This window comes from Oryzias latipes, chromosome 12, assembly GCF_002234675.1.
Source record: "Oryzias latipes chromosome 12, ASM223467v1".
Lineage (NCBI taxonomy): Eukaryota > Metazoa > Chordata > Actinopteri > Beloniformes > Adrianichthyidae > Oryzias > Oryzias latipes.
In genome coordinates, this window is record NC_019870.2 from 26,956,046 (window position 1) to 27,024,674 (window position 68,629).

The window sequence follows — 68,629 nt, forward strand, 5'->3', positions numbered from 1 at the left end:
TTCTCACTTATAGTATCCCACCTGGTGAGTTCACAAAAAAAGTTTCAGATAGATCTGATGTGGAATTTCAAAATAAAACCCAATTGAATTCTGTTATTACAGCATTATCGCCACATGTTGACAATGGTGTTAATTCAAAACTCCTAGTTTCCACAGACTCATTTCACTTCTCACTTATAGTATCCCACCTAGTGAGGCCACAAAAAAGTTTCAGCAGGAGCTGATGTGGAATTTCAAAATAAAACCCTATTGAAATCTGTTATTACAGCATTATGGCCACATGTTGAAAGAGCTGTAAATTGAAAACTCCTAGTTTCCACAGACTCATTTCACTTCTCACTGATAGATAACCACCTGGTGATGTCACAAAAAAAGTTTCAGATAAATGTGATGTGGAATTTCAAAATAAAATCCCAGTGAAATCTGTTATTACAGCATTATTGCCATATGTTGACAAAGCTGTAAATTGAAAACTCCTAGTTTCCACAGACTCATTTCACTTCTCACTTATAGTATCCCCCTGGTGATGCCACAAAAAAAGTTTCAGAGGGATCTGATGTGGAATTTCAAAATAAAACCCAATTGAAATCTGTTATGACCGCATTATCGGCACATGTTGAGAGAGCTGTAAATTGAAAACTCCTAGTTTCCACAGAGTCATTTCACTTCTAACTTATAGAGACCCACCTGGAGATGCCATAAAAAAGTTTCATAGGGATCTGATGTGGAATTTCAAAATAAAACCCAATTGAAATCTGTTATGACCGCATTATCGGCACATGTTGAGAGAGCTGTAAATTGAAAACTCCTAGTTTCCACAGAGTCATTTCACTTCTAACTTATAGAGACCCACCTGGAGATGCCATAAAAAAGTTTCATAGGGATCTGATGTGGAATTTCAAAATAAAACCCATTAAAAGTCTGGTAAAAACGCGTTATCGCCATATGTTGACAAAGCTGTAAAATGAAAACTCCTAGTTTCCACAGACTCATTTCACTTCTCACTTATAGTATCCCACCTGGTGAGTTCACAAAAAAAGTTTCTGATAGATCTGATGTGGAATTTCAAAAAAAAAACCAATTGAAATCTGTTATTACATCGTTATCGTCACATGTTGACAATGGTGTAAATTGAAAACTCCTAGTTTCCACAGACTCATTTCACTTCTCACTTATAGTATCCCACCTGGTGAGGCCACAAAATAAGTTTCAGCACGATCTGATGTGGAATTTCAAAATAAAACCCAATTGAAATCTGTTATGACCGCATTATCGGCACATGTTGAGAGAGCTGTAAATTGAAAACTCCTAGTTTCCACAGACTCATTTCACTTCTCACTTATAGTATCCCACCTGGTGAGTTCACAAAAAAAGTTTCAGATAGATCTGATGTGGAATTTCAAAATAAAACCCAATTGAATTCTGTTATTACAGCATTATCGCCACATGTTGACAATGGTGTTAATTCAAAACTCCTAGTTTCCACAGAGTCATTTCACTTCTCACTTATAGTATCCCACCTGGTGATGCCTCAAAATAAGTTTCAGATGGATCTGATGTGGAATTTCAAAATAAAACCCAATTGAAATCTGTTATTACAGCGTTATTGTCATATGTTGACAATGGTGTAAGATGAAAACTCCTAGTTTCCACAGACTCATTTCACTTTTTACTTATAGTATCCCACCTGGTGAGGTCACAAAATAAGCTTAGATGGATCTGATGTGGAATTTCAAAATAAAACACAATTGAAGTCTGGTATGCACGCGTTATCACCATATGTTGACAGAGCTGTGAAATGAAAACTCCTAGTTTCCACAGAGTCATTTCACTTCTCACTGATAGTATCCCACCTGGTGATGTCACAAAATAAGTTTTAGATGAATCTGATGTGGAATTTCAAAATAAAACCCAATTGAAGTCTGGTATGCACGTGTTATCACCATATGTTGACAGAGCTGTGAAATGAAAACTACTAGTTTCCACAGAGTCATTTCTCTTCACACTGATAGTATCCCTCCTCGTGATGTCACAAAATAAGTTTCAGAGGGATCTGATGTGGAATTTCAAAATAAAACCCAATTAAAATCTATAATAAATGCGTTATCGCCATATGTTGTCAAAGCTGTAAAAGGAAAACTACTAGTTTCCACAGAGTCATTTTACTTTTCACTGATAGTATCCCACCTGGTGATGTCACAAAATAAGTTTCAGAGGGATCTGATATGGAATTTCAAAATACAATCCAATTCTAATCAGTTATAAATGCGTTATTGCCATATGTTGACAATGGTGTAAAATGAAAACTGCTAGTTTCCACAGAGTCATTTACCTTCTCACTTATAGTATCCCACCTGGTGAGGTCACAAAATAAGTTTCAGCACGATCTGATCTGGAATTTCAAAATAAAACCCAATTGAAATCTGTTATGACCGCATTATCAGCCCATGTTGAGAGAGCTGTAAATTGAAAACTCCTAGTTTCCACAGACTCATTTCACTTCTCACTTATAGTATCCCACCTGGTGAGTTCACAAAAAAAGTTTCAGATAGATCTGATGTGGAATTTCAAAATAAAACCCAATTGAATTCTGTTATTACAGCATTATCGCCACATGTTGACAATGGTGTTAATTCAAAACTCCTAGTTTCCACAGACTCATTTCACTTCTCACTTATAGTATCCCACCTAGTGAGGCCACAAAAAAGTTTCAGCAGGAGCTGATGTGGAATTTCAAAATAAAACCCTATTGAAATCTGTTATTACAGCATTATGGCCACATGTTGAAAGAGCTGTAAATTGAAAACTCCTAGTTTCCACAGACTCATTTCACTTCTCACTGATAGATAACCACCTGGTGATGTCACAAAAAAAGTTTCAGATAAATGTGATGTGGAATTTCAAAATAAAATCCCAGTGAAATCTGTTATTACAGCATTATTGCCATATGTTGACAAAGCTGTAAATTGAAAACTCCTAGTTTCCACAGACTCATTTCACTTCTCACTTATAGTATCCCCCCTGGTGATGCCACAAAAAAAGTTTCAGAGGGATCTGATGTGGAATTTCAAAATAAAACCCAATTGAAATCTGTTATGACCGCATTATCGGCACATGTTGAGAGAGCTGTAAATTGAAAACTCCTAGTTTCCACAGAGTCATTTCACTTCTAACTTATAGAGACCCACCTGGAGATGCCATAAAAAAGTTTCATAGGGATCTGATGTGGAATTTCAAAATAAAACCCAATTGAAATCTGTTATGACCGCATTATCGGCACATGTTGAGAGAGCTGTAAATTGAAAACTCCTAGTTTCCACAGAGTCATTTCACTTCTAACTTATAGAGACCCACCTGGAGATGCCATAAAAAAGTTTCATAGGGATCTGATGTGGAATTTCAAAATAAAACCCATTAAAAGTCTGGTAAAAACGCGTTATCGCCATATGTTGACAAAGCTGTAAAATGAAAACTCCTAGTTTCCACAGACTCATTTCACTTCTCACTTATAGTATCCCACCTGGTGAGTTCACAAAAAAAGTTTCTGATAGATCTGATGTGGAATTTCAAAAAAAAAACCAATTGAAATCTGTTATTACATCGTTATCGTCACATGTTGACAATGGTGTAAATTGAAAACTCCTAGTTTCCACAGACTCATTTCACTTCTCACTTATAGTATCCCACCTGGTGAGGCCACAAAATAAGTTTCAGCACGATCTGATGTGGAATTTCAAAATAAAACCCAATTGAAATCTGTTATGACCGCATTATCGGCACATGTTGAGAGAGCTGTAAATTGAAAACTCCTAGTTTCCACAGACTCATTTCACTTCTCACTTATAGTATCCCACCTGGTGAGTTCACAAAAAAAGTTTCAGATAGATCTGATGTGGAATTTCAAAATAAAACCCAATTGAATTCTGTTATTACAGCATTATCGCCACATGTTGACAATGGTGTTAATTCAAAACTCCTAGTTTCCACAGAGTCATTTCACTTCTCACTTATAGTATCCCACCTGGTGATGCCTCAAAATAAGTTTCAGATGGATCTGATGTGGAATTTCAAAATAAAACCCAATTGAAATCTGTTATTACAGCGTTATTGTCATATGTTGACAATGGTGTAAGATGAAAACTCCTAGTTTCCACAGACTCATTTCACTTTTTACTTATAGTATCCCACCTGGTGAGGTCACAAAATAAGCTTAGATGGATCTGATGTGGAATTTCAAAATAAAACACAATTGAAGTCTGGTATGCACGCGTTATCACCATATGTTGACAGAGCTGTGAAATGAAAACTCCTAGTTTCCACAGAGTCATTTCACTTCTCACTGATAGTATCCCACCTGGTGATGTCACAAAATAAGTTTTAGATGAATCTGATGTGGAATTTCAAAATAAAACCCAATTGAAGTCTGGTATGCACGTGTTATCACCATATGTTGACAGAGCTGTGAAATGAAAACTACTAGTTTCCACAGAGTCATTTCTCTTCACACTGATAGTATCCCTCCTCGTGATGTCACAAAATAAGTTTCAGAGGGATCTGATGTGGAATTTCAAAATAAAACCCAATTAAAATCTATAATAAATGCGTTATCGCCATATGTTGTCAAAGCTGTAAAAGGAAAACTACTAGTTTCCACAGAGTCATTTTACTTTTCACTGATAGTATCCCACCTGGTGATGTCACAAAATAAGTTTCAGAGGGATCTGATATGGAATTTCAAAATACAATCCAATTCTAATCAGTTATAAATGCGTTATTGCCATATGTTGACAATGGTGTAAAATGAAAACTGCTAGTTTCCACAGAGTCATTTACCTTCTCACTTATAGTATCCCACCTGGTGAGGTCACAAAATAAGTTTCAGCACGATCTGATCTGGAATTTCAAAATAAAACCCAATTGAAATCTGTTATGACCGCATTATCAGCCCATGTTGAGAGAGCTGTAAATTGAAAACTCCTAGTTTCCACAGACTCATTTCACTTCTCACTTATAGTATCCCACCTGGTGAGTTCACAAAAAAAGTTTCAGATAGATCTGATGTGGAATTTCAAAATAAAACCCAATTGAATTCTGTTATTACAGCATTATCGCCACATGTTGACAATGGTGTTAATTCAAAACTCCTAGTTTCCACAGACTCATTTCACTTCTCACTTATAGTATCCCACCTAGTGAGGCCACAAAAAAGTTTCAGCAGGAGCTGATGTGGAATTTCAAAATAAAACCCTATTGAAATCTGTTATTACAGCATTATGGCCACATGTTGAAAGAGCTGTAAATTGAAAACTCCTAGTTTCCACAGACTCATTTCACTTCTCACTGATAGATAACCACCTGGTGATGTCACAAAAAAAGTTTCAGATAAATGTGATGTGGAATTTCAAAATAAAATCCCAGTGAAATCTGTTATTACAGCATTATTGCCATATGTTGACAAAGCTGTAAATTGAAAACTCCTAGTTTCCACAGACTCATTTCACTTCTCACTTATAGTATCCCCCCTGGTGATGCCACAAAAAAAGTTTCAGAGGGATCTGATGTGGAATTTCAAAATAAAACCCAATTGAAATCTGTTATGACCGCATTATCGGCACATGTTGAGAGAGCTGTAAATTGAAAACTCCTAGTTTCCACAGAGTCATTTCACTTCTAACTTATAGAGACCCACCTGGAGATGCCATAAAAAAGTTTCATAGGGATCTGATGTGGAATTTCAAAATAAAACCCAATTGAAATCTGTTATGACCGCATTATCGGCACATGTTGAGAGAGCTGTAAATTGAAAACTCCTAGTTTCCACAGAGTCATTTCACTTCTAACTTATAGAGACCCACCTGGAGATGCCATAAAAAAGTTTCATAGGGATCTGATGTGGAATTTCAAAATAAAACCCATTAAAAGTCTGGTAAAAACGCGTTATCGCCATATGTTGACAAAGCTGTAAAATGAAAACTCCTAGTTTCCACAGACTCATTTCACTTCTCACTTATAGTATCCCACCTGGTGAGTTCACAAAAAAAGTTTCTGATAGATCTGATGTGGAATTTCAAAAAAAAAACCAATTGAAATCTGTTATTACATCGTTATCGTCACATGTTGACAATGGTGTAAATTGAAAACTCCTAGTTTCCACAGACTCATTTCACTTCTCACTTATAGTATCCCACCTGGTGAGGTCACAAAATAAGTTTCAGCACGATCTGATGTGGAATTTCAAAATAAAACCCAATTGAATTCTGTTATTACAGCATTATCGCCACATGTTGACAATGGTGTTAATTCAAAACTCCTAGTTTCCACAGAGTCATTTCACTTCTCACTTATAGTATCCCACCTGGTGATGCCTCAAAATAAGTTTCAGATGGATCTGATGTGGAATTTCAAAATAAAACCCAATTGAAATCTGCTATTACAGCGTTATTGTCATATGTTGACAATGGTGTAAGATGAAAACTCCTAGTTTCCACAGACTCATTTCACTTTTTACTTATAGTATCCCACCTGGTGAGGTCACAAAATAAGCTTAGATGGATCTGATGTGGAATTTCAAAATAAAACACAATTGAAGTCTGGTATGCACGCGTTATCACCATATGTTGACAGAGCTGTGAATTGAAAACTCCTAGTTTCCACAGACTCATTTCACTTCTCACTGATAGATAACCACCTGGTGATGTCACAAAAAAAGTTTCAGATAAATGTGATGTGGAATTTCAAAATAAAATCCCAGTGAAATCTGTTATTACAGCATTATTGCCACATGTTGACAAAGCTGTAAATTAAAAACTCCTAGTTTCCAAAGACTCATTTCACTTCTCACTGACAGTATTCTACCTGGTGAGTTCACAAAATAAGTTTCAGCAGGATGTGATGTGGAATTTCAAAATAAAACCCAATTGAAATCTGTTATGACCGCATTATCGGCACATGTTGAGAGAGCTGTAAATTGAAAACTCCTAGTTTCCACACACTCATTTCACTTCTCACTTATAGTATCCCACCTGGTGAGTTCACAAAAAAGGTTTCAGATAGATGTGATGTGGAATTTCAAAATAAAGCCCAATTGAAATCTGTTATTACAGCATTATGGCCAAATGTTGACAGAGCTGTAAAATGAAAACTCCTACTTTCCACAGAGTCATTTCACTTCTCACTTATAGTATCCCACCTGGTGAGTTCACAAAAAAAGTTTCTGATAGATCTGATGTGGAATTTCAAAATAAAACCCAATTGAAATCTGTTATTACAGCATTATTGCCACATGTTGACAAAGCTGTAAAATAAAAACTCCTAGTTTCCACAGACTCATTTCACTTCTCACTTATAGTATCCCACCTGGTGAGGCCACAAAATAAGTTTCAGCACGATCTGATGTGTAATTTCAAAATAAAACCCAATTGAAATCTGTTATGACCGCATTATCGGCACATGTTGAGAGAGCTGTAAATTGAAAACTCCTAGTTTCCACAGACTCATTTCACTTCTCACTTATAGTATCCCACCTGGTGAGTTCACAAAAAAAGTTTCAGATAGATCTGACGTGGAATTTCAAAATAAAACCCAATTGAATTCTGTTATTACAGCATTATCGCCACATGTTGACAATGGTGTTAATTCAAAACTCCTAGTTTCCACAGAGTCATTTCACTTCTCACTTATAGTATCCCACCTGGTGATGCCTCAAAATAAGTTTCAGATGGATCTGATGTGGAATTTCAAAATAAAACCCAATTGAAATCTGTTATTACAGCGTTATTGTCATATGTTGACAATGGTGTAAGATGAAAACTCCTAGTTTCCACAGACTCATTTCACTTTTTACTTATAGTATCCCACCTGGTGAGGTCACAAAATAAGCTTAGATGGATCTGATGTGGAATTTCAAAATAAAACCCAATTGAAATCTGTTATTACAGCGTTATTGTCATATGTTGACAATGGTGTAAGATGAAAACTCCTAGTTTCCACAGACTCATTTCACTTTTTACTTATAGTATCCCACCTGGTGAGGTCACAAAATAAGCTTAGATGGATCTGATGTGGAATTTCAAAATAAAACACAATTGAAGTCTGGTATGCACGCGTTATCACCATATGTTGACAGAGCTGTGAAATGAAAACTCCTAGTTTCCACAGAGTCATTTCACTTCTCACTGATAGTATCCCACCTGGTGATGTCACAAAATAAGTTTTAGATGGATCTGATGTGGAATTTCAAAATAAAACCCAATTGAAGTCTGGTATGCACGTGTTATCACCATATGTTGACAGAGCTGTGAAATGAAAACTACTAGTTTCCACAGAGTCATTTCTCTTCACACTGATAGTATCCCTCCTCGTGATGTCACAAAATAGGTTTCAGAGGGATCTGATGTGGAATTTCAAAATAAAACCCAATTGAAATCTATAATAAATGCGTTATCGCCATATGTTGTCAAAGCTGTAAAAGGAAAACTACTAGTTTCCACAGAGTCATTTTACTTTTCACTGATAGTATCCCACCTGGTGATGTCACAAAATAAGTTTCAGAGCGATTTGATATGGAATTTCAAAATACAATCCAATTCTAATCAGTTATAAATGCGTTATTGCCATATGTTGACAATGGTGTAAAATGAAAACTGCTAGTTTCCACAGAGTCATTTAACTTCTCACTTATAGTATCCCACCTGGTGAGGTCACAAAATAAGTTTTAATTGGATTTGATGTGGAATTTCAAAATAAAACCCCTTAAAAATCTGGTATACATGTGTCATTGTCATAAGGTGACAAAGTTGTAAAAAGCTGGGTTTTAGTAATTCCACATCAGATCTATGTGAAACTTATTTTGTGATATCACCAGGTGGGATACTATAAGTGAGAAGTGAAATAACTCTGTGGAAACTAGCAGTTTTCATTTTACAGCTTTGTCAACATATTGCGATAACGTATTTATGCCTGAATTCAATTGGGTTTTATTTTGAAATTCCACATCATATCCTGCTGAAACTTTTTTTGTGACATCACCAGGTGGATATCTATCATTGAGAAGTGAAATGAGTCTGTGGAAACTAGGAGTTTTCATTTTACAGCTTTGTTAACATGTGGAAATAATGCTGTAATAACAGATTTCAATTGGGTTTTATTTTGAAATTCCACATCAGATCGTGCTGAAACTTTTTTTGTGGCCTCACAAGGTGGGATACTATAAGTGAGAAGTGAAATGAGTCTGTGGAAACTAGGAGTTTTCAATTTACAGCTTTGTCAACATGTGGCAATAATGCTGTAATAACAGATTTCACTGTGATTTTGTTTTGAAATTCCACATCAGATCTATCAGAAACTTTTTTTGTGGCCTCACCAGGTGGGATACTATAAGTGAGAAGTGAAATGAGTCTGTGGAAACTAGGAGTTTTCAATTTACACCATTGTCAACTTGTGGAAATAATGCGGTCATAACAGATTTCAATTGGGTTTTATTTTGAAATTACACATCAGATTTATCTAAAACTTTTTTTGTGGTCTCACCAGGTGGGATACTATAAGTGAGAAGTGAAATGAGTCTGTGGAAACTAGGAGTTTTTATTTTACAGCTCTGTCAACATATGGCGATAACGCATTTATACCAGACTTCTAATGGGTTTTATTTTTAAATTCCACATCAGATCGTGCTGAAACTTATTTTGTGGCCTCACTAGGTGGGATACTATGAGTGAGAAGTGAAATGAGTCTGTGGAAACTAGGAGTTTTCAATTTACACCATTGTCATTAGTTGGCGATAATGCTGTAATAACAGATTTCGATTAGGTTTTATTTTGAAATTCCACATCAGATCCCTCTGAAACTTATTTTGTGACCTCGCCAGGTAGAATACTGTCAGTGAGAAGTGAAATGAGTCTGTGGAAACTAGGAGTTTTTATTTTACATCTCTGTCCACATTTGGCGATAACGCATTTATACCAGACTTCTAATGGGTTTTATTTTGAAATTCCACATCAGATCCCTCTGAAACTTATTTTGTGACATCACCAGGTTGGATCCTATAAGTGAGAAGTGAAATGAGTCTGTGGAAACTGGGAGTTTTTATTTTACAGCTCTGTCAACATATGGCGATAACGCATTTATACCAGACTTCTAATGGGTTTTATTTTAAAATTCCACATCAGATCCCTATGAAACGTTTTTTATGTAATCTCCAGGTGGGTCTCCATAAGTTAGAAGTGAAATGAGTCTGTGGAAACTAGGAATTTTCAATTTACAGCTCTCTCAACATGTGCCGATAATGCGGTTATAACAGATTTCAATTGGGTTTTATTTTGAAATTCCACATCAGATCCTGCTGAAACTTATTTTGTGACCTCACCAGGTGGGATACTATAAGTGAGAAGTGAAATGACTCTGTGGAAACTAAGAGTTTTCAATTTACAGCTCTCTCAACATGTGCCGATAATGCGGTCATAACAGATTTCAATTGGGTTTTATTTTGAAATTACACATCAGAATTATCTGAAACTTTTTTTGTGAACTCACCAGGTGGGATACTATAAGTGAGAAGTGAAATGAGTCTGTGGAAACTAGGAGTTTTCAATTTACAGCTCTCTCAACATGTGGTGATAATGCTGTAATAACAGATTTCAATTGGGTTTTATTTTGAAATTCCACATCAGATCCTGCTGAAACTTTTTTTGTGACATCACCAGGTGGATATCTTTCATTGAGAAGTAAAATGAGTCTGTGGAAACTAGGAGTTTTCATTTTACAGCTCTGTCAACATGTGCCGATAATGCTGTAATAACAGATTTCAATTGGGTTTTATTTTGAAATTCCACATCAGATCGTGCTGAAACTTTTTTTGTGGCCTCACCAGGTGGGATACTATAAGTGAGAAGTGAAATGAGTCTGTGGAAACTAGGAGTTTTCAATTTACAGCTCTTTCAACATGTGGCCATAATGCTGTAATAACAGATTTCAGATGGGTTTTATTTTGAAATTACACATCAGAATTATCTGAAACTTTTTTGGGAAACTCACCAGGTGGGATACTATAAGTGAGAAGTGAAATGAGTCTGTGGAAACTGGGAGTTTTTATTTTACAGCTCTGTCAACATATGGCGATAACGCATTTATAACAGACTTCTAATGGGTTTTATTTTAAAATTCCACATCAGATCCCTATGAAACGTTTTTTATGGCATCTCCAGGTGGGTCTCCATAAGTTAGAAGTGAAATGAGTCTGTGGAAACTAGGAATTTTCAATTTACAGCTCTCTCAACATGTGCCGATAATGCGGTTATAACAGATTTCAATTGGGTTTTATTTTAAAATTCCACATCAGATCCCTCTGAAACTTCTTTTGTGACCTCACCAGGTGGGATACTATAAGTGAGAAGTGAAATGACTCTGTGGAAACTAGGAGTTTTCAATTTACAGCTCTCTCAACATGTGCCGATAATGCGGTCATAACAGATTTCAATTGGGTTTAATTTATAAATTACACATCAGAATTATCTGAAACTTTCTTTGTGAACTCACCAGGTGGGATACTATAAGTGAGAAGTGAAATGAGTCTGTGGAAACTAGGAGTTTTTATTTTACAGCTTTGTCAACATGTGGTGATAATGCTGTAATAACAGATTTCAATTGGGTTTTATTTTGAAATTCCACATCAGATCCTGCTGAAACTTTTTTTGTGGCCTCACCAGGTGGGATACTATAAGTGAGAAGTGAAATGAGTCTGTGGAAACTAGGAGTTTTCAATTTACAGCTTTGTCAACATGTAGCGATAATGCTGTAATAACAGATTTCAGATGGGTTTTATTTTTAAATTACACATCAGAATTATCTGAAACTTTTTTGGGAAACTCACCAGGTGGGATACTATAAGTGAGAAGTGAAATGAGTCTGTGGAAACTAGGAGTTTTCAATTTACACCATTGTCAACTTGTGGAAATAATGCGGTCATAACAGATTTCAATTGGGTTTTATTTTGAAATTACACATCAGATTTATCTAAAACTTTTTTTGTGGTCTCACCAGGTGGGATACTATAAGTGAGAAGTGAAATGAGTCTGTGGAAACTAGGAGTTTTCAATTTACACCATTGTCATTAGTTGGCGATAATGCTGTAATAACAGATTTCGATTAGGTTTTATTTTGAAATTCCAAATCAGATCCCTCTGAAACTTATTTTGTGACCTCGCCAGGTAGAATACTGTCAGTGAGAAGTGAAATGAGTCTGTGGAAACTAGGAGTTTTTATTTTACATCTCTGTCCACATATGGCGATAACGCATTTATACCAGACTTCTAATGGGTTTTATTTTGAAATTCCACATCAGATCCCTCTGAAACTTATTTTGTGACATCACCAGGTTGGATCCTATAAGTGAGAAGTGAAATGAGTCTGTGGAAACTGGGAGTTTTTATTTTACAGCTCTGTCAACATATGGCGATAACGCATTTATACCAGACTTCTAATGGGTTTTATTTTAAAATTCCACATCAGATCCCTATGAAACGTTTTTTATGTAATCTCCAGGTGGGTCTCCATAAGTTAGAAGTGAAATGAGTCTGTGGAAACTAGGAATTTTCAATTTACAGCTCTCTCAACATGTGCCGATAATGCGGTTATAACAGATTTCAATTGGGTTTTATTTTAAAATTCCACATCAGATCCCTCTGAAACTTTTTTTGTGACCTCACCAGGTGGGATTCTATAAGTGAGAAGTGAAATGACTCTGTGGAAACTAGGAGTTTTCAATTTACAGCTCTCTCAACATGTGCCGATAATGCGGTCATAACAGATTTCAATTGGGTTTTATTTTGAAATTACACATCAGAATTATCTGAAACTTTTTTTGTGAACTCACCAGGTGGGATACTATAAGTGAGAAGTGAAATGAGTCTGTGGAAACTAGGAGTTTTCAATTTACAGCTCTCTCAACATGTGGTGATAATGCTGTAATAACAGATTTCAATTGGGTTTTATTTTGAAATTCCACATCAGATCCTGCTGAAACTTTTTTTGTGACATCACCAGGTGGGATACTATAAGTGAGAAGTGAAATGAGTCTGTGGAAACTAGGAGTTTTCATTTTACAGCTCTGTCAACATGTGCCGATAATGCTGTAATAACAGATTTCAATTGGGTTTTATTTTGAAATTCCACATCAGATCGTGCTGAAACTTTTTTTGTGGCCTCACCAGGTGGGATACTATAAGTGAGAAGTGAAATGAGTCTGTGGAAACTAGGAGTTTTCAATTTACAGCTCTTTCAACATGTGGCCATAATGCTGTAATAACAGATTTCAGATGGGTTTTATTTTGAAATTACACATCAGAATTATCTGAAACTTTTTTGGGAAACTCACCAGGTGGGATACTATAAGTGAGAAGTGAAATGAGTCTGTGGAAACTGGGAGTTTTTATTTTACAGCTCTGTCAACATATGGCGATAACGCATTTATACCAGACTTCTAATGGGTTTTATTTTAAAATTCCACATCAGATCCCTATGAAACGTTTTTTATGGCATCTCCAGGTGGGTCTCCATAAGTTAGAAGTGAAATGAGTCTGTGGAAACTAGGAATTTTCAATTTACAGCTCTCTCAACATGTGCCGATAATGCGGTTATAACAGATTTCAATTGGGTTTTATTTTAAAATTCCACATCAGATCCATCTGAAACTTCTTTTGTGACCTCACCAGGTGGGATACTATAAGTGAGAAGTGAAATGAGTCTGTGGAAACTAGGAGTTTTCAATTTACAGCTCTCTCAACATGTGCCGATAATGCGGTCATAACAGATTTCAATTGGGTTTAATTTATAAATTACACATCAGAATTATCTGAAACTTTCTTTGTGAACTCACCAGGTGGGATACTATAAGTGAGAAGTGAAATGAGTCTGTGGAAACTAGGAGTTTTTATTTTACAGCTTTGTCAACATGTGGTGATAATGCTGTAATAACAGATTTCAATTGGGTTTTATTTTGAAATTCCACATCAGATCCTGCTGAAACTTTTTTTGTGACATCACCAGGTGGATATCTATCATTGAGAAGTAAAATGAGTCTGTGGAAACTAGGAGTTTTTATTTTACAGCTCTGTCAACATGTGCCGATAATGCTGTTATAACAGATTTCAATTGGGTTTTATTTTAAAATTCCACATCAGATCGTGCTGAAACTTTTTTTGTGGCCTCACCAGGTGGGATACTATAAGTGAGAAGTGAAATGAGTCTGTGGAAACTAGGAGTTTTCAATTTACAGCTTTGTCAACATGTGCCGATAATGCTGTAATAACAGATTTCAGATGGGTTTTATTTTGAAATTACACATCAGAATTATTTGAAACTTTTTTGGGAAACTCACCAGGTGGGATACTATAAGTGAGAAGTGAAATGAGTCTGTGGAAAATAGGAGTTTTCATTTTACAGCTCTGTCAACATATGGCGATAACGCATTTATACCAGACTTCTAATGGGTTTTATTTTGAATTTCCACATCAGATCCCTCTGAAACTTATTTTGTGGCCTCACTAGGTGGGATACTATGAGTGAGAAGTGAAATAGATCTGTGGAAACTAGGAGTTTTCAATTTACACCATTGTCATTAGTTGGCGATAATGCTGTAATAACAGATTTCAATTGGGTTTTATTTTGAAATTCCACATCAGATCCTGCTGAAACTTATTTTGTGACCTCACCAGGTGGGATACTATAAGTGAGAAGTGAAATGAGTCTGTGGAAACTAGAAGTTTTCAATTTACAGCTCTGTCCACATATGGCGATAACGCATTTATACCAGACTTCTAATGGGTTTTACTTTGAAATTCCACATCAGATCCCTATGAAACTTTTTTTATGGCATCTCCAGGTGGGTTTCTATAAGTTAGAAGTGAAATGAGTCTGTGGAAACTAGGAGTTTTCAATTTACACTATTGTCATTAGTTGGCGATAATGCTGTAATAACAGATTTCAATTGGGTTTTATTTTGAAATTCCACATCAGATCCTGCTGAAACTTATTTTGTGACCTCACCAGGTGGGATACTATGAGTGAGAAGTGAAATGGATCTGTGGAAACTAGGAGTTTTCAATTTACACCATTGTCATTAGTTGGCGATAATGCTGTAATAACAGATTTCAATTGGGTTTTATTTTGAAATTCCACATCAGATCCTGCTGAAACTTATTTTGTGACCTCACCAGGTGGGATACTATAAGTGAGAAGTAAAATGAGTCTGTGGAAACTAGGAGTTTTTTTCCTAAACATAAGTCAACATTACAGTAAATCCTCTTCAACATATGGTTTTAATTTCGTCTCTAATTGATAATTCACCTGAAACATATACTAAAATATACACATATAAATATATAGTTACATACAGGGAGGGGGGCTTATGTGTAAATATATACATATGAGTATAATGACAGTTTTTACTTTTTGCATTTAATCGAATGAAGGCTTTCTTGCAGTTACCGCAATGTATGTAAAAAAGCGGCACACCGTTTTCGAGAGAGGGCTCACTTGACAGCCGTTCGACGAGAGAGGGCTGGCTTGACACCAGTACATGGAAACATGATTATCAAGCAGAACTCTTTAAAATAATAAACCTGATCTCTCCACATTCTTCGTGTCTACCATCATTGATGCACACATCGCTCCATGCAGCGATCAGACCAGAACTTTAGCTGATAGCTCCGCCCATACGCGACCGCGGTATCAGGCTTTAAAGAACACAATTTCTAAGAGGCGGGGCGGGGCGCTGCACACCCCCAACAATAGGTGACAGTGGCCATTGGGCGTCTCTACCTGGTGCCTTCACGGAGCTTCAGTACATAAGACTCCAACAGCCGCACAGCCTAACGTAGTCCACTATTATATATTCATGAGATATTCATGGCAAAACTGATCCCGCAGAGTTTTTTTTTTTTGCTGCCCGCTCCCGCCCGCAGTACAATTCAAACCGCCCAATCCCGCGAGATTTGCGTTGGGTCCCGCGGGACCCGGCGGGACCCAATCCCAATGCAGCCCTCTAGTTCCAAGTACAAAGGGTTTAATACTCAAACAAAAGCGGACCAGCACAGAGGAAGGCAGAGACATGTATACAAACTGGACTGACGAGACAACGGCGAAAACCATAAGAGGAGATTGGGACTAGGGAAGTAAAAGTCAACACTACGACATGCAGGAAACCTTTAAATTAAAACAGGAAGCAGAACTAATGCAATAAAAAAAAACTAATCCTGACACTCCCACAGTCCAGGAGCATGCTTCATTTATTACTCTAAACTGTCTTTAGGTGTGTGTGTGGCCTGGAACTTCCTGGTCTGGGAGGAAACCAGAGTTCCTGGAGAAAACCCACACATGCACAGGGAGAAAATGCAAACTCCACACAGCAGGGACCTGGCCAGGATTCCACCCAGGGCCTTCTGTCTGAGAGTCACGAGTGCCAACCACTGCACCACCATGCAGCCCACCAATCAATCACTAAAAGAAATATCCTCACAAACTCTGACCCCACATGTCACCCCAGTCAGCATTAATAAAGGGAACGCTTTGATGAATGTTTGCGGCAAAGTGTTCTCATGGAGAACAGCAGAACGCATTTCTGCACATTTATGAGGCAACACCTCAAGTTCACACAGCAAGTTTTAAGCAAAATGCAAAAGCTTTAGCACAACGAAAGCAGCCAAGGTCAGATTAAAAATGGGAAATTCTGCTTCAGCCAGAGGTCCAAAGTTTTCATTAGACTGATGTTTGTGGAGTCCAGAGCAGGTGCAGAGAAAACCAGGCAGCCTTTTCACCTCCTCAGTCGCAGAGGCAGATGCTCAGGGAGACCAAGGGTTTGGGCTGCATGGAGGCCAACACCAGGTTCAATCAAAACACAAGGAAAGCAGTGAGACGGCAGCATTTTAAACACCTTTGAGGGATTTGTTGAGCAGCCTGACCCAATTAGCATGAGTGGGTCACGTGAACACTTGGGTCGTCATTAAAAGGAAAACACTCAAAGAACACAAATAAGAAGGAGGATGTGGGGGCCTCTTCACCCTCTTGAACGTCTTTTGTCATTTCCAGAGCTTTGCCCACTTTTCCCTCTGAACAGACTGTAAAAGAAAGAGTAGTTCCCAATTTTCTGATGTTTCACAGAAGTCCAGGTTTGTGTAGAAATATTTTCATTAGATCAAACAGGAAACGGGACTAGAGCAGATTATCCTCATCATTTTAAATTGTTAATGTGGAGGGTTAGGGTTAACACACGTGTGTGTGTGTTTGTGTTGCGTTGCGTTGTGTGATTCCGCCTTTCCTTTTGGGAACTCAGGCTTTGGTCAAATGAAGGATTGATTATGTTAATTCAGCAGAACTGAGTCCTCCAGCTCAGGTGTGATCCACATGCAGAAGAAAAGCCTCGTGATCCTCATCAGCGGGTCAGAAGAGTTATGGTTCTGTGGGTTTTTGACCTTGGACCCTCATCAGGTGTTGTCCTCTGAACCATAGCTAAACGACCCGCTGGCTGCAAAGACAGACACTGGTTCCTCTATCTTCATCCTGGTTGATCTTCTCTGCAGCCTTCACCAAATCCTCTGGCCGTCTGCTCTCTGTTACTTTGTCATTTGGTTTGCATGGAGAGCACAGTGCTGTGATCGCTTCTCGTTGGTCTTCAGATCAGCTAAGGTGCTGCTGGTTACAGTCTGGCTGGCAGTGAGAACGAAACAATATCTGCCATCTTGTGGTCATTTGAGGAACTGCAGCATCTGAAGCCTCTTAGTTTTGGGTGAAGTTCAGAAACAGAAGGATGACGAATCTGACATATTTAGCAGAACAAGCTCTGATCATCATGCCTGTCTCATGTCAGGCTTTGTGTTTGTGGAGTCTTCTGGCTAACATCAGAGATTGCCTGTACAGTGTTTGTGTGAGTGTGTCGATCATAGACTGTAAATGAGAACTGGACCGAGTGAGTGTGACGTCACCCATAGAAAATGACAGGCTCCAACCAAACGAATTCAGCGGACGTCTCATAATACGGACATTGCCGTGTTGGAACCGGAAATCCTCAGTAAGCAGTGATTGGTCCGAGTTGGTCCGGGTCATCGCTTCTCTGATAACCACTCTCGCCAATCAGGAGTGGGCTTGTTGGAAGTCCACACCCCTACTACTTGAAAGCAGGCTAGACAAAATCTGTCACACCTTTTGAATGTTCTAAGTGAGAACACATTCTGTTAATGGTCAGTTCATAGCTTGCACTACAGAAAAAATATGAACAAATGAGGATTATTATTAAAAAATGTATCAGAGCCACAATGGTTCTTCTGACCAATAGAATAACGGAGTATGAGCTGTTTATTTCTCAATAGACGTCTATGGGATTTGAGCTTTTTGTAGCCAGAGGTTACTCCCCTTTTGGAACTCAAAGGAGGAGGGGGTCACTCAGTCCAGTTCTCCTATACAGTCAACAGTGTTGATGGTACCAACGGAACGATGGGGTGTGTCCGGAAACATCCTCCGAGAGCTCCAAACGTGGACAATTGTCTCCTGGACTCCAGCATTTCAGACTCTGATGCTTCACAGGTCTGTCGGTCTGCGTGTTCTGGTACAAAAGGAAGAAATCCTGGTTTCCGTCTTACGGCACGGGTCTTCTTGCTGGATAACGACCCAAAACAGAGGCAGCTGAAAACACTGAAAAGAACAAAATAGACCGGTCCTCAACCCTGTAGAAGCTGTGTGGACGGAGCTGAAACGTCTATGATTTGATCCATGTCGAGCACAGGCCTCCACGACGGAGACAGACGCTCTGAACAAACATCCAGCGGGAGCACCATCCGCTTTAGAATGACTAGTAATTCTGTTAAACAACTCCAAAGCAATGACTGACTTCCTCTGGCTTTTTTCCCCACAGATTTTATTTATTACATTCATCAGTTTAAAACTTTAGAGACCATTTAGGGTTCTTCCATTGAGCCTGTTTACATGCCCGCTAAAGTCAGATAACTGGGAGTCGACGAACAATAATCAGCTGAAAATCAGAAATGACTTCGTTGGAAAGTTCCAGTCTGTTTGTTTTAATGTTTGTTTGGCAGATCACTGTAAAAGTCGCGAGTTTCAAACCGTTTCTGAGCTCAATGAACTGAACAATCTAAATGATCTGCAGCAGCGTGTCAACGCATCGCTGCTCCGCCAAGACCTTACAGCGGTTGCCATGGATACGCCACATCGCCAGTTCCCTGCGTTCGGTTTACACATGGGCCGATGTGAAACCGATAGAATCGAAGACTCGTGGACGCGCGCCGGACACGAGAACTCAACGTGTTACTCTGGAAAAAAAAAAAAGACACCGGATTATCTGACGACTGTAGAAATCCAATGAGGATCAGACATTTGCTGTTGGTACAAACAGGATCGAGAACTTCTTCGGGTAGTAGATGGATCCAGGAATGCAGTTTAGAAATAAAACTTTCCAACTTCAGAGTCCGGAGAAGTCTGCGTCACACAAGAGGTACGTTTTTAATAGGAGGAGCTCAAACCGGGTTCTTGTTGCTCCTCATGTTCCTGGTCTGAGTCTGTGTGGAGCGGCGCCGCCTCAGAGCGCGTCTCTGGACTTCAGAGCGTCTCGCACCATGGTGCTGTACACAGACCTGTACACCCTTAACACGTCGAGAGCCGAAGGCCGAAGCTTGGGGTCCTCTCTCTTGCACTCATCGTGGACCTGAAAGAGGTGGAAGTGGACCAGGTCTCCTCCTCGTACCGCCCCCATGATGAAGCGGGTCACGTCCGGAACCTTCCAGATGTCGGTCTTCTCGTCATACCCGGGCATGAGCTCATCGGAAAACGTTTTCCCGGTGTTCCTGAAGGGCCACAGCTGCTCTGGAGCCACAAAGTCTCCAGTGAGCTCGTGGTGTCCGCACTTCACCAGCAGGCCTCCGCCCACCTCCACCCTGGGCAGCGCGTCCAGGTCGTTGACCACCAGCCGGAAGTCGCTGGTCAGCAGAAACTGAGAGAGAGTCTTCTCCAGGCTGTTGGAGTCGCACATGACTCGCCGGCCCGCGGGGCTGTTATGGAGGAAGTGCAGGATGGACACGTAGTCCAGCGCCAGCCTCAGACGGATCTGCCACGTGTCGTGGAACCGGAACTGCTCCTGAGCAAAAACCCCCTCCAGGTTCAGCAGGGAGCCGTGAGGGTGGTACTCCGTCACGAAGGTGTGGTCCTCCGCACAAAAGCCCACCAGCTGCACCACTGCTGTGTCCTGCAGGGCCTGGAGCATGCTCAGTCCATGCAGGAAGTCTTCCAGGTAATCCTGAGAGGCCAGTCTGCACAGCGCCACCTTGTGGCCACTCCACTCTGCTAGATACACCTGAGGAGAGACGAGCACATTCAGGGGAGAACGATTCGGAAACCAACTTCCAGGAAAAAGGGAAAGATCCTGCTGCAAATCTGACACTATTGTTTTTTAACGTTAAATATGACGTAATTTACTTCCTGAATTAAAACCTAACCAATATATGCAGTTTATAAAGACTATTTATAAATCCAGTACTGATGGTTTACTAAAAATATTTTTCTTCGTATGAAAAATCGTTCAAACGCAATGCATTGTGGGCTATATTTGCCAATTTAGTTCGGACTGAGGCACACTGGTGTTTCGCAGAGACTTCTGGGAAATTTCTAGGTATATAGTGCACCAAGTAGGAAATCTGAGACAGACTTTGCCTCTTAAATATAAAGTGAACGTTTTTTCGTGATGCACGAAAGCTGGTCAGAAAAGGAAACATCAAAGAAACGTTCAAACTAAGAATTTTTTAAACTGAAACAAAAAAGAGATTTATATGGAAAAGACTGATTGTGACATTAGCATTGACTGTATATGAGAACTGGAATGAGTGAGTGGAAAATGGTTTCCTTCTGGTTCCAACCAGAAGAGGTCAATTCAGACCACATTGTTTAACGATACGGACGCCGCCACGTTGGAGCCGGACGATGTCGGTAAGCAGTCTAGTCTGAGTCAACATTTCTATGGCAACCACTCCATCCAATCAGGAGTGAGTTTGTCGGAAGGCCACACCCCTACCAATTGAAAGTAGCCTAAATGAAATCGGTCAATCAAACGTTTCGAATAATGAAGATGAGACGGCCTACTTTTAGTGAGTGATCTGATTGGTCAATGTATTATTTAGCTGGTCAGTTTATCAGATCCAGGACGGTTCTTCTGACCAATAGAATGACAGATTAACAGATGTTTACTCCTCTATAGAAGTCTGTGGGATTTTGGCTTCTTGGAACCCGCAGGTACTTCCTGTTTGGAATGCCAGGAGGAAGGGCCACTCAGTCCAGATCTCACATACAGTCAGGGGTCATCTGTAAAAATGTTTATTTCCTTTTGTTTTGCAGAAAGGACAAAAAAACCTGATGTTTCTGAGTCGTTACAGATGTTTCACCTGTGATCTCACCTTCTTCACGGCTCCTTGGCCGATCAGCTTCAGCTGCCGGACGTCTGCACGCACCTGGGCACACTGCAGCCAGGCTGCGCAGCTCTTCATGCTGGAGATTTTAAAGTGTCCTGGTCTGCAGGCGGTCTGAGGGTAACCGGCCTGCTCGGCCGCGCCCTGCAGGGAGTCCACATACAGGTAAATCACCCCAGTGCTGACGAGCAAGGCAGCAAGGCAGGTCATGAGTCCAGCCAGACTAAGGGAGGTTCTGCTGCGCTGGCCCGACAGACGGCCCGGCATCCTCTGCAGACACAAAAACAAAAGTAAGTGGAAACCAGAGAACGGAGGCTTAATTCTGACCAATGATTGGCTGCTGTCATCTATTACTCTACTCTTGGAAGGGATTACTGCTCAGCAGACTCTGCTCTCTTACTGAGGTTCTTGTGAACACGTGCACGTGATGTCTCTCTGCAGATGTGATGGCAACACGTGGAAGCTCCGCCCCCTCGGGGCTGCAGCTCCCAGCAGAAGAGGTCACTGCTTTAGAGGAACAACAGCAGTCAGCAGACAGAAAGATTAGGTCCGGCATTCGTAGTGGTCCAACACGAACACATCAGAACCACCAGAACCAGCCTCAACCTGCTGACTCAAACACCCACAAGAATGCTGAGGGTTTCTATCAGAACCATTGAGAGCTGTTCTGCGGGTGAAGCGGACCGTGCAGCTGATCCAGGACCAGATGTGACCTGCAGAAGCAGACTGCATCATTCTACCGCAGTGGCGGTCGGCAGCGAGTCTGCGTCTGCGCAGATGACAGAGGGGTGGATGGATGGATGGATGGATGGCTCCCTGCGGCTCCGCGGAACGACACGCGCTTTCACCGCACAACATCGACGGACATAAATACGCCGTCGCCAGGTAACGCAGTGACGTCACTCACCGCCATGTCAACAGTCTCCTCCCGCTCTTCTCCTCTTCAGTGTGCTCGCACTCCCGATCCAACGTGAGTTTTTCTCCTGGGTCTCTCATGATCCGGAAAGCTCCACGTACGCGCGTGTTTCTGGCATATCTGCCCCCCTCGGCGCGCGCGCTCACGAGCAGCTTCTTTTCTGCTATGGCGCTGGACGCGCGCGGGTTTCTTCGAGGCTGCAGCGCCCCCTGCTGGGCTGGTGGTAGAAGAAAGGCTTCATCCAATGAGCGATATAACTCATTGGCTTCATCCACCTGCACCACCCGGACCAGGGGCAGCCTGTGCCCTGCTTTTAGTCTGAAGGCAGAACATCAGGAACCTCTGGGACATCAAAGAACCTCAGTGTCCACGAGAAATGATAACGTTTACAACAGTTGTGGCAAAGGTGTAAAATCAACAAATGAGAGTCGGAACAGACGGAACAGAAAACATAGCAATGCTAAAGGGTCAATAAGAGAATTCACAGTAGGCCAAGTAAATGCATAATATAAGATAAAAAGGGGATATAACCTATAGACATGACAAGAAGCAGTTACAAATTAGGGATTATCCATAAACTGTAAATGACACATGAAATTTATAGCAGTTTTCTTTTCCATGATGGTAACAAATGAAAAAAGATGGTTTGGTATTAAGGAAACATTTGTGTATGTCCACAAAAACGGCCACTCCACGGTTTGTTCCGGTAGAAACAACATAAAACACGAGTGGAGAAACCATCAAATATGATGAAGAGCTTCGGCGTTTCCTCAGATGGACTGTGACTGTTGTTCATGCAGGAGCTCAAAAAGCTCCACAGATGGTGTTCTCCTCGTTTGCTCTCTTGTGATACAGAGACGGTTTGATTTGACTAAGAACATGAAGAATTTGTTTTTTCCTGCTCTTTGCTGAAACATTGTGATGAAGCTGCGATCCTTCAGTTCATCTCTGCGTTTCCTGGACAACGGCTGCAGTTGTGAGGACGTCTCCTCTATAAAACACGTTTCACCTCCAGAGCAGATGTGGTTTATTCAGCTGTTGTGTAAAGACTGCATGTCATGTGAGGTTTCTCAACCACATTTCTGACTTCTCATCTCAGAGGAGTTGGGAGAGTTAAAATGGTCATGCGAGGTCAGCGATTTGGTTATCAGCTTCCTCGCACACCAACATTGCTAGATAAAGAGGAAGCAGGTGACTTACGCTGCTGTGAGCTGATTGGTTTAGAGGGAACCTTTGGTGATGAAGCAATGACTCAACCAGAAAAACCCAGATGACAATGTGAAAAAAGTATACATTTTTATATCCCTTTCACATGTGTAGATATTTTACAAAACCTTCTCTTTTGCCTGTAGATTTGATTTTCTGTGTTGCTGCCAAATAAACACAAGTCTCTTTATTGTTTTTTCCCTTTTGAGTCGCTATGTTCTTAACCCCCTTGACACCTATTGATGCATATTTCTGCTCCAAAATTACCTTAGTTTAGCATCTACTTGAAAGCATAAACATGTGGTAAAACATCTGGAAAAAAATTCAGGGTTAGGGGCTTAAGCGAAGAGGACATTTCTCTTGCAGAACTGGGACCTCTTTGAAGTCAGTTTTCAAATCCATCTATTCTTTATTTTAACACTATTGCTACTTTTTTTTTGTTTTTCGGTGAAAGAAACGAGTAACGAAACATTCCCCAAAACATAGTAACAGTTCATTTCAGTGTGAATTTTGATTTTTGACAAATCACACTGTAACATTTATGAGAATTAAACTTCACATTCCCAATTTATAGATAAAGAGGTGCATTGTGGACATAGGCTGATTTATTTATTTACTTTACTCATTTAAAATGTCTGAAAATGTCATGGTCTACAATGAAACAAAGATATATGAAAATACAAAATTTTAACATTTTCCTGGATCATATACATTTTCAAAACAGTTGTCATGAATCATTCCAGATTAGAGTCCTTTATCCAATCCAATTATTCAGAACTCGTGCTTTAAATTAAATTTGGATTTAAACATTGAAATCGGTCATGCTTACTAAAGACTACATTTTTAGGTTGTTTTTCTGGTTACAAAAAAAAGCAGAAAATAAGAGGAAAACTGTCAACAAACAGCAAATAAGATGAAAACTGTCAGTTAACTAAATTTCCACAGAAAGTTTCAGACGTTTTGCATGTGAGTGGGTTCCGATCCGACTGAGTGTATTGTATTTTTTTTATTTATTACAGATAATCGAACCATTGTAACTGTGAAATGCTAACGATGCTAGCTAGCACTAGCTGCCGCAGCGGAAGCTGCTTTTATTCTGAAAACAGGAAGTGCTGGCGTCACTGCTGTTTTCAACAGACCGACGTCACAGGCAGAGTGGACGTGTGCGCAGACAGGTATCAGTTTGAACGTGCCTGTGGGACGTTGGTCCTCGAACTGGTTTACAAAGAGGCGCGAGCTCTTGTTCGTTTCCGGTTGCACGGTTCTGTTTAATTATCTGTCAAGAAATCGCGGAAACGACAAACCGAGGAGCTAAACGCTAGCTAACCTTGGGGAGCTACGTCACACAACAGCTCCGCATCCTGATCCTCTCCTCCTCTTCCTCCTCAGGTACGGCTCAGGTGTGTTGCAGCGCGGGTACCGCTTTCTTTTCCCGGGTTATCCCTGCTGATCGTATTTGTTCCGGTCCGGTTTGTTGTGTGTTCTGTGGTGTGGTGGTTGGTTCGGCTCCGGCTCGGTCCCCCCTCCCACTCCCACCCCCCACAGCGATGAGTCACCGAGAAGCGGATCGTGAGAACCGCTCTGCCTTCGGTCCCCATCGATCCTCACTGAGCCTCGCTGTCAGCCTTTCGGGTCCCCGGGGATCGGAAGGTCTGTGGCTGCGGACGACTTCCGGTCATAAACGAAGTTGAACTCCCTGCTGCTGCAGATGTAAACCTACTGTCTGCTGCAGATGTGGACCTGCTGCAGATGTAAACCTACTGTCTGCTGCAGATGTGGCCCTGCTGCAGGAGAAGTATATCCAAAACACAGGAGAAGAGCGTTTGGACTCTCCAGAGATCAGGTTTCGCTGCAGGCAGAACCTCTGAGCTTCTACAGTTTCTTCTCATTCAAGTTCTTCAACAATGAAACAGTCTCTGGAATAAAAAGACCACCTAAGACCATTCTGACACCAAAAAAGACCACAAGAGGAGCAGGACTGGCGGGTCGAGCATTTTGGGTCTGAGACTCCGAGCCTCAAAGGCCTTGAATGAATTATTGACCTCTCACCCTCAGAGGGGGAGCAGAACCCTCCCGCATCACGCTGTGCACAAGCTTCATCCTGTTAAAATGCTCCCAGTTTTCCTTCCTCCCAGATCCTCCTGGAGTTCAGGTAGGTAGGTCCTACCTAGGTAGGTCAGGTGAGACCAGCAGCAGCGTTTCAGGTCCTCAAGTCATGTTCTGCCGAGCTTCAGGCTCCAGGAGCACATCCACATCCACCAGGCTGCATCTGGACCTGCTCCGCTGAGCCGCCTCACGTGTGTGCAGCCGCAGACTTCTGCCGCTCTCAGGAAGTCACGTCGGCCTCCCCAGCTCACCTGTGATCAGGATCTGGTTTTTTCCCCCTTGAACAGGTATGATGGGAGCCTCTGTCCTCTTGGGACTGCTGATGGCCTTCGTCCTCCAGGGACACTGCACAGAAAGTCCCAGCTCCAGAAGGTCAGTAGTTTGTTTTGCATTCCTGAACCCCCTCCCAACCCTCCTGTGTCCCGGTCTAGGTCACCTAGAAAAGTTCTAGACTGATTCCATATAACTTAGGGAACTAACAGCAGAAGTCAGGATTCAGGTTTAATCTTCAGCCTCTCACCAGTTTTCTTTTTTAATCTTTAAAATCCAAAAATGTATGTCTTTCATTCTCTTTGTTTTTTTTGGTGATTTCTTCGCCAGGGGCTGGCGCTGGATCGCGGCTCACAGCCGGTCAGCTCATCCAAACTTTAATGTAATTTTAGGCCCTTGAATTTGGCGGTGCAGCACCTTTTGACACAGTGGCTTCATTTTGTCCCATCATATCATCCCGTACCTCTCAGTTGTGTGAGTTTTGCCGATAAGATGAACGGACATGTGGCAGGAGTGGCTCTGAGCCGTGACGTTCCGCCGCGCCATGGACTTTGGGTCACGGCTTACGCAAAGTCCGTCGCAGCTTTTATCGACTTGGAATGGAGAGGAAACGTCAGACATTCAGAAACAGCCTCTCTCATGCTCAGACCGGACGCATTTACCCCATGGTGTTCACACTGGACAAGCAGGGAGGGGCTTCTTCTTCTTGACAAGAAGAATGCCTTAACTTGTGATTATGTAAAGATAGATAAATTCAGCTCACAATTCTGCTCTCTGATGGCTTTTATTGCTTTTTTAGGGACATTGAATCAGAGATGAAAGCTTTGGTTTGACTAGAACACAAACCCTTTGTTCTGAACCAGAATTGCTCTGCAGATCGGGCTGGTCCTGCATCTTCTCTCACGATCCCACTCCTGTGTCTCCTCCTTTTCTCTCCTGTTCTGATTGTTCAGTTTTTGCACTCACACACAGCGCTTTGATGTTTGGATTATTCTGTCACTGAGACATCACGGCTGCACTTTGGTTCTGTTGTCGTGACGACAAACGGCCGCGTTCAAATGCATCCGGTTATTTATTTTTCATTTTTTATTCGTCTGCTTGTTTTTGTTTGTTTGTTTCTCAGCGCCTCTGCTGGATTGTAAACGTCGGGTTCAGATGGCGTCTAGACTTAAAGCATCGTTTTAGGTTGAGATGCAGCCGGATGCTGATGCAGCTGAGCTGCTCCGACCTCATCAGTCCCTAAAGCAGGAGGAGAGATGCTTCAGCCATCGCTGAGAAACGCATCCTCTCCCTCAGTATCAACTGTCAAGCAGAGTTGATCCCTTAACCTTTATGAGGATCTCTAAACTGCAGAAGTTCAAAATATGGTGTTATTCATTTTAGGGACACCTTTGACTTTATCTTGTTAAAAAGAAATTTAAAAACTGCAGATTTGTCGTTTGTTATCCTGGTCTAGGCCTGCACAATCAATAGCAAATTTATCGTTATCGCAATATCAAGCTGTGCAATATGCATATTGTAAAAGACGGCAAAAATCAAAATAAATGGTAAACTTAAATGTGATAAAACAATCTTATGGTGGCTTGAAATATTTAACCAATCAAATAAATCCATTTATGCATTTGACCAATCGGATGGAGCTCTTCTATGTAGACGAGGGTTAGCTCTTATTTAAATAAAACTGTTGCTGGGAAATGGAAATGATGTTTTTTGTTGTTTCGCTATTTGTTCATGCATCGCAACTTATATCGTCATCGCAATATTGATCACTAATATCGCACACTGCGAGTTTTCCTCATATCGTGCAGCACTATCCTGGTCCACTATCCTGGTTTTAAAATCCAATCAATATGATTGGATTTTAAAACAATATTGTTTCAAAAAGTTTTTAAAGATCACTTTTAATTTTCTAAAAGTGATCTTCAATCATCATCATCCATCAAAATACTAAATCAAATCAATTTGATTTACAATTTGGGTCCATTTCCTGAATATGAATTTTTGAATTAACTTTCATTCTAAGATGAAAAAGAATCATTTAAGAAGATAAATCAAAGTGAATCCATCTTTACATTTCTAAATTGACTTGTAGATGAAGTGAATCTGTGAAATCCTGATGTAGAGGTGGAGGTAGAAGGTAGCTGCAGCTGTAGTGTTTACAGACGTGCAGCATTTACGGGCGTGCAGCGTTAACGGCCAAGCAGCTGCAGTGTTTACGGGCGGGCAGTGTTTACGGGCGTGGAGTGTTTACAGACATGCAGGGTTTACGGGCCTGAAGCGTTTACGGACGTGCAGCGTTTACGGGAATGCAACTGCAGGGTTTCGGACGTGCAGCCTTTACGGGCGTGCAGCGTTTACGGGCGTGCAGCGTTTACGGATGTGTAGCGTTTACGGACGTGTAGCTTTTCCGGGCGTGCAGCTTTTCCGGGCATGCAGCTGCAGAGTTTGTGGGTCATGCAGCTGATGCGTTTACGGACGTGCAGAATTTACGGACATGCAGCATTTATGGGCATGCAGCTGCGATGTTTACGGGCGTGCAGCTTTTACGTGCATGCAGCTGCAATGTTTACGGGCATGCAGCGTTTACGGACGTGGAGTGTTTACAGACATGCAGGGTTTACGGGCCTGAAGCGTTTACGGACGTGCAGCGTTTACGGGAATGCAACTGCAGGGTTTCGGACGTGCAGCCTTTACGGGCGTGCAGCGTTTACGGATGTGTAGCGTTTACGGACGTGTAGCTTTTCCGGGCGTGCAGCTTTTACGTGCATGCAGGTGCAGAGTTTGTGGGCATGCAGCTCCACGTTCTGCTGCATCACTGTGTTCCTGTCATCAGGTTCTGGCTCCAGTTTGTTCCACTCCGTGTAAGGGTGTGCGCTTGTGTCCCTCTGTAGGTTGCAGGAAGGCGATTGCGCCTCCAGGACCAAACCCCCGCTGCTCTTCAACTCCCACAACTTCTCCATGGACCTGCGCATGCCGGGCGTGTCTCCGAGCAACGTGAGTCCGAGCGCCGCCTCTGTGCTCCGTCACACAATGATCATTTTTAGCAGAGATGTCTGTGTTTGGCTGTTCCCATCATCAGACTGTGACGTTAACTCTTTGAATCTTAACTCTGGGTCTCGTCCACGAGGGCATAGTTGTAGGTGGAGTTTAAACACACGGGGATGCTCAGTGTTTCTCCTTTGAGTCACTCTTTGAGGCGTGTGATTCGTGTTTGCGTCACATGTGTCATGTTTGTCAATTTTATGTTACACTGTGCATTTTAAAGAGTCACCAACATCCTGTTCCAACTACTTCAGGACAGTTTTGTTCTTGTTTCTGCTTTGATGTTCTTGTTCTACAGGGTTTCTATTCTCAGCATCTTCTTGCTCAACGTCGTTTGTTACAGCATGTGGAAAGATGCCAGATAAAACCCTTGGTTCCTGTATTTACTGTAAAAACTATATTAATTTTAAGTGGGTTTCAGTGCAGAATCAGGTGTGATCAGAGGTTATGATGGACCTGTAGGTCCTTCAGGAGGTGTAGCGGCTGCGGTGTCCTTCTCTGATCTGTCCTCCCTGCTGTCTTGTGTTCCAGTCGGACACCTACCTCTGCATGGCCTTTCCTGTTCCCACCAATCAAGACTCCTACATCGGTGAGTGTTCAGACGTCCTGCAAGCGTTGCTCCTCACTGCAGATAAGTGATGCACAACAACATGGAGGACAGCTGTTTATATCAGGGGTGCTCATCAGGGGTTGACATAGCCCAGAAATTTGCACTGGCCCACAGGGCCAGTAGTTTTTGAAACTTACTGGCCCTGCCTGAAAGTTACTGGCCCGACACCGCGCATAGCGGGACCCGCCGCTCCGCAGGTGCTGGCAACTTTAGGGGGGTCCGGGGGCATGCCCCCCCGGAAACTTTTAATATGGTGCAATTTGGTGCATTCTGGTGACATCACTTATTTCTACACTTTTCAATGACTGAAAATAGACCATATCAAACTTAAATCTGCTCTAGTCTGTTTCAGATGTTTTGAAGAGAGCACTGCAGTGTAGTAGGTAACACTAGTTCAGAAGTTTTCATGGTGCTTTTAACGGCAAATATCGCAATAAATCATAAACCTTAAATGTGTTAAAACAATCTAATGGCAGCTTGAACCATTTAACGAATCAAATAAATCCCTTAATGCATTTGACCAATCGGATGGACGCCTTCACATTGTTGACCAATCAGATGGAGCCCTGTTATGTTAGATGTTTGTAACCTATGTCAACGTGGGTCATTTGGAGTATAATTTTTAAACCGGGAATGGTTATTTGGTTATTTTGCTGTTTGTTTATATACCGCAAATTATATCGTTATCGCAATTTTAATCTCTGATATCGCATATTGCGAGTTTTCCTCATATTGTGCAGGTCTAACTGAGATCATTCAGCTAACTAGAAATACTTACTGCTTACAGTGTTGTAAAGAAAAACAAAATTAAGTAGTTTAACATTCTACTGCATTTGAGTCTGAGATTCAGGTATTTGGAGTTGCCTTTGATTCTTTGACATTCAGCTTAAAGCTTAGTGCATACAGTTTCATCTTCAATGCATTCATTAAATATCTTGCTGTCCATACTACTAATTATACCCACTACTCCATCCAACATATTCCTTTCTATTCCTGCCATGTCTTCCACATCTCTGACATGCTTCAGTCTCTCTTCAGTGACGGTGTCGGATTTATAATCAAATGTAATAATAACCCACTGGCTTGTGCCTTCGTTGTTGCTGTTTAACATTGTTTTGTATTGAATTGTTACATTCAATAAAGTTTGAAAAAAAAAGTAGTGAGCGCGTGCCGCGTGGTGCTCGGCAGTGAAAGCCGCATGCGCGCAGGCGGGAGAGAAGGAGAAGTGATCAAAGGTTTCCCATAGAAACCCTTGAAGTCTGAACACAGGACTAGCAGAAAAACTAAATTATGAAGACGAGGTAAATCTACACGTTTTCGCAAAATTTACTTTATTGAAAAAGGTGAAGAATGTATAAACCGTTAAATATTTTAGTGGCCCGAGCGGACAAGTGAAAAGTAAAGTCTTGTGGTCCGCACTGCTCGAAAAACAGGACCGGGCCAGCGGACAAATGGCTATGTCGAGCCTGCTCATGATGTCGATCACAATCAGCAGATCGAACGTGAAGGACGTGGGTAGATTGTGATTGTGAGCCATCAGAGATAAACAACCAGGAAAAAGAAGGAAATACATATGTATAAAAGTTTATCTTTCATGAATGCTTTTATTTTATAATTTTGTTTGTTTTGTGTAGGTAGATTTTTTGGAGTTTGTTGTCTCAAAAATGGCTGTTATGCCAAAAAAGTCTGGGCGCCCCTGGTTTAAATGTTTACAGTCATGCAAATCTGAAATATGTCTCATTTCATATTATTATTATTACACAGAAAAAGGCTCAATAGTAGTGCAGTGTCTTTAGGAATTCTCTATCTTACTGTAAATAAATATGTTCCTCTTTCTACTGACAGATTTATTGTTTACATGCATAATTTCACTTGTTAAGGATGTCATTTCTGTCTCCTGCTACGGTTTTATATCAGTGTTTCTGGCTATAAACATGCTTTCATAGATTTGCGGTGTAGTGGAGGTTTCTGGCGCCCCCCATGCCTCCCCAGAGTGCACAGACCCTTGACCAGTTTTCGTCCTGCTCAGGGACTGATCGACGTGTCATAAAACATAGTGTGTCTTCTCTTCTGCTGCAGTGGACTTCATTCCTCACGCCAGCATGAACACGGTCCATCACATGATCCTGTTCGGCTGCCAAAGCCCCTCCTCCGCCAGCAGCTCTTGGTAACCCCCCCTCTGTACCCAGATTTACTGCATGTGTGTGTGTGTTCACCACATTTACTGGATGTGAGGTCTGGACTCAAATGAATTACTTCCTGTTCCGACCAAATAAGTCAATTCAGCCGCCATGTTTTTAGGATATAAAGGTGGCCATGTTGGAACCAGAAGTTGTCAGGTCCGAGTCGGTCTGAGTCAACACATCTATGGCGACCACTTTCCCTGATCAGGAGTGAGCTCCTCGCCACATCTTATTGAGCAGGAGGCGCCCAAAACCAGCCGAGCTAGCGATATGTTCAGAGACTTCCACAAAACGTTTTAAACTGACAGCAAGTTGTCTTAACGCAAACAACGACCTGCAAATGCATTTTGGCAGAGAAAAGATCAGGTTTTTGGTTTCTTCTGAATGAGAACGGCGCCTTCCTGCTGCCGACAGACAGAAGAGGATTTAAGCCCTTAAGATCCCATCCTTTTTTTGATTTCTCTTTGACCGAGCCGCAGTTTAGCAGAATTATCCGCTGCGGAGACAAAACCCAACGTGAGACGTCCATTCATGTGGACGCCAGGTCCAAAGAGGTTAAAATAAAGAATCCCAGATTCTCTCAAAACAACCAAAATCAGTCAGTGGTTCCATTGATGTGAGCTCTTCATGAATATCATCATCAAATTCATGGAACAAGAAGGATTTTACAAGAAAGTCTTCATTAATATTTAATGAAAATATGAATCATATCTGACTAAACATGTTTAAAAGTTTCTGTAGATACTAAAGCTTCAGTCACCAAACTTTCTCCACATGACTGATCCTCCGGCTAATAGTTAATTATTTTACTTGATTGCTAAAGGTACTTCACAGAAGTGCTCTGTTTAAGTGTTAAACAATAAAATAAGGTTAAAAATCAGTGACAACCTGGATCTGTGAATTAACTTGGTTTATTTTGTAAACGTGTTACAAAAGTAACGGATCGGGACTCGATACCGGCAGAAAATCAAATGACTCGGAATCTGATCAGGCCCAAAAGAAATGATCAGGACATCCTTTGGCTTCTTTCCTGTTTGGAACATTGGGGGGGGGGGGGGGGGTCACTCAGTCCAGTTCTCACATACAGTCAATGGTTCATAATCTCTTTATCTCCGGTTTGTTCAGAGAAAAAGTTCACAAAATAGGTTTTGCTTTACAGTAACCAGTAATCTGATTACAATTATGTTTACCAATACTGAACTTTGTGTATTAGTGATAGGTGATTTGTTTTTGAATGACTTGAAACAATCAATACGTTTATAAATGGGTTTTTCATCTGTCGGTGTGACAGCTGCTGGGATTGTATGTAAACAAACCCAGCTGTTTGCTGTGGGCGTGGCCACATAACCGCACAGACTGTCAGAGTCTTCTCGCCTCTTCATTCGTCCGATCAGCTCTGCTGCATCAGAGAATCTTACTAAAGAACTACACGGAGGAGAAACGGGGGAGGAACCAGGAACCGAGTTTTTTTTAGTTTTTTTTAGAGAACATCTGATGAGAGCAGTTAAAAAAGTCGGATGGACTTCCTGAAACTCTGGTGTGTGACTGGGAAGCAGATCCTGGTGGGATCGGACCTTCAGCCTGTTCGCCTCTGAGTGTTGTGTCTGTGTCTGCAGGGACTGTGGGGGGGCGCTGGGCACCTGCAAAGACGACCCCTCCATCATGTACGCCTGGGCCCGGAATGCTCCGCCCACAAAACTTCCTAAAGGTGAGTTTGGGCTGGTGGTGTCGGTCAGGTCCTTGTAGTGAAAGCAGGAGCTTCTGCCCCCCCGGGGTCACCTCTGACCCGGAGGCAGGGCCCGTCGGGTCTTTGCTACAGAATGTTCTGACATGAAATCTTGACAATGCTGCCCTCACACATGAAGCTGGTGTTTTCTCATCAGATGTGGGGTTCAGAGTTGGGAAAGGTTCTGGGATGTCGTACTTCGTGCTTCAGGTCCATTATGGAGACGTCAGCGCCTTCAGAGGTGAGGAAACCCTCCAGAAACGTGCACGGATGGAAGGACCCCCCCCCCCCCCCCTGGGTGCTGGGTCGTGGTGTTTGTGGAGCTGGGATGTGGATGTTGAATTCTGGTGTTTTGACATGGTTGTGTGTTTGTGCAGACCATCACAGAGACTGCTCTGGACTCACCTTAAGGATGACCTCCAAGCCGTAAGTAGAGGCTGGTTTTGAGATGCATGCTGGGAGTTTTCAGGCCTGAATGAAGTGGACATGATGAGTCTCCTCTCTGTCCTTAAAAGGCAGCCCTTCGTCGCCGGCATTTACCTGCTGATGTCCGTGGACACCGTCATCCCTCCAGGAAAAACCGGTTGGTATTTGACCGTCTGATGCTCCGAAATGTTCAGAGTGAGCAGATCATTGCTGGCTTTTTGACCTTCTGTTTCAGAGCATGACTCGGCATAAAAGCCTGAAATGATTGAAGTGGCTGCAGCAGGGACAGGGTTCAGGGCGGGGCTAATATCAGGGACAGATGTGGTTCTGATCTTCAGCTTTTTGTCTGGACCCTGTTTCACTGATTTCCCCCTAGAAGGACAAACGGGCCTCGGCTCAGCCACTCGCTCTGGTCCTGGCACGGCAGCGGGTCACTGAACAAACAGACGTGTTTGCTCTCATGTGGTGACGCACGTCTTTACGACCTTTCCCATCTCCTCTTAGTTACGAATGCAGACGTGGCCTGTGACTACGCCTCCTACCCCATCTACCCGTTTGCCTTCAGGACTCACACACACCGCCTCGGTGAGTCGCCACCCACCCAACCCCACCCGAGCGTCTGTCTGATGGGACCACCCCTCATAACTCTCTGGATTCTCCCTCTCAGGCAAGGTGGTCAGTGGATACAGGATCCGCAATGGGAAGTGGACCCTGATTGGTCGACAGTCCCCTCAGTTACCACAGGTGAGACCCTGCCCAATGGGGGGCCCCCACCAAGGTCCTTAGAAAGTGAACCAAATTGGAACTAGTTATGCAGATTTTTCTGCATTTTCTGGCTGTATTTGACCACATTCTGGGTATGAAGGCCCTAAAATCTCTTGAAGTAGTTGGTGAATGTCGGTCCTATCTTCGGTTAAAGACCACACTGGCCAGCTGTGTCACCCTCTTACTTTCCGAACGTGTCGGATCAGCAGCAACGTCTCCTGTACTGAGGTCAGATCTGCCTCAGACGTGTGCGTGAGCAGTCTCTGTCCTCCACAGGCTTTCTATCCGGTCAACACGGAGCTGAGTGTGCAGTACGGAGACACCGTCGCCGCCAGGTGTGTGTTCACCGGAGAGGGCAGGACCTCCGAAACGGTCATCGGGTGAGTCTCTGCGGAACCTGTTTTTCTTCTGAGGTCTTTAAAGTTTGTCGATCGTACATAAGACCTCGCCGTGCACCCATGCGTGCTCCAGCTCATACGCATCCTTCCGCACGTTTGAAAGTAACGTGTTTGGTGTCTGCGCCTCCTCCTGCAGCGGCACCTCTGATGACGAAATGTGCAACTTCTACATGATGTACTACATGGACAGAAGGCACGCCGTCCCCTTCATGAGCTGCATGGAGAGCGGCTCCAGGGAGCAGTTCCGACACATTCCTGCGGAGGCCAACGTTCCCATCGCCGTCAGTCCGGATCAGATGAGCTCCATGATGCACATGGGACACGCTGCAGGTACAGTGTGGAACGCACTGCCATCTCTGCTGCCATCTCTGCCCTCCTTTCTTTTTGTCTTTTAGGAAACAAACTTCATTTAAACAAAACACAAAATGAACAGAAAATCAAGATTACAGAGGCTAAAGCAGTAAAAGTCAAAACCACCTGAATAAATGGGCTTCAGGAGCAAACATCACATCATCTAAAATGATCCTCATAAAAATAATTTCTTTTCAGTTCATCGTTCAGAGGAAAAACAGAAAAAAAGATAAAAGTGTCTATTTTTTCTGCTAAGATGACAGTGTGCTGCTGGACAAAAGAAGAGGAGGGCAGGGCGCCGATCAGGGTGAGTGTCATCATCTTTTTATCTATTTTAAAAGCGTTCCCATTGATCTTTTAATTATAATTAGGATGTTTTAGCCAAAATCAAAAAAACCTGTGTCCTTTTCTAGGACATAGTTTCAGCAGAGCGATCTCCCAACGGGACCGTTGGAGCAGAGCAATTCTGGCCCCCCCTTCACCTTCATTTGTTTACACACTCTTCTGCTAGCTTACAGGCCCCCACAATCCCATCCTAACATTAGCAGTGCAACGACAATGGCGACCAATTTAGGAGCTATCCAGCCGTACAGTTTAAATTCAGATTCCTGCTCAGACGAGGAAAACAGAATCCGCTCGAGCAGAGAGCATTACTCAGAAACATAATTTTAAGCTTAATTTTCTTGATACATGTCCTCCATCATCAGAAAAGTGCCACAAAAACACGTTAAAGACACCAAAACACTATCTTATTTTGGAGTGGTTCTTTAAGGTGTGTTATTCACCCTGAGGTGTGTATTTGTGTGTGTAGACTACCACCTGGAGCAGGTGACAGACTGGCCTGAGGGGAACCTGCAGCTGGGTCAGGTGTCGGGTCTGGCACTGGACTCGGACTCCAACCTGGTCATCTTCCACAGAGGAGACCATCACTGGGATCTGGAGTAAGCTTACCACACGTCTGCTGAGAGCTTCTGTTGATGAATAGTCACGTTTAAATACAGAAATGGTAGAACTCTGCTGGTAGGCTCACCTGTTGCAGGTGGTTTTCCAGTTGTTCCACATCAGGGCTCACCCGAAGCAGGTGGTTTTCCAGATGTTCCACATCAGGGCTCACCTGTTGCAAGTGGTTTTCCAGTTGTTCCACATCAGGGCTCGCCTGATGCAGGTGGTTTTCCAGTTGTTCCACATCAGGGCTCACCCGAAGCAGGTGGTTTTCCAGGTGTTCCACATCAGGGCTCGCCTGATGCAGGTGGTTTTCCAGGTGTTCCACATCAGGGCTCACCTGTTGCAGGTGGTTTTCCAGTTGTTCCACATCAGGGCTCACCCGAAGCAAGTGGTTTTCCAGGTGTTTTACATCAGGGCTCGCCTGATACAGGTGGTTTTCCAGGTGTTTTACATCAGGCCTCGCCTGATACAGGTGGTTTTCCAGGTGTTCTACATCAGGGCTCGCATGTTGCAGGGGGTTTTCCAGTTGTTCCACATCAGGGCTCACCTGATGCAGGTGGTTTTCCAGGTGTTCCACATCAGGGCTCACCTGTTGCAAGTGGTTTTCCAGTTGTTCCACATCAGGGCTCGCCTGATGCAGGTGGTTTTCCAGTTGTTCCACATCAGGGCTCACCCGAAGCAGGTGGTTTTCCAGGTGTTCCACATCAGGGCTCGCCTGATGCAGGTGGTTTTCCAGGTGTTCCACATCAGGGCTCACCTGTTGCAGGTGGTTTTCCAGTTGTTCCACATCAGGGCTCACCCGAAGCAGGTGGTTTTCCAGGTGTTCCACATCAGGGCTCGCCTGATGCAGGTGGTTTTCCAGTTGTTCCACATCAGGGCTCACCCGAAGCAGGTGGTTTTCCAGGTGTTCCACATCAGGGCTCACCTGTTGCAGGTGGTTTTCCAGTTGTTCCACATCAGGGCTCACCCGAAGCAAGTGGTTTTCCAGGTGTTTTACATCAGGGCTCGCCTGATACAGGTGGTTTTCCAGTTGTTCCACATCAGGGCTCACCCGAAGCAGGTGGTTTTCCAGATGTTCCACATCAGGGCTCACCTGTTGCAAGTGGTTTTCCAGTTGTTCCACATCAGGGCTCGCCTGATGCAGGTGGTTTTCCAGTTGTTCCACATCAGGGCTCACCCGAAGCAGGTGGTTTTCCAGGTGTTCCACATCAGGGCTCGCCTGTTGCAGGTGGTTTTCCAGGTGTTCCACATCAGGGCTCACCTGTTGCAGGTGGTTTTCCAGTTGTTCCACATCAGGGCTCACCCGAAGCAGGTGGTTTTCCAGGTGTTCCACATCAGGGCTCGCCTGATGCAGGTGGTTTTCCAGTTGTTCCACATCAAATCTCACCCGAAGCAGGTGGTTTTCCAGGTGTTCCACATCAGGGCTCACCTGTTGCAGGTGGTTTTCCAGTTGTTCCACATCAGGGCTCACCCGAAGCAAGTGGTTTTCCAGGTGTTTTACATCAGGGCTCGCCTGATACAGGTGGTTTTCCAGTTGTTCCACATGGGGGCACACCCGAAGCAGGTGGTTTTCCAGGTGTTCCACATCAGGGCTCGCCTGATGCAGGTGGTTTTCCAGGTGTTCCACATCAGGGCTCGCCTGTTGCAGGTGGTTTTCCAGGTGTTCCACATCAGGGCTCACCTGTTGCAGGTGGTTTTCCAGTTGTTCCACATCAGGGCTCACCCGAAGCAGGTGGTTTTCCAGTCCAGGTGTTCCACATCAGGGCTCGCCTGATGCAGGTGGTTTTCCAGTTGTTCCACATCAGGGCTCACCCGAAGCAGGTGGTTTTCCAGGTGTTCCACATCAGGGCTCACCTGTTGCAGGTGGTTTTCCAGTTGTTCCACATCAGGGCTCACCCGAAGCAAGTGGTTTTCCAGGTGTTTTACATCAGGGCTCGCCTGATACAGGTGGTTTTCCAGGTGTTTTACATCAGGGCTCGCCTGATACAGGTGGTTTTCCAGGTGTTCTACATCAGGGCTCGCATGTTGCAGGGGGTTTTCCAGTTGTTCCACATCAGGGCTCACCCGAAGCAGGTGGTTTTCCAGGTGTTCCACATCAGGGCTCGCCTGATGCAGGTGGTTTTCCAGTTGTTCCACATCAGGGCTCACCCGAAGCAGGTGGTTTTCCAGGTGTTCCACATCAGGGCTCACCTGTTGCAGGTGGTTTTCCAGTTGTTCCACATCAGGGCTCACCCGAAGCAAGTGGTTTTCCAGGTGTTTTACATCAGGGCTCGCCTGATACAGGTGGTTTTCCAGTTGTTCCACATCAGGGCTCACCCGAAGCAGGTGGTTTTCCAGATGTTCCACATCAGGGCTCACCCGAAGCAAGTGGTTTTCCAGGTGTTTTACATCAGGGCTCGCCTGATACAGGTGGTTTTCCAGGTGTTTTACATCAGGGCTCGCCTGATACAGGTGGTTTTCCAGGTGTTCTACATCAGGGCTCGCATGTTGCAGGGGGTTTTCCAGTTGTTCCACATCAGGGCTCACCCGAAGCAGGTGGTCTTCCAGGTGTTCCACATCGCCTATTCAATCATTCATGCCGATCTCTTCTTTTTGTGCTTTCCTCAGCTCCTTTGACGGCCGGGCCCGGTACCAGCACAGGTCCCTTGGACCCATCCAGCAGTCTGCCATTCTGGTGGTGGACCCGGCCAAAGGCAGAATCCTCAAAGCCTCAGGCAGGAACATGTAAGAGTCTCTTGTCTTTATTTATTTTAAACAATCAGGTTCTGCTCCGTGAACCAGCTGTGAAGCTCTGGACAGATGTGCAGACAGGTGTGCTTCAGGCGTCGCTTCCTGTCCATGATGTCAGACGTTTTCTTCCTCTGCAGGTTTTATCTGCCTCATGGGATAACTGCTGACAGAGACAACAACTACTGGGTGACCGACGTGGCTCTGCATCAGGTACGTTCTCCCAGCGCACGGCCACCCCTGTACATTTGTTTTTCACCTGTCCATAAACGGACCCCGCCCGTCATCAGGTTCTGAAGGTGAGCAGTGATGGCAGAGACAGAACCTTGCTGGCTCTGGGAGAAGCTTTCACTCCAGGAAGTGACAGCAGCCACTTCTGCCAGCCCACCGACGTGGCCATCGACCCGCACACCGGGAACGTCTTCGTGTCTGACGGATACTGCAACGCCAGGATCCTCAAGTTTTCCGCTGATGGAAAATACCTTTCCCAGTGGGGAGCAGGTACCCATCCCCACACACACAAAAAGGATGGACACAAATGACAAACAGGAAGTTCTCAGAGTTCGAAGAACATCTGAGGACTACGTCAAAATTAAAAAACACAAGACGTATGACTGTAAACGAACCAAACACTACAGAACACACACACACACACTTGTCTTCTTGTCTAACTTGTCTCATGGGTCTAAGGGATGTCTGATTTCTTCAATATGGTTACAAAAACCAGGTTACTAAGGAGGCTGGTGGTAACCAGCTTAGTCAAGATCATGAGAACCCACTGATGTGTTTTTGTAGTTCAACCTGAAAAGAAATGAGGTTTCACCAGAAGAGGTTGAGCTGGGCTTCACTCAGTTTGAAGGTTTTCACCTGGACGTCTGCAGCCGTGATTCTGCAGACTCAGCATGCGCTCTCGTGTGCGGCTGCAGGCTCGCTGGACCGGAGGCAGCGTGCACGTTTCCAGATCCCCCACAGCCTGGCCTTCCTCAGCGACAGAAGAGAGGTGTGCGTGGCTGACAGGGAGAACGGGCGGATCCAGTGCTTCATCGCAGACACCGGAGAGTTCGTCAAAGAGATTAAAAAGGAAGAGTTTGGAGGAAAGGTGTTCGCCATCTCCTACAGCCCTGCTGGAGGTGAGTCAGCTGCTCAGATTCACGAGACGCTGTCAGAGTTTAATCGGGTATCTTCTCTTCTGAAGACAGCAGTGGAGGGCCGCCAGGGCCTTCAAGGGCTTCTCTGAAGGCCTAAAACAGATCTGAATCATGTGTTAATTAGATTTTGTCCATGCATTCTCACTAAATCATTCGATATGGTCTGTCCATTCCTTTTTATTGTGTTTATGATAGTTATGCTGCTTCTAGACAGATGCATTTTCACATTGGAGCATTTAACCAATCACATTTCAGCTGTCCTTTGTTGCCAGGCAGGATAAGGGCCTTCAGCATCAGTTCTGAAGGTCCTGTAATGCAAAATCAATGTCAGACATTCATTTCCTTCAACCAATCAGATTTTGATTTGGTGTCAGCAGGGCCTTCTTGCAGGCTTAGGCAACGTCACAGTATTCAGACCTTCTGATTGGACAGATGGTTCAGGAAGTCACATGCAGCCTTGTCCAGTTTGACATGGAGCCACGGAGCACTTTTTGATCTGTCTCAGTTAAAAACAGAGCTGACTGTAATGTACGCCATGGAGGATTTAGCAGGAAGATCTCCCACTGATGTCCTTGACTTCCTTAATCAGAAAAATCTGAGTGAATCATAAAGCAGCTGCGCAGATTTGTGTTTGGAGCTGACGGTCCACGTATCCACTCCGTCTGTCGACATTTTCAGCTCCAAAGCGGATTAAAACCTACGTAGAAACACAACTGGACAGACTGGGCTCTCAGCACTGATGATGGAATAGAAAAGGACTTCTTGATGGAACTGAAGACGATAATCTGCATGACAGGTTGATGGACTGTTTAAGAGGAAAGAGGAAGATCGATTTTGTCTTCAAATAATCTGAATTTTTAATGAGTGAAACGATAAATATCGTAAGAAAAAATATTGCAAATGTATGGGGTTATTTTCAATGTTTTGTGCTGGCTGTAGTTGCATAATGAGATTTGTCTACTGTTTTATTTTTTTCAGTTTATTTAGAGGCATTTATTGTGGCTACAGGAATTTTCAATATGCAATGCAAAGCTGGTTTCTGCATCACAAAAGTGTTCATGAGGGGTTAAGTGATTCAGACGGAGCACCACTGAAGGCCCAGGTGTGTCATAAATGGTCCACCACTGGAAGAGACTAGACTCTTTAAGCTCCACCCCCAGATTTATCGGATCAGCGTTTGTCTGTAATGTCAGAATCGGCTGGTCTTTGCATATAAAGACCATTTTTGTAAAGCTTTGGCAGTTAAAGTTCTGCTTTGACCGAGCTGCGTTCTTTTTTTGTGGCGTTTGCATGGACTCCTGGTGCATAAGTGGGTTTTCCTCCAGCTTCCTCCCACAGTCCAAAAACATGCTGCATTGATGGATTGGTGACTCTCAAAATTCTTCCCATTTGGAGTGCGAGTGGTTTTCTGTTTCTGCATGTGATGGACCTGTCCAGGGTGCCCCCCACCCCACCCCCACCCCAGCCCCAGTTCTTTGAAAACAGGGACAGGTTGCAGTGACTCCTACAGAATACAGAAGATTGTTGTGAAAAAGCTTCATGTAATAATGAACCTGGAGGGTTTACAATAGTCTCCTGTGCTGCTTTTGTTTTGTAAACCATCTGACGAGTGTGTGTGTGTGTGTGTTTGGTGTGTGTGTGTTTGGTGTGTGTCTCTGTGAAGACGGCCTGATCTATGCGGTGAATGGCGACTCACCGTATCACTCGGCTCCACTTCGAGGTTTCGTCATCAATTACACAAGCAGGGAGATTCTGGACACCTTCAGCCCCAAAAGAAAGGTAACAACCCCCCCACCCCCACCACCACCACCACCCCCAGCTCTGGAGATCAAAAGTCTTTACACAAAAGATTGAGAGCAGATTCAAAAAAAGGGGAATTATGAAAATCAAAAGTAGAAAAATGGCTGCCCATTTTCAGGTTTGCCTTAGGAACTGCTGCAATACTTACTTATGCTTTACTAGGCCCAAAGCACTTTACAGTCACAGTCCTATTCACCCATCAACACACACATATTCATGACTACCCTGGTGCCAATGCAGGGTTTAGTGTCTTGCCCAAGGACACGTTGACACATGGGCAGATTGAGCGGGACCTGAACCTGCAACTTTCTGATCAGAGGTCTACCGGCCCCCCCTGCCTTTAATAAAGTTGTTCTTGATTTTAAAGGTTTTCTTTATCAAAGTTTCTGAAATGTGTGGTTTCTTCAGTTCAGTTCTATGATCAGGATCAACAATCAGAGAGCTGTCTTTGCAAGTTTTTAGCATAACAATTTCAGCCGCTCGTTCAGGACATTCAAAAGAATCTGTTCAACTAAGTCATTAAAAGAACAAGAAAGATGAATGTCATCTGCATAGAAATGCATTTATACAAAAAATGTTTTGACAAACTGTTTCTGGCGCGGCCGTACAGGACAACAAAGATTAAGGAACAAAAACTAACTTAAATTCAGCCAAACCACTGGGTCACATGACCTCCAGCAGGTCACATGACCAAAGGGTTGGTCCACGTTAGGCCTGCACAATATACCGCAAATTTATCGTTATCGCAATATCCAGCTCTGCAATATGCATATCGCAAAAGACGGCGAATATCGCAATAAATCGCAAACCCAAAATCTGTTAAAAAAATCTTCTAGCAGCTTGAAGCATTTAACGAATCAAATAAATCCCTTTATGCTTTGACCAATCAGATGGACGCCTATTATGTTAACCCTGGTCCTGAAGAGCCTCAACCCTGCCTGTTTCCCAGCTCTCCTTAACCAGCTTGCTGTTGATTGGCTGACTCAAGTGATTTCACATCCTGATTGACTGAACACACCTGATTTTGGTTATCATTATCGAGCAGTCTAGGGAGAATTGGAAACGGACAGGGTTGAGGCTCTTGAGGACCAGGGTTAGCCACCCTGACGTTTGTCCCCCATGTCGATGAGGGTCATTTGGAGTATAATTTTTAAACTGTTGCAATGAAATGGGAATGATGTTTTTGTTTATTTTTCTATTTGTTTATTTACCGCAAATTTATCGTTATCGCAATATTGATCACTAATATCGCATATCGCAAGTTTTCCTCATATCGTGCAGCCCTAGTCCACGTCTTTTACAGTCTGTAAGTTCTTGGTTTCCCTGTAAATTGGATTGCAGAGCTTCCAGAGGGCTCTGTGGATCGGCGGGAAAACCAAAGCGAATCAACCAAACAAGGCTCGACAATGACCCAAATGTTTTGAAGTTGAAGCCGTGTTGATGGTTTGGCACAAACGTTACACAGGCAACAAACCACTGAAGCTGCACTTTATACTCCAGGAAACTCTGTAGAGCTTTAGAACAGAAAACCATTCTGGTTCTGGTGAAGCGGGTTTCATCTCCATCCGTCTTCAGCAGGACTTCAAAATGCCTCATGACCTGGTTGGAGGCCCGGACGGGAGCGTCTTTGTTGGAGATGCAGGCAGTGAGGAGGTCTTCAAGTTCTCTGCAGAAAGTGAGTTCTTCTTCGTCTTCACATTTCCTTCACTGAACTTGATCAAATGACTTATAAAGTAACCTTTACTGTTGTGGACCTGTAGACTTCTCCTGAAGCTCTTGTTTTCCCACAGAGTCCCATCGCTCGGTGAAAAAGGCGGGGATCCAGGTTCAGGAGCTGGAGGGTCAGTCCAGAATCCTCAGATCCAGTTTGAGCTGTGTTTCTCCTGAGCTTGCTTGTCTGTGTGCTGCTGCAGACTGTACACATCAATGAGTTGCACATGAACAGCTGAAACATTTAGCCTCATGAAGGCCACACTGTCAGTTCTGGATGCTTTAACTCACAGAGAGACAAACCGGATCAGTGAAACGGAGACTTCTCCATCCTCAGATTCCAGACTCCCAGATGTCTACCGATCTGGTTCTGGGGGGTTCAGCTCCTGCTGTAGACAACACCACAAAGATACGTTATCACCATGAAGAGCGTTCACTCTGCCAGCATGACCTTGTCTAAACAGAGTGCAGTGTCTTCACCTTGAGAAAATCTTTGATGATAAAACCTCAGAAACCTCGGTGGCAGAAAGAAGCTTGAAGTCCCGGGTCCTCAGTAAAAGTAAAGCTCTGACAGGAACTCATGAATCCTGGAAAATGCCTCAAGTCATTTCTTCAAGCTGTGCTTAAACACAAGGAGGCATGAAGGCGTGTAGCAGCAAACATACTTTGAGTTTATTATGTTTCAGGGGGTAAAGGGGGTAAAGCTTTAAGGTCTCCGCCCTCCAAGACTAGCAGACTCGTGATTGTCTCCTTGATACACTTGACACAATAGACACTGACTTTTACTCCAAAATAGAACCATAAATGAAGTTTTTGTTTTAGATTGGTTAAAAGAATTAGATTAAAAAACCTATGTGGTCAAGCATCTTAAATATTACAGATGGAGTCCCACAGGGCTCAGTATCGGGCCCCAAACCCTGAAGACATTTGTGGTTGTAATGTAAAAAAGTGAAATAGTTTTTGTAGATGATGAAAATATTTTTTGCTTCAGAGAATTTGCAGCATTGGTGGGATCTTTTCATGGTTGAACTGAAGAATTTGGAAGTGTGATTTGATTGCAACTAATATCTTTATGCCATTGATATTCAGGAAAAAAAAACAATTTGAGGGAAATTTGTAATCATTGATACAATAACAATTTGTGCGGATGACCTCTGAGGGTTCAATTGACCACAAACTCATATTTCTGTGCAGAAGTGGAAGCATTCATCCAAACCAGGGTGAAGCCGCAGAGGAACACGTCACATGTGGCAGCAGCTGGACCGGAGAAGCAGACGGTGGACAAACCGAGTCTGCCGGTGGTGCAGGAGGAAAAGAAGACGGTGAAGGCCGGCAGGGAGAATGGCGCCATGGCGGCAGTGATCATCACGCTGCTCCTGCTGCCTCTGCTGCTCGTCGTCATTATCGGAGTCTTTGTGTGTTGGAGAAGAAACAGTAAGTCTGCTGCAGGGGGGAGGGCAGTCTTGCTATGGTTCAGCTCTCAGCGCCATATTGATGGACATTTGCAGGACACGGTGATCAGAAAGCAGAACCGCGCTCTGTGGTCGGCATACTGGGAAGAATAAAGGGTGAGTTTTGTTTGCAGCTGCAGTCGCGGGTGTGTTTGTGCAGGTGTGAGGTACTTGTTCTACCAGGTGTGTCTGTGTGTTGCAGTTGTGTTTGTGTGTTCCAGGTGTTGTACAAGGTGTGTTTATGTGTTGTGGTGTTCTCACAGGTGTCTGTGTGTGTTACAGGTGTTCCCACAATTGCATCTGTGTGTAAGTGGTGTTCTTACAGGTGTGTTTGTGTATTGCAGGTGTTCTTACAGGTGTGTTTATGTATTACAGGTGTTCTCACAGGTGTGTTTATGTATTACAGGTGTTCTCACAGGTGTGTTTGTGTGTTACAGGTGTTCTCACAGGTGTGTGTGTGTGTGTTACAGGTGTTCTCACAGGTGTGTGTGTGTGTTACAGGTGTTCTGACAGGTGTGTGTGTGTGTTACAGGTGTTGTCACAGGTGTGTTTGTATGTTACAGGTGTTTTCATATGTGTGTGTGTGTGTGTTACAGGTGTTCTCATATGTGTGTGTGTGTGTGTTACAGGTGTTCTGACAGGTGTGTGTGTGTGTTACAGGTGTTGTCACAGGTGTGTTTGTATGTTACAGGTGTTCTCATATGTGTGTGTGTGTGTTACAGGTGTTCTCACAGGTGTGTGTGTGTGTGTTACAGGTGTTCACAGGTGTGTGTGTGTGTGTTACAGGTGTTCTCATATGTGTGTGTGTGTGTTACAGGTGTTCTCATATGTGTGTGTGTATGTTACAGGTGTTCTCACAGGTGTGTGTGTGTATGTTACAGGTGTTCTGACAGGTGTGTGTGTGTGTTACAGGTGTTCTCATATGTGTGTGTGTGTGTTACAGGTGTTCTCATATGTGTGTGTGTATGTTACAGGTGTTCTGACAGGTGTGTGTGTGTATGTTACAGGTGTTCTGACAGGTGTGTGTGTGTGTGTTACAGGTGTTCTCATATGTGTGTGTGTGTGTTACAGGTGTTCTCATATGTGTGTGTGTATGTTACAGGTGTTCTCACAGGTGTGTGTGTGTGTGTTACAGGTGTTCTCACAGGTGTGTTTGTGTGTTGCAGGTGTTCTGACAGGTGTGTTTTTGTGTTGCAGGTGTTCTGACAGGTGTGTTTGTGTGTTGCAGGTAAGGCGGTCGGAGGCCTAAACCTGGGGAACTTCTTTGCGTCTCACAGAGGTTACACCCGTCAGGGCTTCGATCAGCTGAGCACGGAGGGTAGCGACCAGGAGAGGAACATGGAGGACAGCAGCGACTCGGACAATGAGGAGTACTCCGCCCCCCCGTTGCCCCCTCAGCCCGCCTCCTAGGTGGTCTGCTCTGCTTCCTGTGCTCACATGTGCTTACTCGTCATGTGTGTGACTGTGGTGTCAGCTGCCAGTCCTGCTGTTGTACATATTTCCATGTGTTCGTGTACATAATCAAATTCGTCTGGACTGGTTCCGTCCAGAGGCAGAGGTTTGATTCCCCTCACTGAATACAGACTCCGCCTTAAACAGGAGCAGCGGTCCACTCGCAGGTTTATGCTCAACAGGTGATGGGAGGAGCGTTGATGGAGGCGGAGCCTCTGACCTCAGACCAGCTCACTGCAGTCACAAGGCTCTTAGTGTTGTGCAGACCCCCCTCCCCCTCACCTTCAGGGTCTTGAGGAGAAGTTTTGGGCTCAGACCTGCTGACCACTCTGGGCTCAGAACTCGGTCCATCTCCTCATTCCGAGCCAAAACCCAGTCCAGGGCACTCAGGCGGGTCAGAAACATTTCAGGGCGTCTGGAGGTCATTTAAGTGCAGCTTCTCCAAAACAAAACCTCCTCATTTGGCTTCGTTTCTGCTTATGTGCCTTCAGCTCTGATCTTTTTCCAGAATTAGTCTGCAGAGATCAGACCTGCACAGCTGCTGTTCGCCACAATCTGGATCTGATTCAGGGTCTGCAGCATCTTCTTGGACCAAAAGCATTTTAAATGAAGAAACATTTATCAAGTTCGGCCTCCAACGTCAGCAGCTCAGCGTCCGATGGAGCTGCTTAAAGGAGACTGAATGACAAACGGCGTCTGCTGAGACGAGCTTTTCCACGTTTTGCAGGGATCAAAGCGCTTTGCAGTCACAGTCCGTTCAGAATCCAACCTTCGCTCAGAACCGAAGACTGAGGGGTGACCTTAAGGGTGGAGGAAGTTAAGAAGTCCTAAGTTTAAGTTGGGCGGGGACAGGCGGGTTACCAAGTTGAGAAAGGAATAGTCTGACATTTCATTTGTGGGGGGGGGGTCCTGCACCTAAACGTAAGTTAACTTTATTTAAAATGTAAAGATAATCCGGCCAAAATGAACCCGGCAATCGCAATCATCCGGGACGCTCTGCTCCCTTCCTCACGTGCACGTCATGCGCTCACACAGAAGCTCCCCTCACAGCTGGAATGTGGCAGCTGGCCTTCCTCTTATTTGCTGTTATACTGATTCTGCTGCAAGAGTAATTTTTTCATGGTATTTGTGTAATAAAGTGTTTGCAAAGCATCAGTGTGTCCTGTCATGTTGACTGAAAAACAAAATCTTTAAACAAAACACAGTTATGATCATTTATTTAAAGACTTATATGAGCACAAAAAGAATGTGAACATAAAGGAGAAACATGAAAGTTCTGAATAGGTAACGGTTTGTACAGCCTGAACCTGAACGCACCTCCACTCTCTGGAAACGACGTTCTGCAGCATCGGGCCAGCCGGCGTCGCGCTCAGCTCAGTGAAAATGACAGGAAGTTTTGGATGCGTGCACGAGTCTGTCTGAAAGAATCTTCCACTTCAGGAATTCTAAAAGCTTGAATTAGAGGTTTTTATTTCCACCGTTGGGGTTCATCTGTGCGGATCATTATAGACCTAACCCGCGTTCTAAGTGGGTCGACTTGCAGAATCCGGGCCTGACAAATCCGTTTTTGCTCCACTGTATCCTGGAGTCGCTGTAAGATTTGAACATTCAAACCAACTTCACAGACCAGTTAACCTTTGAAGGAAACGACTTCAGGGGCGGTTCCGGCTCAGACCCGCCCGCCCGCCCACCTCGACATGGATCAGAGGAGAGAGCAGCTCTTCATCAGAGGAAAACTTGAGATGGGAAACTCCAAAATAATCAGCCAGACAAAACACAAGAAGCCGACATGAGGAAACTACATTTAGAAGCAGAACATGAACCGGGATTAAAAGGTCACACAAACATTTATTCAAATCCAAACACAGTTGTGGTTTTAGAAATGTCTGGAGCTTTGGTCTGTGATCTACATTGGGGGGTGTCAGACTTCAGGTCTGAATAACCAACATCCTGCTGGTTATTCAGACACCCAGCCCTACCTGCAGCTGATTACCTGAATCAGGCGAGTTATACAAACAAGGAGCCTTAACGGCAGCCGGAAACATGTTGGACACCAGCCCTCCATGCCTGGAGTTTGGCCCCTGTGATCAAGACAAACCCGTCAAACAGACCGATTTTACACAAGGGCACATTTTCAGACACTTGTTATCCAAAGGATGAAGAACCGAAATGTCAGGGAGTAGAATTTTTGATGATGTGCAACCAGACGTAGAGAAGTTTGGTTCTTTTTGACCAGTAGGAGGTGGAGAGCTAAGCTGCAGGGGTGGATCTCAGTGATGGAGGGATGTGCAGGGGGTCAGGACTGTTGTCTTCTAGAGATACAAGATACTGTTCTCTGAGAGATGAAAACTGAGCGTCATCAGCATAGAACAGGACTTGATGGAGATCAGAGATCCTCTGACATTTTTTTTTCTGAGCAGAAAATGAACAGACTTGTTTTTGTCACATGTAACTTACATGCGTTGATGCTCATACACACACGTACACACACGTACACACACTATCAGCATCCACACAACTGTTTAGGAGTCTTAATCACATTATTCAAATTCACAGAACCTATAGAAGACTTCCTGTCACACAACACTCCGACCGGCCCCTCCTCGTGCACACAGACATGAACATATGGGATTGCAGGGGCAGGGCCATGCAGGGACCCGCCCCTCCCCACCAGGTCTCCCAGGCCCAGACCCAAGCCAACTTTTATGTCGTGTCCTCGATGGGAACCAAACATTTTGCTTTTTTTGTTGCCCTTTGACAACTGTCAGTAATTGTTCACACACACACACGTATGTTCATACACACGCTTCTATTTGAAGCCACGCCCCCCCCCAGAGCAGCTGTTGACTCCGGTTCATCAAAGCGTTTAGGATCAATAAACTAAAAAACAGACTGCTCTCTTCAGAGAGATTTCTTTAATCTAAAGGACCAATCTAAAATTTTAAAATAATCTGCATTAATGGGAGGGCGGGGTAGCAGAGATTGTTCAGTCCAGATCTCCACAGGACGTTTTCTGTCGAGCTCAGCTCCACAGAGGACCAGGATGGAATCACTGAGGAGGATCAGGATGGGGGTGGAGGCAGATGAAGGACGGCGATGCTGCCCGCCTCTCTGTGACCGCCAAGAGCAGAAACGATGAGGATGATGAAGGTCATCAGCCCTTCAGCGCCACCTTTCTGCACTCACTGTTGGTTTGTTGACATCTGTACAAAGACAACTTCCTGTTCTGAGGCAATAAAAGAACCTTAAATTAAACTGTCCTTCAAAATAAAAGACTCCCCCCCCTCCCTTTAAGGGTTACCTTACAGAGACAGTTAAGGGCTTCTGTCCATCATCCAAAGTCACTTTAAGGACTTCCTTAAGTGTAAAACAACTTTTTTTAAAACGCTTTGAAAGTTTCATTTCTAGAAAGAAAAACGTTGACACACTTTGTGTGTGCGTGTCTGTGTGTGAACACGAGTGGGAGGGGACTTCAGGACGCGCCCCCTCTCCAATGGTTTTCAGAAAGTGAACATTTAAAACCATGAAAGCAGCCGGCTGTCCACATAAAAAACGCCGATTGGTCCTCAAACTGGGGATGTGGTTCCACTCCTGTCCTCACGGCGGCGCCCTCAGTCCTCCAGCTGCCACTGCTGCTCCTGGGAGTCGCTGCATATCGCCATGGAGACGTGCCCCTTGGATCCCAGCGGCTGGGACACAGACAGGCACTGACCGACAGAGACCTGGTAGAGCCGGCTCGACTTCTGCGGAGACACGCCCACACGGTCACACAGCTGCGTGCGGGAGCGCCCCCGTCCGCGTGTACATGTGTATCTCACCGCTAAGCTCCACTGCTGGGACCCCCCTGATCCGTGGCACTTCATCAGCCTGGGGGGGTCAAAGGTCCTGACCTCTGACACGTCCAGACACAGCAGACCGGCGAGCACCAGCTGCCCCTCCTCATCGTAGCTCCACTCCTGCACACGAGTCACATGATCCGTTTGAAGCTCCTCCCTAAAACCTGACAGGCTGGGAGCGTACACATGACCTCACCTGTTCAGGGTCTCGGGGGTCGCACGGTCGCACGACAACAGCCCCGCCCTTCTGGCTAGCACGGCCCTGGGCGGTCAGGCAGCGTCCCACCGCCAGGTTACGAAGCTGAAAGACAGACACAGATGTGGGACTCTGAAGGCAGCACAGGAGTTCACATGACACCCACGATGCGTTCAGGTACCCGCCCTCGCTGCAGAACTTTGGGCCGTTTGAGGCCTTTGTTGACAAACAGGGGCGGCGGCCTGTTGCCACTGGCAACAGCCTGCATTTCAGGGTAGACGGTGTCCAGGTACCATCGAAAAGAGCGGCACTGCAACCGCTTCCGGAGCGCCACGCGCTCGCTGATGTCGCCGTAGCTGCGGTTCCGTAGCTCTGGTCGCAGGGAAAGGTACTGCTCCTGGGGGGGGGGCACAAAGAAGGTGCAATCAGAGCAGCCCCGCCTGCACCGGTTTGTCCGCATGTGGGGAGGTGTGTACCTTATACTCGTCCATCCACACGTGGGCCAGTCGAAGCGAGTTGTGCGCCATGGTGTCCTGCCCCCCCGGCGAGCCGTACGGCCGCCTCTTCCTAAAGATGTGTCCCACTCTGGAGCAGGGGATGATGAGCAGCTGACCCCCACACATCCAGATCTGGGAGAGAGAGAGAGAGAGAGACCCCACAGTTAGCGGCAGAGAGCCACGCCTACTGACAGTGAGCCACGCCTTCTGACAGAGAGCCACGCCTTCTGACAGAGAGCCACGCCTTCTGACAGAGAGCCACGCCTTCTGACAGCGGGCCACGCCTTCTGACAGAGGGCCACGCCTACTGACCCCCAGGAAACAACGATTCTCACCCTGAAGGAGATCTCCAAGTTCTCCCCCCCCCAGATGTCCATCCCTGGGTCGTAGCGTCCGAGCTCATTGAAGTACTCGCGGTTCATGGCAAACAGCCCGCCTGCCATGGTGGGGGACCTGTTGGGGGGGGTAGGCATGAGGACTTGTTTCAAGAACAGTTGATTACTAACAGGGGGTGGGGTGGTGTGGGGGGTCACCTAATGGGTCCGGCAGCCCCCTCAGGCCCACTGATCTCAGATGGGGGCACCGGGTCCCATTTGAAGTGCAGTCCCCAGTTGAAGCCCCCCCTCACGATGGGGGAGGACGAGTACGTGAGCGTGTCCGCTGAGATGATGTCGATGATGGGACACACGACGGTGCGGCGGTCCTTCTGGATGGGCGCCAGCAGCGGCTGCAGCCAGTCCTGGTTCACCTCGCAGTGGCTGTCCAGGAAGACCAGCACGTCCCCTGGACACAGACACAGGTAAGCTCCGCCCACGCCGCAGCGCCAGCAGAAGGCGGAGCGGGGATTACCGGTGGCGTGTGCAGCTCCGATCATGCGTCCTCTGATGAGCCCCTCCCTCTTGCGGTTCCTCACCAGCCTGACCTTCCCCTGTAGCTCCTCCCTGACGCAGCGGTCCAGCCCCTCCTTCAGCTCCTCTGAAACCACGCACACACGCACGGATGAGCTCCACGGGAAGCTCCGGGTCAGACTCCATGGGGACTGGGGGGCAGCAGTTACCGAGCTCGCTCTGGTCGTCCACCAGGATGATTTCGTGCAGCAGGTATGCCGGCGTCCGGTCCAGCACGCTGTGCACGGTCCTCAGCAGGGCGGAGAGCGCCTCGTTGAAGAAGCAGATCACTACGCTGGCAGAGGGTAGAGCCTGGGGGTACGAGCGTTTCCGACACCTGAGGGCCAGACCGGACGGTAAGCGTACCACAAACGAGGTCCCGCGCCCCGGCGTGACACGGAGCCCACTTACTGCTTGTCTCTGGTGTCGGGCAGCTCTCTGTGGGAGCCCAGACGGTTGGAGATCAGGACGTTGAAGGCGTGCCGATGGTAACCAGCATCCCTGACCTCCTGATCCGCTTCATTGAAGACCATCCCTGCAATTCAGGGGTGCAATGACTGATCAACTCGGTCAATGGATCAACTTATACTGCTAAAAACCTGCTTTCCTTTTGATTGAAAACAGAACATTTTACAGTTTTTATTTCAAAACTGCGGCTTTTGCACCAGTGGGTGGATGTCCCCCCCGGATCTCAACCACTGCTTCCTGATCCAGTAATGTGTGGAACCACTAGGGGTCTGCTGCCCCTACAGGGTCCCTCAGGATGCAGCATGTGCTGCAGAAGAAGTCTACCACGCTGCTCAGCACATCACTTCTGCCGTGGCTCAGAAGCCGATAACACCGTTTTGGCCTTCTTTAAGTCCATGTCTAATATGTCCATCATTAGATGGTGGAATAATCTACATGCAGATAAAGGTATTTAAGATCAAAAATTCTTGAAGACGCCCCAAACTGATTTCAAAATCCTCCACTGAACAGAATTTGCATCGCTGAGGGTTTCTAGTGGCAACGGATCCAGGAGGTCCTGCGATTATTGCAGTGATGGTTTTATCTGCTACGTTTGACATCATAGATGACAGGATCTTACTGCCCACTTGACCTGTTCAGATCCAATGTGAAGCCAACCGTTTGAACTTCACTTTGGCCTTTGAAAGGGACCGGAACTCCTCTTTTTCCATCAGACTGTCGTCGCTTTGGAGTCTCCGGTTCCAGAACGCTGCTGTTCGTGTCCAGGTTGGAGGTCATCACCTGGGCGACCGTGGTCGTCTGTGCTGTTCCAACATCCTTTGGGATTATTTTAATAGTTCTTTCATCCCCAAATGATCTGGGACCCACATGAAGCTCAGAGGAGAACTAGCCGTTTCTGTTTGGTCGAAGCTGTGGAGCGCTTCACCGCAGAACGTTTAACCACCATCTCAATGTTTAACACCCAACCAGGATTTTGAGGGAAGGGCTGTTCAAATGCTGTTTTTTTTTTTTTTACTTTTGAACCGTTTATTTAAATATCAAATTAAACTTCACGTTTAAAAAACCCACTATTTACATTTTTTTAAAGATTGTTTTTGTATTTTTAAGAATAAAGTTTTTTTTCTGTTAGTTTCATTGCAAAAGTTAATAAAAATATATTAAATGAAATTCCCTCTTAGTTCAGCTTAGATGTCTAATTATGTGAAATAATTCTTGTATTCAAAGTTTGTTCTAAAATGGAAAATGTACCCAATAAATTGACATTTTTACTGATTAAAAGCTAAGAAAGAGAACTGACGGGACGTTCTGATGCTTCCTGCTGTCCTGTTCTTCCTTTTTTTTTTTTTTTTTTTTTTTTAACTTGTCCTGTCCAACAGCTAGGCAAACAGATGAGAGCTGAGGGCCTCTTGTGTTGGACATATTTTATTTTAACAAGAGGGGTTATTCATCTTCAGACAAACCAAAGGTATGTCTGAATAAACCCCTTTTGTAATTGAGGCCAAACTTTATTAATTTCAATCATGTTTGAAAATCTTTGGTGTTGGACCGGACGGAAAAGGAAAGAGGGGAAGAAGAGAGAGGGACGTTAGAGAGAGGGGGTGGGTGGTGGTGGGGTGCTCGTCTGGGGCTGTGGGCGTCCCTCTCCGGTGGGGCCCTGCGTTGGGCTCTTCCGGCGCGGCGGGGGGCTGCTTTCCTGGCTGGGCTGGGGCGGCGCTCTCTTTCCCTCTGCGCCTCCCTGCTCTCTGGCTCTGGGGGCCTCGCGGCGGTCCTGCTGGCCCTGGCCTGGGTGGCGGTCTTGGTCGCCCGGGGGGCGGTTGTTCCCTGCCTGTTCCCGTGTGGCGTTGGGGGGGCTCCGGCTGCCGCTGCTGCTGCGGCGGGGGTATGGGTGTGGGGGTGGCTGGGCGCTCCTCCTCCTTCTTTTCACATTCCACCATCCATTTTAGAAGAACATAAACACTCACCTGAGCACAGGTGTTAGCTCACCTTTGCACTAATAGTTTGCATGATTGAATGAATGAAAGATTTCACACTAGTTGGTTTAAAGGCATAGGTATGCGTTCGTGAACACTATCTGTTTTGTGTGCATGTTGACATGTGGACATTTTTGCGGCTAGCAGGTGTGTTGATAATATTTGAGTGTGTGTGAACAGGCCCCGCCCTTTTTGTACTACATTTGAACCGTACCGTAACGATAAACAACCAGTAAACCTGCCTGCTCTATGCTGCTTCATGGTCTTACCCCCCTTCCCCTCCTATTATCACCCTCCTACCCCCCCCCCTCTGTCCTGTTCTTCCACGCCCACATGGTCACTCTGAGATCAATAAGACGTGACGTTTTTGCTCATGCTGCTCTTTTTAGGCACTCACCCATCTCTGGAGGAAGCTTCCCCTCCCTTTTGGGCGGAGCCACGCCCTCAGACAGGCCTCTGGTGATTGGCTGGCTGCGGCGCAGCGGGAGCCGGCCCCGGCCGGGCTCCGCCTCCATGGAGAAGTAGAGGAAGAGGAGGACAGACCACGTGGCGGAGGTGACGAGGCAGCCGTAACAGAAGTACCGCAGGGTGACACTGGCCATGGCGGCCGAGCGAGCATTGCCTCACATTCCAGCACTGCAGGGGGAGAGAGGAGAGGAGGCGTCAGAGATGACAGCGTCCATCTGAGCCTGGGTGTTCAGGTTCTGCCCAAACAGTCGATATAGCCCCTCCCACCCCACCTGGTGCTGGCCCAAGCCCCTCCCACCCCACCTGGTGCTGGCCCAAGCCCCTCCCACACCACCTGCTGCTGGCCCAAGCCCCTCCCACATCACCTGCTGCTGGCGCAAGCCCCTCCCACACCACCTGCTGCTGGCCCAAGCCCCTCCCACATCACCTGCTGCTGGCGCAAGCCCCTCCCACACCACCTGCTGCTGGCCCAAGCCCCTCTCACACCACCTGCTGCTGGCCCAAGCCCCTCCCACACCACCTGCTGCTGGCCCAAGCCCCTCCCACACCACCTGCTGCTGGCGCAAGCCCCTCCCACACCACCTGCTGCTGGCCCAAGCCCCTCCCACATCACCTGCTGCTGGCCCAAGCCCCTCCCACACCCCCTGCTGCTGGCCCAAGCCCCTCCCACATCACCTGCTGCTGGCACAAGCCCCTCCCACATCACCTGCTGCTGGCACAAGCCCCTCCCACATCACCTGCTGCGATCACACGACCTTCAGACTCCGCTTCCAGCTCCTCACATGCCTGGAGTGATGAAGCAGCAGGATAATCATTGGCACGGCAGCTGCTGACTGAGCAGTACTGGAACGGACTCTTCTCTGTTCATTCATAAGTTAACAGCACCTGAGGACAGGTGTCAGGTGACCTGAAGTGAGCAGCGGTCAATTATTGATCTGCAGTTCTGAGCGGGCAGACCGTAAAGTCCTTCAGGCTCCCAAAGGGAAGGCAGGTGAGGATTTTTACATTCACTCACCTCAACCCCAAACCTAAACGGTCAAAACACGAAGAACAAAAAGAGAAGAGCGATTCCTCTGAGGAGATGACAGATAAAGACTTTTCAAAGGTTTTTTTTCGCACTTTTCTTGCTGGATTTAGATTTATAGAAGCAAAGAGGAAGTTTACAAAAATGGAGTAAACGGTCTCTGAAGCAGAAGTGATCTTCTGGTTTAGATTAGAGCTTTGCATCCTAAAAAGTCAGACTTACTCTGAAAAACATCGCTTCTTGGTTTCCAAAACACAAAACAGGACAATCTGCTTGTTTTTAGTAGAATTCTTTTTATCCTTATACACCACCATGAAAAAGAAAAATTACCTACGTGAGAATCAAAAATTATTAAAAGAAAAGAAAATACAAAAGTTTTATATTTAGGAGAAAAAAGTAACATTTTACAAAAATTGAGTTGTACAATTATGAAAACACTTGAAATGAAGAAAGTTGTAATTTTACAGTAAACTTCTCTAAACGATGCATTTAACAACGGATGAGCCTCCAGTTTTTTCTGGCCGATACAATAACCGATATTTCCCAGCAACTGTGGCCGATAGCCGAATATTTGCCGATACGCAACTCTCTACAGTAACACAAAGTTTAGATTTCCTTTTTGTGTCTTTATTAGAAATGCACAACTTTTCTTTTACTGGACAATCCCATCGTACTTGACTTTTCTAACATACAGCAAAGGATCTCATAGGAACAAGGATCCCTTTAAAACTGTCATGTAAATATATCTGAAAGCGTATTGGACATAACTATAAACCATAAGCTCCCCATTGATCTATTAGGACCAACGTGTATCTCTATCAAAAATAACATTTACCTGAAAACAGTCAGTGGCTGTGACTGTAAACAGAAGCTTCCCAATCTATTAGGAACAAGTATAAATTTAAAAAATAAAGTGTTTCTGAAAACAGAAGAATATCTGTAGATCTTACAATTTTATTTATTCGTTTGGCCCAAAAACCGTGTGGTTAATCATCTACAGATTATTAATTTTAAAAGCATTCGTGGAAGCTGCCACTGATCATCACACATCCCATCATGCTCAGCATCAGATACTACATCAACGGTCAGTATTATTAGGAATGTCACGATGAATCGATTTCTATTCCTAGCATCGAACCAGATCGATCTGTCTGAACTTGTTGTACCAAAATAATCTATAATCTATATAGGAGATAACATTTGGGTATATATGACAGGTTAGAATAGTAGTTCAAACCAACCGTTACAGCCCCAGCGGTGTTGTGCTAGTCTGCTCCAGCTGGAAGCAGCGTGGTTGTTTTCTCAGGTGGGACTGACCCTTTCTGGGCATTCCACGAGGGTTACCTGCGGTGCGCGTGCGCAGTAACGGAGCTACGAGGGTTACCTGCGGCGCGCGTGCGCAGTAGCGGAGCAGAGTTTACAGAAGGCAGCAGACTCCTCCGAGCCCGTTTAAAATAGGAGAAGCTGGCATTTTTGAGGCCGTCCGGGTTCGGCTCTGTTCGGTCAGACTCGGCTCGAATCTAAACGGCGGCGACAACAAACGAGCTTAAAACCAGGCCAACGTGAAGGGATTAGCGAGCCGGTTCAGACAGACCGGGCCAAACGAGAGCGGTCCGGTCTGAATGAGAGGTCCAGACTGGACTCCGGACACCCACCTGTCTGTCTGGACCTGACACCTGAGCGAGAGGCAGTGAGGAGCCGCTACAAAACTCTGTCCGACAGTAGAACTCGTTAGCTTAGCAGCTAACTAACAACATTCCTCAGAGATCAACAGTGAGAATCAGAAAACCACCTGAGTATTAACGGATCACATCTCTGACTCCTCCGAAACCCCGGAGTCCCGGTCCGTTAACCGACGTCTGTTTTGCTCAGCGGCACTCCGGTAAGCTGCGGATCATTACTCTCCAGCCACAGCGGCGACATAAAAACCAACACTACCGCGCATGCGCAGCTTCTGCCTTGAAACACGCGTTTGACCCGGTCACGTGAGGTTGTTGCTATCCGCCCCCGCAGCATCCAGCAGCTCACACAGACAGGGGCCTGTTTCAGAAAGGAGGTTAAGTGTAAACTCTGAGTGCATTAACCCTGAAATCAGGGAAACCCTGGGTTTTCCGTTTCAGAATGGGAGGTTTGTTAAACCAGAGAAAGCCGAGTAAGTCAAACCCGTTTCTGAAAGAGAGGTAACTTCTACTCGGAGTCCGTATCCATGGTTACTTATGCTGTGAACCTAACCTGGTCGGGAGCAGGTTTTATTCTCCAAACTCGAAGTTTCTGCTGGTCCCCTCCCCTTTTTAAAGACGAAGCGGTATTTTTCGCTTTAACCTTCGTTGCCCACATTTCCGTCACACAGAGACGGTCTAAGTGACAAGAATGGCTTGTCCTTTTCTGGAGGACCCAGTAGACGAGGAGGCTGCATTAATTCATAGAGAATTATATTTACCTCGTACGAGGATTTTGAGAAGACTCGATTTCTTTTTCACTTTTAGCTGCTGCCATGTTATTTTAATTCCTGCAGGATTGCATCTACATGAAAATGAAATCAGGGACATTGAATTAGATTAATGTAACAATTATTTTATGGAAACACAATTTGCTAGCACTGCTTACTTTCTTAATCCCGTATAAACCTATACCACTTGATCAATACAAGGGTAGTGTTGCAGCCTGTGTGTGCTGAGCGGGGTGCGAGCCACGAGAGACAAGGGGAGGGGCGATTGCAGGTGCAGATGGGGGGGGGGGGGGTGATCACGAAGCGGAGGTGTGTGCGTTGTATATATTGTGTGTTCGGAGGACGGAGCACTTAGTTAAATAAAGAGAAGGTGTCATTCTCAGAATAACTGTTTTGGAGTCATTCTTAATCCGCTCTGGAGGTTGAGGGTTTCCAACGGGAAGTGAACCCCGAAGGAGAATTCCCTTCGGCCCTGAAGGAAATCTCCCCTGCGCTTCTGACCACGGTCGGTCGGAAAGAAGAGAGAAAAGAAAGGAGAAGTCTTCGCGCAGCGAAAGGTTCAACAGTAGACAAAAGTTCACTTTTAAAAACACAATTGCATGTATTAATATTAAACTGACCAACGTTTGCAAGAGGGGAAGGTTAACAAGAAAGTCCTCTAAACATTACCGACGTTAAAGGCATTTTTCCCCCTGATTGGTTCTGTACACTATGCAGCATTTCATGCAATTACACCAGGAATAACACTTCAAAAGTACTCCTAAATATCACCATTTTTTATTTCACACCGTACGCTATTTAAAAAGTTATTACAGCCAATATTTTATAACAATGATTTAAATGCAAACTTAGGCATTAACTTGAGCAGCTATGTTTTCCACGCTAACTGTCTCTGTTTTGCAGATGCAGCGGTGTTGCTTTTCTTCTGGAATATGTGCTCATATTCACTGTAACTCTGTAGCAGCACGTCAAGTTCAGCTGGCAAAAAATACGCAGACCTCTTTTTTTCCACGGTTGCCATGGTGACTCGTAATATCTGTGCTCCATTGATAATGGCTTCTTATAGTCGCGGTGCGCACGCTTAACTCCGAATCAGTCCACTCAGAGTTGATTGACCTAACGCGGATCAGCTTCTCTGAAACAGAAAACTCAGAGTTGTTAATCTCTCGATTGACCAACTCAGAGTTCAAGTTTAACCTCAGACTTGGTTGAACCTCCTTTCTGAAACAGGCCCCAGGAGTCTCTTTTATGGTAAAACAAGACAACACTCTTCAGACAGAAGCCATAGCCATGAACTTTATAATAATAATAAACAGAAACGTTTTCATCAACAAACTTGTAACTTTCACAAACAAAAACACTGAGGAAACAGTAATGTAAGTAATGTTTAAGTAATGATAGGTATTTTTTATGATTTTACACTGTAATATTCCTTATTTTTTAATGTTTATTGTTCATTGTTTTTAACAATACTTTACTTTTTATGATCATTTTTGTTTCCAGAGCTTCCTCTCCTGCTGCAGCTCTAAACGGGGACCTAAACTGCTGTGGGGAAAAGCTGGGGCCCCACCTATGATGCTGCACTTTGCTGCAGACACGCTTTTACAGTACAGACCAAAGGTTTGGACACACCTTCTCATTCAAAGAGTTTTCTTTATTTTCATGACTATGAAAATTGTAGATTCACACTGAAGGCATCAAAACTGTGAATTAACACATGTGGAATTATATACATAACAAAAAAGTGTGAACAACTGAAAATATGTCATATTGGAGGTTCTTCATAGTCACCACCTTTTGCTTTGATTGCTGCTTTGCACAATATTGTCAGTATTTTTACCACAAAACAAAACAAACAAAAAAATGATGCTGTGTAGACTGTTTCCCCAAATGTTACTTTTTCTTTTTTAAACTGTTTTCCTCATTGTAAAAGTAAAGAAAAGACACATAATCTAGTCACAGAGAGTCACAAACCTGTGCTCTTTACGATGCGGAACATTATTTTTCTTTTGCCTACTTCCATGCTGACATTTTCCGTACGCTGAACCAGAATGCGTGTATATTTACATGATTGGAAAAAAAGCTTTAGATTTGTTTCACATTTTAATAACAGAACAGTATCCAATTAATTATTGGACATTTTTTGTATTAAATGATTGAACTTGTTCACTTTCTAGTAAGAACAAATGAGGATCTTCTGTCTTTTCTTTAATTTGTCTGGTTTTACGAAAAAAGGGAAAAGAAACGTCCCCTTTCCCATCATCCCTTTGTTTACACTCTGTCCCGCTAACGTTCAGCCCCTCACACCCCCAGCCTGACATAATGGTGCAACAAGAATGGTGAGCTCAGACGAGGAAAACAAAGACGCACACAGATCTACTTTACTGCAAGTGGAAGAATCAGAATGGAGCTTGTGGCCCCGCCCACCGTGGCACCTACGTCACCACTACATGCTTTACATTCTCAGAAATGCAATTTTAATCTTAAGATTCTCCATCATCAGAAAAATGCTACAAAAACACGTTTAAAAAACAAACAAACACAATTTTCATTGGAGTGGGTCCTCTGGACTGGACTGGACTGGGTTTTGCCTGCTTTTAACTTGTCAGTTTGTCAAGGACTGTCTAGTATTAGTATATAATCAATGAACTGTTTTCTCTCCACCAGGGAGCCCCCTCCTCTTTGCTCATGACAATAACTGTTAAAAAGTTAAAAAAGAGTGGGACCTAGAATAGAACCTTGTGGTCCACCACATGTCTGTCTGACTCTAACTGAAGAATTTCTCCATTTCAATCAGGAATATAACTTACAAAAAGGATTTTGTGGTCAAACCAATTTTGATGGAACATTGTCTTCCTGTTTGTGGTAATTACTCTGTTGTTCCACAGGGTGGCGCAGTGAGGGGTGAAATTGTGACTAAATATAATTTTCCAGTGGAAAAGTACTTGTTTGTAAAATTCTGAAATCTTAATAGGAAGTTTGGAAATTTCAAAGTCACATCTCAGCAAAAAATCTAATCCACCTACTCATTTGAAGATGTTTTTGGGAATATGAAACCATATTGAGTCAGGAATAGCCATAAATTCTTTTAACCATTTTATTCTAAAGGTTCCAACCATTGATTCAAAATCAGTCATCTTTACACCTCCCAAATTATATTCCTTAATTAGTTGAGATTTTCTAATGTAATGTGTCTTATTTCTCCAAATAAATTTATAAATAACTGAGTAAATTTTTTGACATTCTTTGGGTTAATGTGGAGAGATTGGCATGGATATATTAATTTCGAAATTCCTGCAGATTTGGACAACAAATTTCTTCCAAAAAGTTTTAAATCTCTGATTAACCAATGATTTAATGATTTCTGCATTTGGTTAATTTTTTCCATTATGTTTTTTTCTTCTCTTTCTTTTTCATCTCTAATTAATTTAATTCCTAGATATTTCACTTCGTGTTTTACTGGGATTGAAAACATTTATTTTTCCAGAAAAGATTACAGGGGGCGTAAATTCACATTTTTGTAAGTTTAATCGAAGACCAGAAGCTTTTGAGAAAATGGAAATAATTTGCAGGGCTTTCGTTACCATGTTTTTGTCTTTTAGAAAAAATACTGTGTCATCTGCAAACTGGCTAAGGCGGAACTCAAAATCAAAAACCTTAATGTCTTGAATATTAGGGTTGTTCAGAATTAGGTACGCTAGGAGTTGAGTACATAGAATAAAAATTTTTGGTGATGTTGAACATCCTTGCCTTATTCCACATGTTACATTTATTCTGGGTGTTAATTCTGAGTTAACAGTGATGTAACTGTAAATTTCAGTATAGAACATTCTTATAATTTTTTTCCAAATCAAAAATGTTCCAGCGTTTGAAATGAAAAGTTGTGTTCTACAGAATCAAAGGCTTTGAAATAGTCAATAAATAAAATGAGACTTTCTGTTTCTATCATAGATTGATAATCCAACATGTCCAGAATTAGTCTAACATTATTATATATGTTTCTTCCTTTTATAAAGGCAGATTGAAAACTATCCACTACTTTGTCTAGAACCAGTTTAATCCTGTTTGCATAAACTAGTCACAATAGTTTATAATCATTACACAGCAGGGTGATGGGCCTCCAATTATCTAATTTTGTCAAGTCCTTATTTGGTTTAGGGAGTAAGGTTATCAGTCCAGTTTTCATAGATGGAGTTAGGCAACCTTCACGGATACAATCTTTGAAAGCTTTAATCATTAAATCTTTAATGTCCTGCCAGTCAGTCCATCTATTCCTGGTGATTTTCCATTAGTCATATTTTTCCATGCAATTTCAATTTCTGATTTAGTTACATCTTCTTCTAAACTAATTCTATCAACGTGTTCTATCTTTTGCATGTCTTCTTTAATTTGGGTAAAAAATATGTCACAATTTTCTTGGCAAAAATTTGAGCTATACAAAGTTGAGTAAAATGAAAATATTTCAGATTTTATTTGCTCTGAGTCTTCAATTAATCGTCCATTTTTGTTTATTTTACCTAATTGTTTTTTTTGTGTGTGTCTACATTTTTCTAATCCAAAGTGGAAGAAGATAGAAGTATGTTGTGTTTTTTCTCCCTCTTCAATCCACTTGGCTCTGGATCGTATAAACGCACCGTTTGCTTTTTCTGAATAAATCTCAACAAGTTGTTTTTGGAGCATGTTTAACTCGGCCAGATCATCTTCCTCTGAATGATCAGCCTTGTTGCATAAAATATTCATCTTTCTGACAATTTCATTACTGGCAGCAACATGGCACAGAGTTTCTGTTTGGTATCCATCCCAAGTAAAACCAAAGCAGGCTGTGTCCGAATTACCGCCCTAACCCCTAACTACTAAAACCCTATATAGTGCGGCACTATATAGTTCTCTATATAGTTCTCTGAATTTTCAAAGCAATTCGGACACCCGTGCTCACTAGTTTTCTCTTTCGGGTGTTTTCAAAAGGCGCTCGGCACGAAAACAAAGTGGCGCATTACCGCCACCACCTGGTCTGGAGGGGAACTACTTCTATTTAACGCGGAGAATGACACCCATTTGTCAAATTAAAAATATAATAAATATGAACATTTTATGAAGACTATTTATGAATCTGCTGTGTTCTGATCATGGAAAATGTGGCTGATTTATAAATAATAAAATTATAAACACATTGGTGGTGATTTTATGTATTTGTTGATAAATAACCCCCCATGTTATTACTCCATGGCAATATTTATTTTTGTGCCGCTGAACGATTTACGGACTCTTGCGAGGAGGCATTTTTTCCTGTAGTTTTCTCTTCTACCTTACTGAAAATAGCTTTATATATGAATCTGTCCGTGTTCCTGGCAATAATTCAACCGTTTTTCATGGGATCAAACCAAAAACGAGCAGATATGCAGCATCACAGGACGGCAAGGAGAAGCAGACGTCTCAGAAGATTTCCTCTGGAAGCCCTGGCCAGACATGAACAACCTGTGAGTTAAACTTAAAGTTTTTTTATTAGTTCAATTTAAGCATTTGTTACTAATTGTGCTCAAGGTTACACAGTCTGCTGGGTAAGAGTTAACATTATTTTTCAACACTGGACTATGAACTGTATAGTCTAACTACATGAAACACTTGTGGGATCAAAGTTTAGTATTTTTTATTCAGAGTCAAACCATATCACTTGTTTTAAACAAAAATACTTTAATTTTTAAATATTTATATAAAAATCCAAAAACCCAGCCAAAAAAACCATGAGATTTTCCAGCATTTATAAATACGTCATAAACTAAAATGTAAGACATCAGAATAAAGTGAAACATTCAAAAAAAATCAGATTTAATTTTCTCAATGAAATAATTATTTTTCTATTTTACAGGGTCTTCCACGTCTCTACTGCTTTGCCAACATAAAGGTGTCTGTCGTGGCCCTTCACGCTGACGCTCAGTCCGACACAAAACCAGACCGGCAGACCCGCAGATCGGTTGACCCGCAGGACCATTGAGCATCTGGTGGAGCAGCTTCGGGTTCCTCACACTCTGGGGGGGGCACAGGAGACTGAGGTCCTGGTGTTTCTTTTCTGGCTGGCGTGTGGCACATCATACAGTGTGGTAACCAGAGCTTTTGACATGCCACGGTCCACTGTAAGTGACGTTGTCCACAGACCGCATCCTCCAGCTGATGAGCAGGGTCACCCAGCATCCAGTGGGAATGAACTACCATAAGTCGCCTCAGGTTTTATAGCAGCTTGCTGAGTCTTCCACCTTCCAAAAGGTCGTGGGGAGCATTCAGGGCTGCCACATAAGAATAAAGGTCCTAAAAGAAAATGCAGCTTGTTATTTTAACAGGAAGCTTTTTTATTCCATTCAACTGCAGGCTGTATGTGACTAATGCCAAATTTAGAGATATTTTTGTTGGGAATCAAGGATCAGTCCACAGTTCACAGGTTCTACGTAAAAGCCCAATTTATGTAAATCAAACATTACCCACCTGAAGGATCCTTTTGGGTGATGGTGGGTATCCCTGCATTGGACATCCCATCACGCTGCTGACACCCTGTACAGGGAACCCATGAGGAATGCGGTTCAGGCCCGTTACAACCAGCACCACGCCAAGGCATGCTCTGTGGTGGAGAGAGAGCATTTGGCAAATGAGGAGGAGAGCAATACTTCTGGGGGCACTGGAAGTAAAACCAACCTTTGCAATGAAAATCATTGCCTGCAGTTCAGTTCTGCACAATCTGTGCATCAGCAAAGGGGACTGCTGGGAGCCACAGATGTTGAGCCACACCAGGAACCAGTAGGACGGGTAAAGTGGCGTCCGTCTGCGAGGACAGATCTCTGCTTTCCTTTCAGCTCCAACTGTGACACACATGACTCTAGAAGACCAGGATTATTGTTAAGATGTATAAAAATAAATGTTAACATATAAAACGAAAATGTAAATATGTACATTTGATATTTATATGAAAATCCTTTTGAGATTGTTAAAAATGGCTCAGATTTAAATAATACATGTAAATAATTCATTTTTGTTCATACATTTATTAAACAAATTGCAAAAACAACGACGACGTTACATTTTGTGAACAATATTTTAAACTCAGGTAAGCTTAACAGACTCTCCTGTCACTCTTTGTCCCTTCGTGCTCTTTCCTCCTCTCCTCTTTCAACAACAACCTTTACCCCAACATGACAACGATTACAGTTTAATGATAAATAAATACAAATCTGATCAAGTGTCTCTCTACTCCCATCCGGCACGAGCTTGCCTGATAACAAACAGGCTATCTTTCTCCATCCACAGATGGATCAGATTTTCCTCATCCTCGTCTGTCCCTACATATATAAACACATTTTAAAAATGTGTTAATAACTACGGTTAGAACTCACTGCTTTTTGATGTAATATCAACAGCGTTTGTTTTTAGCCTTCAATGCTAATTCGCGCTAGCGTTAGCTTTAGCATTACCGAAATTGATGAGCTTCAAAACAATGTAGATAGTCGATTGAGGAATATAACATATTAAACAAGTCATCTCACGTATTTACAAATATATTTTACAACATATACAAGATACTTTTAAATATACTTACATTTTTAAGTCTTCTTTCTAGCGCAACCGTCCGCCATCTTTGAATAATTCAAACGCAGTGTATTATGGGTCACACGCAATGCATTCTGGTATGAACGCAGTGCATTCTGGGCAATATTCGCCGATCGAGTGAGCATCGATCCACACTGGTTTTTCGTAGAGAATTCTGGGAAATTTCTAGTGCACATGATTTTTGAACTGTAGATTCGGACAGCACTACAAAATGGCGACCGCACTATATAGTGCACTATATAGGGTTTAGGGCGGTAATTCGGACACAGCCCATGTCTCATAACAACAGAACAAGCTGCCGGCTGCAGTCTTCCTGTTGTCTCTTGCAGAGTAGAGCTGCTCAAAGAGGCTCTGTGTTCTCTGCTGCCAACTAGCGGTCGGAGGGTGAAGTGGACAACAAGAGTCAGACACTGACGGACGCTCAGAAATAATTAAATAAATATCGTCCTGGCAGCATTTTGAATCGATACAATTATCGCCAAATGAACTATCGCGATATTTTACCGAATCGTTTTTTTTATTACACCTCTAGTTGATCTAGTAGATCACGTGATTGTCCTTCTGCGCGACATGACACGCGGATCCAGATTTTGGTGTTCACCTGGTCTTCTTGCTGCCTTGCTTCTGGGCTCCTGGCTGGGGTTCTTCCACAGGTTCTAGTCAAAGGAACTGGGGAACATTGACAATGAGTTCAGTGTTTCTGAATTTAGTAACAAAGAAATACTGAAATATTTCTATGAAAGTCACAGAGCAGCACTTTGTTTGTCTCATTTTCAAACATAATTGCCAGGGGGGTGTTCCAGAAAGCAGGTTATGCTAGCTCCCACGGTAAGTTTGAGGCTAAGGAAGTTGATAACCTCATCTTTCGGTTCCAAAAATGGATGGATGTTTCAGGGTATGTCAAGTTGCCATAGCAACTCATGTTCTGAACATAACCTGGTCTGGAGCAGGTTTAGTTGAAGGTCTGGACGGATTTGGATACAAGTGTAGGTTTTTGTCTAAATATGTTTAGTTGTAGCAGTTTTACTGTGTGTTGCAGAGTTATTTTCCCCTGTTATGTTTAATTCTTTCTGCACCATGAGTGAGAGGATGATGAGTTTATTTAGCACCACTAGTGCAACGTTATGGTATAAGAACTGAAGGTACAGTCAGAGTTATGATTATGAATCCTCGGTATACATTGTATATCCACAGAATCATTTCTTTTAATTTGATAAAAATGAGAAAATCTGCAGCCTCAAACTTAGACATATGAGAGTTCAAGAAGTACAATAAATTAATATGGAAATACATTTAATTGAATTGGAGTAATTTGACATTTAGATAAATATGTAAATTTGAGTTGTAACTACTGAGTTAGATAGACGTAAGAAATTAGGTTGAATAAATTTAACCCAATTACTTTTTACCAATTGAATTAATTCATTTAAGTTTTATAAGTTGTATATATATACCGCACAATGTGCGTTTACTCTGTCTATTCTTTTTCTCCAAGCAGAAACTCTTTTTGCTGATGATGCAGCCGTATTACTTTTTTGATGGGCGTATAATCTTCATACGCCGTCATTAAAATCTCAGCCTCCGTCTCACTGAAGTATAGGGATCTCTTTTGTTCTCCACGCGTTTCCATGGTGACTCGGGATATCGATCTATTGAGAATGTCTTTATGTACATGCTGTGCATGAGCATTAACCCAGGGTTACCAAGTAGAGCGTAATTACGCCAACTCATATCCGGTCTTTTGGAACCGACATTCCCAGAGTAAGCGAGTTCAGGTGGATTTCAGCCAGAGTTCAGGCTTAAAGTCAGGGTACTTTCAACGTGCCTTCTGAGATACCCCTCTGGTTTGACCATGAATGGAAATATTGTGTCTTAGAGACAGTCACTAGAATTGACCTCCAGGTCAGCTTTCTTTGTGCTCTCATCGTTGTTGATGGAATCTTCTTCTCTGTTCAAACCAGATGTAGGGATGTACTGATCAGGCAAAAAAAAAAAGAAATTAACTACTTTGAAAGCACGTTGTGGGCGGTGCCTTGGCAGCCGTGTCACTGCCGTCTGTCCAATTAATTCTCATTAAAAAGAATTTCTTTTTTATTCCTTTGAAGGTTTTTGTTTGAGTTAAGACAATCTAATAGAGACACTTGCTGTCAGTTTTAAATGCTCATTGAAAAGAGTTATTGATCTCGGAAGTTTGAAACTTTGAATATCCGGCTAACTTTACCAAATTGTTTTTATGTGTCTCCCGATCAAGCTAGTGTCGTTTTCCACTGTGTTTTACGGCAATAAATGTCTTGATCTGTTCACTATATGCAGACGTCTACTGGATCTTTTTTTTTTTTTAAATAACAAGCTTGAAGTATACAGCACTGGTTAAAATAAGTTTCAGACTCGATCTGATCCTGATCGAGTCTGAAACTATGTGATCAGGGACGGTTTCTGATCACTTCATCAGATCGGGACATTCCCAGTTTATGACTTTCTGCTGCATTAACTACTATTTGTCTCTCTCAATCTAGGGTCAGTTTAAATTGCATTTCATAGTTTTTATGTATGC

The 68,629-nt window shown here is 43.7% G+C and overlaps 3 protein-coding genes and 1 long non-coding RNA gene across 10 annotated transcripts; 1 reads left to right on the forward strand and 3 right to left on the reverse strand.

Annotated features, from left to right (window-relative positions):
• Positions 1-16,040: 16,040 nt before the first annotated feature.
• pomk (protein-O-mannose kinase) lies at positions 16,041-24,215 on the reverse strand. 4 transcript variants are annotated; one of them, XM_004085070.4, is made up of 4 exons: positions 22,363-24,199; positions 21,856-21,959; positions 21,444-21,725; positions 16,041-20,350 (listed from the first exon to the last, which is right to left on the reverse strand). In XM_004085070.4, exons 3-4 carry the CDS (start codon positions 21,720-21,722, stop codon positions 19,580-19,582), a joined length of 1,050 nt encoding a protein of 349 aa, XP_004085118.1. In that variant the 5' UTR covers positions 21,723-21,725; positions 21,856-21,959; positions 22,363-24,199; the 3' UTR covers positions 16,041-19,579. The 4 variants fall into 4 exon arrangements, with proteins under 4 accessions (XP_004085118.1, XP_020556123.1, XP_023816656.1 ...); XM_020700464.2 differs by having other exon boundaries at positions 21,856-24,215; XM_023960888.1 differs by having other exon boundaries at positions 21,444-21,962; positions 22,363-24,204.
• Positions 24,216-24,615: 400 nt separating this feature from the next.
• pam (peptidylglycine alpha-amidating monooxygenase) lies at positions 24,616-47,839 on the forward strand. Its single transcript, XM_023960883.1, has 26 exons — positions 24,616-24,752; positions 24,967-24,977; positions 25,971-26,055; positions 28,845-28,947; positions 29,527-29,584; positions 31,685-31,772; positions 33,405-33,496; positions 33,672-33,755; positions 33,892-33,940; positions 34,030-34,097; positions 34,445-34,525; positions 34,608-34,684; positions 34,982-35,085; positions 35,240-35,433; positions 35,711-35,761; positions 36,266-36,395; positions 39,007-39,123; positions 39,267-39,339; positions 39,417-39,627; positions 40,053-40,256; positions 41,938-42,053; positions 43,650-43,749; positions 43,865-43,915; positions 44,979-45,218; positions 45,293-45,352; positions 46,464-47,839. The coding sequence occupies exons 1-26, from the start codon at positions 24,622-24,624 to the stop codon at positions 46,643-46,645; spliced, it is 2,760 nt and encodes a 919-aa protein (XP_023816651.1). The 5' UTR covers positions 24,616-24,621; the 3' UTR covers positions 46,646-47,839.
• A 48-nt stretch (positions 47,840-47,887) lies between these two features.
• Positions 47,888-57,985, reverse strand: galnt11 (polypeptide N-acetylgalactosaminyltransferase 11). 4 transcript variants are annotated; one of them, XM_023960887.1, is made up of 13 exons: positions 57,826-57,985; positions 55,747-55,795; positions 54,939-55,177; positions 52,515-52,638; positions 52,274-52,440; positions 52,066-52,191; positions 51,750-51,999; positions 51,552-51,669; positions 51,196-51,348; positions 50,901-51,116; positions 50,720-50,824; positions 50,506-50,643; positions 47,888-50,430 (listed from the first exon to the last, which is right to left on the reverse strand). In XM_023960887.1, the coding sequence occupies exons 3-13, from the start codon at positions 55,141-55,143 to the stop codon at positions 50,299-50,301; spliced, it is 1,734 nt and encodes a 577-aa protein (XP_023816655.1). In that variant the 5' UTR covers positions 55,144-55,177; positions 55,747-55,795; positions 57,826-57,985; the 3' UTR covers positions 47,888-50,298. The 4 variants fall into 4 exon arrangements, with proteins under 4 accessions (XP_023816655.1, XP_023816654.1, XP_023816652.1 ...); XM_023960886.1 differs by lacking the exons at positions 55,747-55,795; positions 57,826-57,985 and adding exons at positions 57,275-57,377; positions 57,418-57,805; XM_023960884.1 differs by lacking the exon at positions 55,747-55,795.
• A 6,355-nt stretch (positions 57,986-64,340) lies between these two features.
• Positions 64,341-65,007, reverse strand: LOC111948316. The gene is made up of 2 exons (XR_002874284.1): positions 64,960-65,007; positions 64,341-64,785 (listed from the first exon to the last, which is right to left on the reverse strand). It is a non-coding gene; the product is annotated as an uncharacterized LOC111948316 (long non-coding RNA).
• Positions 65,008-68,629: the final 3,622 nt, after the last annotated feature.

Excerpts from the sequence above, each read along its gene's own strand:
- pomk (XM_020700464.2), bottom strand. The coding sequence starts at position 22,011 with ATGCCGGACCTAATCTTTCTGTCTGCTGACTGCTGTTGTTCCTCTAAA. Across the intron at positions 21,726-21,855 it reads ACGTGTTCACAAGAACCTCA|AGGATGCCGGGCCGTCTGTC; the intron begins GTAAGAGAGCAG and ends TTGTGTCTGCAG. Across the intron at positions 20,351-21,443 it reads GCCAAGGAGCCGTGAAGAAG|GTGTATCTAGCAGAGTGGAG; the intron begins GTGAGATCACAG and ends GTCTCTCCTCAG.
- pam (XM_023960883.1), top strand. The coding sequence starts at position 24,622 with ATGCTAACGATGCTAGCTAGCACTAGCTGCCGCAGCGGAAGCTGCTTT. Across the intron at positions 31,773-33,404 it reads TCCTCCGCCAGCAGCTCTTG|GGACTGTGGGGGGGCGCTGG; the intron begins GTAACCCCCCCT and ends CTGTGTCTGCAG. Across the intron at positions 33,497-33,671 it reads GCCCACAAAACTTCCTAAAG|ATGTGGGGTTCAGAGTTGGG; the intron begins GTGAGTTTGGGC and ends TTTTCTCATCAG.
- galnt11 (XM_023960884.1), bottom strand. The coding sequence starts at position 55,143 with ATGGCCAGTGTCACCCTGCGGTACTTCTGTTACGGCTGCCTCGTCACC. Across the intron at positions 52,639-54,938 it reads GAAGCTTCCTCCAGAGATGG|GGATGGTCTTCAATGAAGCG; the intron begins GTGAGTGCCTAA and ends CCTGAATTGCAG. Across the intron at positions 52,192-52,273 it reads GGACGACCAGAGCGAGCTCG|AGGAGCTGAAGGAGGGGCTG; the intron begins GTAACTGCTGCC and ends GCGTGGTTTCAG.